The 72089-nt window shown below is 38.4% G+C and overlaps 1 pseudogene; it reads left to right on the plus strand.

The window, feature by feature from the left end:
• The first annotated feature begins 22522 nt into the window (after nucleotides 1-22522).
• Nucleotides 22523-35896, plus strand: LOC102405270 (annotated as a pseudogene).
• Nucleotides 35897-72089: the final 36193 nt, after the last annotated feature.

The raw sequence follows: 72089 nt of genomic DNA on the forward strand, positions 1-72089 counted from the left end.
TTGCTTAGTCATAGTCAATTATTTTTTTTTTTCCTTTAAGCCTAGAACTGATGATTACACAACAAACAACTCAGTTTAAACTCTGTACTAGGCATTATATAACAACTGTGTACCCTGTTTGAGGACAGTTTCTCCTTCCTGAAAACCTTCTGACTAATCCTGATATCTTCAGTTCAGTTAAGTTGCTCAGTCATGTCTGACTCTTTGTGACCCCATGAATCGCAGCACGCCAGGCCTCCCTATCCATCACCAACTCCTGGAGTTCACTCAGACTCACGTCCATTGAGTCAGTGATGCCATCCAGCCATCTCATCCTCTGTCATCCCCTTCTCCTCCTGACCCCAATCCCTCCCAGCATCAGAGTCTTTTCCAATGAGTCAACTCTTCGCATGAGGTGGCCAAAGGACTGGAGTTTCAGCTTTAGCATCATTCCTTCCAAAGAAATCCCAGGGCTGATCTCCTTCAGAATGGACTGGTTGGATCTCCTTGTAGTCCAAGGGACACTCAAGAGTCTTTTCTAACACCACAGTTCAAAAGTATCAATTCTTCGGTGCTCAGCTTTCTTCACAGTCCAATTCTCATATCCACACATAGCCACTGGAAAAACCACAGGCTTGACTAGACGGACCTTTGTTGGCAAAGTAATGTCTCTGCTTTTCAATATGCTATCTAGATTGGTCACAACTTTCCTTCCAAGGAGTAAGCATCTTTTAATTTCATGGCTGCAATCACCATCTGCAGTGATTTTGGACCCCCCCAAAATAAAGTCTGACACTGTTTCCACTGTTTCCCCAGCTATTTCCATTGAAGTGATGGGACCAGATGCCATGATCTTAGTTTTCTGAATGTTGAGATTTAAGCCAACTTTGTCACTCTCATCTTTCACTTTCAAGAGGCTTTTTAGTTCCTCTTCACTTTCTGCCATAAGGGTGGTCTTACTGCATATCTGAGGTTATTGATATTTCTCCTGGTATCTTGATTCCAGCTTGTGCTTCTTCCAGCCCAGCGTTTCTCATGATGTACTCTGCATAGAAGTTAAATAAGCAGGGTGACAGTATACAGCCTTGATGTACTCCTTTTCCTATTTGCAACCACCCTGTTGTTCCATGTCCAGTTCTAACTGTTGCTTCTTGACCTGCATATAGGTTTCTCAAGAGACAGGTCAGGTGGTCTGGTATTCCCATCTCTTTCCGATTTTTCCACAGTTTATTGTGATCCACAAAGTCAAAGGCTTTGGCATAGTCAATAAAGCAGAAATAGATATTTTTTCTGGAACTCTTGCTTTTTCGATGATCCAGTGGATGTTGGCAATTTGATCTCTGGTTCCTCTGCCTTTTCTAAAATCAGCTTGAACATCTGGAAGTTCACGGTGCACATATTGCTGAAGCCTGCCTTAGAGAATTTTGAGCATTACTTTACTAGCATGTGAGATGAGTGCAATTGTGTGGTAGTTTGAGCATTCTTTGGCATTGCCTTTCTTTGCAATTGGAATGAAAACTGATCTTTTCTAGTCCTGTGGCCACTGCTGAGTTTTCCAAATTTGCTAACATATTGAGTGCAGCACTTTCACAGCATCATCTTTCAGGATTTGAAATAGTTCAACTGGAATTCCATCACCTCCACTAGCTTTGTTCATAGTGATGCTTTGTAAGGCCCACTTGACTTCACATTCCAGGATGTGTGGCTCTACGTGAGTGATCACACCATTGTGATTATCTTGGTCATGAAGATCTTTTTTATACAGTTCTTCTGTGTATTCTTGCTATATCTTCTTAATATCTTCTGCTTCTGATAGGTCCATACCATTTCTGTCCTTTATCGAGCCCATCTTTGCATGAAATGTTCCGTTGGTATCTCTGATTTTCTTGAAGAGATCTCTAGTCTTTCCCATTCTGTTGTTTTCCTCTATTTCTTTGCATTGATCGCTGAGGAAGGCTTTCTTATATCTTCTTAGTATTCCTTGGAGCTCTGCATTCAGATGCTCATATGTTTCCTTTTCTCCTTTGCTTTTCACTTCTCTTTTTTTCACAGCTGTTTGTAAGGCCTCCCCAGACAGCCATTTTTGCTTTTTTGCATTTCTTTTCCATGGGGATGGTCTTGATCCCTGTCTCCTCTACAATGTCACGAACCTCCATCCATAGTTCATCAGGCACTCTATCTATCAGGTCTAGCCCCTTAAATCTATTTCTCACTTCCACTGTATAATCATAATGGATTTGATTTAGGTCATACCTAAATGGTCTAGTGGTTTTCCCTACTTTCTTCAATTTAAGTCTGAATTTGGTAATAAGGAGTTCATGATCTGAGCCACAGTCAGCTCCCGGTCTTGTTTTTGTTCACTGTATAGAGCTTCTCCATCTTTGGCTGCAAAGAATATAATCAACGTGATTTTGGTGTTGACCATCTGATGATATCCATGTGTAGAGTCTTCTCTTGTGTTATTGGAAGAGGGTATTTGCTATGACCAGTGTTTTTTCTTGGCAAAACTCTATTAGTCTTTGCCCTGCTTCATTCTGTATTCCAAGGCCAAATTTGCCTGTTACTCCAGGTGTTTCTTGGCTTCCTACTTTTGCATTCCAGTCCCCTCTAATAAAAGGACATCTTTTTTGGGTGTTAGTTCTAAAAGGTCTTGTAGGTCTTCATAGAACCGTTCAACTTCAGCTTCTTCAGCATTACTGGTGGGGCATGGTCTTGGATTACTGTGATATTGAATGCTTTGTCTTAGAAATGAACAGAGATCATTCTGTCGTTTTTGAGATTGCATCCAAGTACTGCATTTCAGACTCTTTTGTTGACCATGATGGCTACTCCATTTCTTCAAGGGATTCCTGCCCATAGTAGTAGATATAATGGTCATCTGAGTTAAATTCACCCATTCCAGTCCATTTCAATTCACTGATTCCTAGAATGTCAACGTTCACTCTTGCCATCTCCTGTTTGACCACTTCCAATTTGCCTTGACTCATGGACCTGACATTCCAGGTTCCTATGCAATATTGCTTTTTACAGCATCGGACCTTGCTTCTAACACCAGTCACATCCACAACTGGGTATTGTTTTTGCTTTGGCTCCATCCCTTCATTCTTTCTAGAGTTATTTCCCCACTGATCTCCAGCAGCATATTGGGCACCTACTGAACTGGGGAGTTCCTCTTTCAGTATCCTATCATTATGCCTTTTCATACTGTTCATGGGGTTCTCAAGGCAAGAATACTGAAGTGGTTTGCCATTCCCTTCTCCAGTGGACCACATTCTGTCACACCTCTCCACCATGACCCGCCCGTCTTGGGTGGTCCCACGAGCATGGCTTAGTTTCATTGAGTTAGACAAGGCTGTGGTCCTAGTGTGATTAGATTGACTAGTTTTCTGTGATTATGGTTTCAGGGTATCTGCCCTCTGGTGCCCTCTTGCAATACCTACCCTCTTACTTGGGTTTCTCTTACCTTGGATGTGGGGTATCTCTTCACAGCTGCTCCAGCAAAGCGCAGCTGCTGCTCCTTACCTTGGACAAGGGGTATCTCCTCACCACCATCCCTTCTGACCTTGAACGTGGAATAGCTCCTCTAGGCCCTCCTGCGCCCACGCAGCCACTGCTCCTTGGGTGTGGGGTTGCTCCTCCCGGCTGCCACCCCTGGTTCAGGCAGAGATTAGCTCCTCTCAGCCGTCACCCCTGACCTCGGACATGGGATAGCTCCTCCCAACCACAGCCCCGACCTCGGACGTAGGGTAGCTCCTCTCAGCCATTCCTGCGCTGTCACAGCCTGGCACTCTCGGCCGCTGCCCCTGACCTCGGATGTGGGCTAACTCCTCTTGGCCACTGCCCCTTGGGCATGGGGTCCTCCTGGCTTCTGCCCCGACCTCGGATGTGGGCTAGCTCCTCTCGACCGTGCTATGTGGGAGTGGGTCTGGTAAAGTTTTTATAACCTTGAGATATTATTTTGATTTATTGTAATAACTAATTTAAAAAGTATATAACTCCCTTGCTAACACTAGCAAGGGGGGCACTCTCCATCCCCCCTTCTGATGTCTGTCAGAAGCTGTCTCTGTGCCTTTTTATACTTTAATAAAATTCTGCTACACAAAAGCTCCGGGGTGATCAAGCCTGGTTCCTGGTCCCAAAGTTAAATCTTCTTCTGAGATCACGAAACCGACACCATTCACCATAAGCTATCATATTCCTCAATATTTCATAAGTCTACTGCAATCACTGTCATGGATGTTAATGCCTTATAAGCCTTTTCTTACATGAACATGGGATTCAAGAGAACCCGATGAACAGTATGAAAAGGCAAAAAGATAGGATACTGAGAGATGAACTCCCCAGGTTTGTAGATGCCCAATATATGACTGGAGATAGTGGAGAAATAAATCCAGAAAGAATGAAAGACAGAGCCAAAGCAAAAACAACATGCAGTTATGAATGTGACTGGTGATGGAAGCAAGGTCCGATGCTGTAAGAGCAATATTGCATAGGAACCTGGAATGTTAGGTCCATGAATCAAGGCAAATGGAAGTGACCAAACAGGAAATGACAAGAGTAAACATCGACATTTTAGTAATCAGAAAACTAAATTGGACTGGGATGGGTGAATTTAACTCCCATGACCATTACATCTACTACTGTGGGCAAAAATCCCTTAGAAGAAATGGAGTAGCCATCATAGTCAACACAGGAGTCCGAAATACAGTACTTGGATGCAATCTCAAAAATGACAGAATGATTTCTGAACGTTTCCAAGGCAAACCATTCAAATTTACAGTAATACAAGTACATGCCCTGACCAGTAATGCTGAAGAAGCTGAAGTTGAACTGTTCTATTGAAGACCAACACGACCTTCTAGAATTAACACTCAAAAAAGATGTCCTTTTCATTATAGGGACTGGAATGCAAAGGTAGGAAGTCAAGAAACACCTGGACTAACAGGCAAATTGGCCTTGGAGTACAGAATGAAGCAGGGCAAAGGCTAATAGAGTTTTCCCTGGAGAATGCACTGGTCATAGCAAACACCCTGTTCCAACAACACAAGAGAAGACTCTACACATGGATATCACCAGATGGTCAACACTGAAATCAGATTGATTATATTCTTTGCAGCCAAAGAGGGAGAAGCTCTCTACAGTCAGCAAAAACAAGACGTGGAGCTGACTGTGGCTCAGATCATGAACTCCTTATTGTCAAATTCAGACTTAAATTGAAGAAAGTAATGAAAACCACTAAACCATTCAGGTATGACCTAAATAAAATACCTAACGATTATACCCTGAAAGTAAGAAATAGATTTAAGGGACTAAATCTGATAGAGACCCTGAAGAACTATGGACAGAGGTTTGTGACATTGTACAAGAGACAGGAATCAAGACCATCCCCAAGAAAAAGAAATGCTAAAAAGCAAAATGGCTGTGTGAGGAGGCCTTACAGATAGCTATGAAAAGAAGAGAAGTGAAAAGCAAAGGAGAAAAGGAAAGATATATACATTTGAATGCAGAGCTCCAAAGAATAGCAAGGAGAGATAAGAAAGCCTTTCTCACGGATCAGTGCAAAGAAATAGAGGAAAACAATAGAATGGGAAAGACTAGAGATCTCATCAAGAAAATTAGAGATATCAAGGGAATATTTCATGCAAAGATGAGCTCAAAAAAATATAGAAATGGTATGGACCTAACAGAAGCATAAGATATTAAGAAAAGGTGGCAAGAATACACAGAAGAACTCTACAAAAAAGATCTTGATGACCCAGATAATCACGATGGTGTGATCACTCACTTACAGCCAGACATCCTAGAATGTGAAGTCAAGTGGACCTTAGGAAGCATCACTATGAACAAAGCTAGTGGAGCTGACGGAATCTCAGTTAAGCTGTTTCAAATCCTAAAGATAATGCTGTGAAAGGGTTGCACTCAATATGCCAACACGTTGTAAAACTCAGCAGTGGCCACAGGATTGGAAAAAGTCAGTTTTCATTCTAATCACTACGAAATGCAATGCCCAAGAATGCTCAAACTACCGCACAATTGTACTCATCTCATACGCTAGCAGTGTCATGCTCAAAATTCTCCAAGCCAGGTTTCAGCAATACGTGAACCGCGAAATTCCAGATGTTCAAGCTGGTTTTAGAAAAGGCAGAGGAACCAGAAATCAAATTGCTAACATTTGCTGGATCATCGGAAAGTCAAGATAGTTCCAGAAAAACATCTATTTCTGCTTTATTGACTATGCCAAAGCCTTTGACTGTGTGGATCACAATACACTGGAAAATTCTTAAAGAGATGGGAATACCAGACCACCTAACCTACGTTTTGAGAAGTCTGTATGCAGATCAGGCAGCAACAGTTAGAACTGGACATGGAATAACAAACTGGTTCCAAATAGGGAAAGGAGTACATCAAGGCTGTATATTGTCACCCTGCTTATTTAACTTCTATGCAGAGTATATCATGAGAAACGCTGGGCTGGATGAAACACAAGCTGGAGTCAAGATTGTTGGGAGAAATATAAATAACCTCAGATATACAGATAACACCACCCTTATAGCAGAAAGTGAAAAAGAACTAAAGAGTCTCTTGATGAAAGTGAAAGAGGAGAGTGAAAAGTTGGCTTAAAGCTCAACATTTAGAAAACAAAGATCATGGCATCCAGTCCCATCACTTAATGGCAATAGATGGAGAAACAGTGGAAACAGTGGCACAGTTTATTTTTGGGGCTCCAAAATCACTGCATTCAGTGACTGTAGCCATGAACTTAAAAGATGCTTGCTCCTTGGAAGAAGAGTTATGACCAACCTAGACAGCATATTAAAAAGCAGAGACATTACTTTGCCAACAAAGGTCCATTTAGTCAAGGCTATGATGTTTCCAGTAGTCATGTAAGGATGTGAGAGTTGGACTATAAAAAAAAAGCTGAGCACCGAAGAATTGATGCTGTTGAACTGTGGTGTTGGAGAAGACTCTTGAGAGTCCCTTGGACTGCAAGGAGATCAACTAGTACATCCTAAAGGAAATCAGTCCTGAATGTTCATTGGAAGGACTGATGTTGAAGCTGAAACTCCAATACTTTGGCCATGTGATGCAAAGAGCTGACTATGTGAAAGGATACTGATGCTGTGAAAGATTGAAGGCGAGAGGAGAAGGGGAAAACAGAGGATGTGATGGTTGGAAGGCATCACTGACTCAATGGACATGAGTTTGAGTAAACTCTGGGAGTTGGTGATGGACAGGGAGGCCTGGTGTGCTGCAGTCCATGGGGTCGCAAAGAGTCGGACACGACTGAGCAACTGAACTGAACTAAACTGAAGCCTTTTCTCCTTCATTACTCCTCCAGACCTTTTCTGACTAAACTTAACTATTGATATTTTAAAATAAAATTTGAAGTTAGTCTATCCAGTAAAAATATTAAATCCTTGTAGCATTTTAAATGTGATTCCATTAAAATGCTAGATTCCCCAGTTGACAAAAAAATTTATTATCAGGATAATAATGTTTTTTTTTTTAAAATGTCACATGCCTTTTCATTTCTTTAAGTCTTATATTAATGTTTAAAAAAGTTTCCTAGATATTGCTTATTTTATATTGTTTATTTTTAATTTTTAAAAAATCTCTTTAAGCATTTTGTTGATGTTTTCTAACTGGTTGATGGGGCTTCCCTGGTGGCTCAGTGGTAAGGAATATGCCTGCCAATGTGTGGATGAGAGTGAAATCCCTGGGTCTGGAAGATCCGTGGGAGGAGGACAAGGCAACACACTCCAGTATTCTTTCCTGGGAAATCCCATGGACAGAGGAGCCTGGCAGGCTACAGTACATGGGGCTACAAAAGAGCCAGACACAACTTAATAACTAAACAATGACAAGAATAAAAGCCATATATGATAAGTGCACACTAACATTATCCTTACTGTTTAAAAAAAAAAGAAAACTGAAAAGTATTCCTTTAAGATCAAGAAAAAAGACAACAAGGCTGACTTTTGCCATTTCTATTCAACATAGTACTATAAGTCCCATGAATTTAGGCAAGAAAAATGAAATAAAGTAATAAAATTAGAAGTGAAGAAGTAGGACTTTCCCTATTTGTAGATGACATGATATCATGTGTAGACAACCCAAAAAAAATCCCACAAAAGAAATGTTAGAAGTAGTAAATTCAGCAAAGTTACAATAAGAAAATTAAGAAAACACTATTTACAATAGCATTAAAAATAATAAAATACTTAGGAATAAATTTATCCAATAAAGAAAAAGATTTGAACACTGACATCACTAAAATATTGCTAAAATAAAGTGAAGATGATGTAAAAATAGTTTACACTTACATAATATGGGTTTCAACTGCACAGATCCACTTACATGTAAATTTTTTTTCAATATATATGCAGTACAGTACTACATGGATGGTTGAATCTGCAGATCCAGAACCACAAATACAAAGGGCTGACTATAAAGTTATACACAGATATTCACCCATGCTGGATGTTAAGTGCCCCTAACTCCCATGTTGTTCCAACATGTGTGCTCAGTCATCCAGTCATGTCTGACTCTTTGCAAGTCCATGGGCTGTGGCCTGCCAGGCCCTGTCCATAGGATTTCCTAGGCAAGAATACTGGAGTAGGTTGTCATTTCCTTTCTCCAGGGGATCTTCCCAACCCAGAGACTGAACCCACCATTTCTGTGTCTCCTGCATTGGCAGGTGGATGCTTTACCACTTAGACATCTGGAAAGCCATGTTGTTCAAGAGTCAACTGTAAATAGAATTGCAACCCCTGTGAAAATCTCAATAACAAATATTCAGAAGTGAAAAAGTCCTAAAATGTATGAGATACTACAAGAGACCCCAAAAAGAAAAGCTGAAGGCTTTATACTTCCTGGCTTCAAAACATAACTCAAGGCTAAAGTAATCAAAATAGTATGTCACTGGCATAAAGATAGACATATAGATCAAAGGAACAGAATATAGAGCACAGAAATAAATCAAACACTTAAGGTCAAAGATGTACAAAAAGTGTGACAAGACTACACCATGGAGAAAGGACAGTCTCTTCAAACAAGAGGTGCTGGGAAATCTGGATCAACACATGTGAAAGAGTGAAACTGGACTCTTATCTTACATCATTCACAAAAATCACTGAAAACGGATTAAAGACCTAAGCATAATATCCAAAAAATATAAAACTAATTGAGAAAAACCAAAGTGTCTGATAACATTGGCACTGATAGTGATGTCTTGATACAACATCAAAAGTATAAGCAACAAAAGCAAAGATAAATAAATGGGACTATAACAAACTTAAGAGCACCTGTACAACAAAGAAAACAATCAACAAAGTGAAATGGCAGTCTACAGAATGGGAGAAATTATTTGCAAATCATATATCTGATAGGTTGTTGCTAGTCACTAAGTGGTGGCTGACTGCAGCCTTCCAGGCCCTCAAGGACTGCAGCCCTCCAGGTTTCTCTGTTCATGGGTGTTCCAAGACAAGAATACTGAAATGGGCTGTCATTTCCTTCTCCAGGGTATCTTCCTAATCCAGAGATTAAACTCCCATATCCTGCATTTGCAGGCAGATTCTTTACCACTCAGCTAATGGGGAAGCCCATCTGATAGGTAGTAACACAAAAAATATGTAAGAAATCCCAAAAATTCAATAGCAGAAATCAAATAAATTATTATAAAAATGGCCAACAGGTATATAAAAAGATGCTCAACGTCACTAATATCAGAAAAATATAAATCAAACCCATAATAAGATATGACCTCACAGCTATAAGGATGACCATTATAAAAATAAGAGAAAATAGTAAGTGCTGGTGAAGATGGATACAAATTGGAAACTCTGCTCATTGTTGGTGGAAATATAAAATGATGTTGCCTGCATGGAAAACAGCATGAAATTTACTAAAACAAACAAAAATAGAACTACCACATAATTCAGAAATCCCACTCTGGGTCTTTAACCAAAAGAACTGAAATCAGGATCTCAAAGGGATATTTGCTATCCAATGTTCCTGACAATTCAAACTGCACTCATTTCACATGCTAGCAAAGTTATTCTCAAAATCCTTCAAGCTAGGCTTTAGCAGTACGTGAACCAAGAACTTCCAGACGTACAGCTGGATTTAGAAAATGAAGAGGAACCAGAGATCAAATTTCCTACATCCACTGGATCATAGAAAAAGCAAGGGAACTTCAAAAAACATTTGCTTCTGTTTCACTGACTATGGTATGAAAGTCTTTGACTGTGTGGATCCCAACAAACTGTGGAAAATTCCTGAAGAGATGGGGACACCAGACCACCTTACCTGCCTTCTGAGAAAACTGTATGTGGGCCAAGAAGCAACAGTTAGAATGAGACATGGAACAACTGACTGGTTCAAAATTGGGAAAGGAGTATGACAAAGCTATATATTGTCACTCTGCTTGTATAACTTATATGCAGAGTACATCATGTGAAATGCTGGGCTGGACGAATCACAAATTGGAACAAAGATTCCTGTCAGAAATATCAACAACCTCAGATATGCAAATGTACCACTCCAAAGACAGAAAATGAAGAGGAACTAAAGAGCCTCTTGATGAGGGTGAAAGAAGAGAGTAAAAAGCTGGCTTAAAACTCAATATTCAAAAAACTAAGATTGTGACATCCAGTCCCATCACTTCATTGCAAACAGAAGAGGAAAAAGTAGAAGCAGTGATAGATTTTATTTTCCTTGGCTCCAAAACCATTGCAGATAGACCTCAGCCAGAAAATTAGAAGATGCTTGGTCCTTGGAAGGCAAGCTATGACAAATATAGACAGTGTATTAAGAAGCAGAGACCTCACATTGCCAAAAAGGTCCAGATAGTCAAAGCTTTGGTTTTTCCAGTAGTCATATATGGATGTGAGTTGGACCATAAAGAAGGTTGAACACTGAAGAACTGATGCTTTGAATCATGGTGTTGCAGAAGACTCTTGAGAGTCCCCTGGACTGCAAGGAGATCCAACCAGTCCATTCTGAAGAAAGCCAACCTGACTATTCATTGGAAGGACAGATGCTGAAGCTGAAGCTCAATTACATTGGTCAGCTAATGTGAAGAGTCTACTCATTGGAAAAGATTCTGATGCTGAGAAAGACTGAAGGCAAAAGGAGAAGAGCATGGCAGAGGATGAGATGGTTAGATAGTATCATCAACTCAGTGGACATAAATTTCAGTAAACTCTGGGATAGAATGTAGGAGAGAGAAGTTGGTGTGTTGCAGTCCATGGAGTTGCTAAGAGTCGGACATGACTTACTGACTGAATAAAAATAAGAGTTCATGACAATAGCCAAAAAGTGGAAGAAATACCACTTGATGGATTAAGAAAATGTGTTCTCTAAATACAATGGAGTCACTTGACTGCCATGTGGTTAACACAGTAGAAATAGATTCATAGTCTCAGAGAATGAATTTATGATTATCCAAAGGGAGCAAGGTTTGGGGAAGGAAGAAAGGCAATGCCAAAGAATGCTCAAACTACTGCACAATTGCACTCATCTCACACGCTAGTAAAGTAATGCTCAAAATTCTCCAAGCCAGGCTTCAGCAATACATGAACTGTGAAATTCCAGATGTTCAAGCTGGTTTTAGAAAAGGCAGAGGAACCAGAGATCAAATTGCCAACATCTGCTGGATCATCGAAAAAGCAAGAGAGTTCCAGAAAAACATATATTTCTGCTTTATTGACTATGCCAAAGCCTTTGACTGTGTGGATCACAATAAACTGTGGGAAATTCTGAAAGATATGGGAACACCAGACCACCTGACCTGCCTCTTGAGAAATCTGTATGCAGGTCAGGAAGCAACAGTTAGAACTGGACATGGAACAACAGACTGGTTCCAAATAGGAAAAGGAGTACATCAAGACTGTATATTGTCACCCTGCTCATTTAACTTTTATGCAGAGTACATCATGAGAAATTCTGGGCTGGAAGAAGCACAAGCTTGAATCAAGATTGCCAGGAAAAATATCAATAACCTCAGATATGCAGATGACACCACCCTTATGGCATAAAGTGAAGAGGAACTGAAAAGCCTCTTGATGAAAGTGTAAGTGGAGAGTGAAAAAGTTGGCTTAAACCTCAACATTCAGAAAATAAAGATCATGGCATCTGGTCCCATCATTTCATGGGAAATAGCTGGGGAAACAGTGGAAACAGTGTCAGACTTTATTTTGGGGGCTCCAAAATCACTGCAAGATGGTGACTGCAGCCATGAAATTAAAAGACACTTACTCCTCAGAAGAAAAGTTATGACCAACCTAGATAGCATATTCAAAAGCAGAGACATTGCCAGCAAAGGTCCGTCTAGTTAAGGCTATGGTTTTTCCTGTGGTCATGTATGGATGTGAGAGTTGGATTGTGAAGAAGGCTGAGCACCGAAGAATTGATGCTTTTGAACTGTGGTGTTGGAGAAGACTCTTGAGAGTCCCTTGGACAGTAAGAAGAACCAACCAGTCCATTCTGAAGGAGATCAGCCCTGGGATTTCTTTGGAAGGAATGATGCTAAAGCTGAAACTCCAGTCCTTTGGCCACCTCATGCGAAGAGTTGACTCATTGGAAAAGACTCTGATGCTGGGAGGGATTGGGGGCAGGAGGAGAAGGGGATGACAGAGGATGAGATGGCTGGATGGCATAACTGATTCGATGGACATGAGTCTGAGTGAACTCCGGGAGTTGGTGATGGACAGGGAGGCCTGGCAGGCTGTGATTCATGGGGTTGCAAAGAGTCGGACATGACTGAGCGACTGAACTGAACGGAACTGAGTTAGGAAGCAGTGTAACATGTACACACTGCTATATTTAAAATGGATAATCATTAAATAATCTAATTTATAGCAGCAGAAAGTGGATTAGTGATTGTCAGGGACTCAGGGACAAGGAGAAATGAGGAAATGCTATTCAGTCATATAAGTTGGAAAATTTCTAGACATAACTATACACTGATGTGCATATAGTTAACAATACTTTACTATGCACTTAAAATTTATGAGAATAGGTTTTATGTAATTTTTACAACAAAGAATAAAAAGAATGTTGTGTAATTCTACACATAACAACATAAATATCCTAGGTATGTGAGAAGATAAAAAATGTACAACATGTGATTCCAATTATTTAAAAGTCAAAAATAAGTAAAAATAATTTATGTGATAAAGTCAAAATAACAGTTATCTTTAGGAAAGGGTGACAGAGAAGGAAGCATATACTATTAATGTTCTTTATCTTCATCTGAATGGATCACATGTGTAACCAAGTTGCATGCTTAACATTTTTGCACTTCTCATTACACGTGCTATATTTATGTAAATGTAATACAGTAATTTTAAGAATATAATATGTTTAAAGTGAATGGAAGTGAGTCAACAGATCTGTAAGCTGTTTCATTTACAGACTTTTAGTAAGGAGCTTGATGCAGAGATATTAACTACTTTCTAGATGTTCAAGCTGGTTTTAGAAAAGGCAGAGGAACCAGAGATCAAATTGCCAACATCCACTGGATCATCGAAAAAGCAAGAGAGTTCCAGAAAAATATCTATTTCTGCTTTATTGACTATGCCAAAGCCTTTGACTTTGTGGATCACAATAAACTGTGGAAAATTCTGAAAGAGATGGGAATACCAGACCACCTGACCTGCCTCTTGAGAAACCTATATGCAGGTCAGGAAGCAACAGTTAGAACTGGACATGGAACAACAGACTGGTTCCAAATAGGAAAAGGAGTATGTCAAGGCTGTATATTGTCACCCTGCTTACTTAACTTATATGCAGAGTACACCATAAGAAACGCTGGACTGGAAGAAATACAGCTGGAATCAAGATTGCCGGGAGAAATATCAATAACCTCAGATATGCAGATGACACCACCCTTATGGCAGAAAGCGAAGAGGAACTCAAAAGCCTCTTGATGAAAGTGAAAGAGGAGAGTGAAAAAGTTGGCTTAAAACTCAACATTCAGAAAACGAAGATCATGGCATCTGGTCCCATCACTTCCTGAGAAATAGATGGGGAAACAGTGTCAGATTTTATTTTTTGGGGGCTCCAAAATCACTGCAGATGGTGACTGCAGTCATGAGATTAAAAGATGCTTACTCCTTGGAAGGAAAGTTATGACCAACCTAGATAGCATATTCAAAAGCAGAGACATTACTTTGCCAACAAAAGTCCGTCTAGTCAAGGCTGTGGTTTTTCCTGTGGTCATGTATGGATGTGAGAGTTGGACTGTGAAGAAGGCTGAGCGCCGAAGAATTGGTGCTTTTGACCTGTGGTGTTGGAGAAGACTCTTGAGAGTCCCTTGGACTGCAAGGAGATCCAACCAGTCCATTCTGAAGGAGATCAGCCCTGGGATTTCTTTGGAAGGAATGATGCTAAAGCTGAAACTCCAGTACTTTGGCCACCTCATGCGAAGAGTTAACTCATTAGAAAAGAATGTGATGCTGGGAGGGATTGCGGGCAGAAGGGGCAACAGAGGATGAAATGGCTGGATGGCATCACTGACTCGATGGATGTGAGTCTGAGTGAACTCCCGGAGTTGGTGATGGACAGGGACGCTGGGCGTGCTGCGATTCATGGGGTCGCAAAGAGTCGGACACAACTGAGCGACTGAATTGACTGAACTTTATTGAGGCTTACTGTATTCTTATTTTATGTATGGCTATTTTGATACAGTGTCTTCTCAGTGCAAGTAAATTTTTTACCATGGAAATGCCAAATATTTAACAAAATTTTCAGTGTTTATCAGGAAGTTTGACATGTGTGTGTACTCAGTCATTTCCAACACTGTGTGATCCAATGGACTGTAGCCTGCCAGGCTCCTCTGTCCATGGGATTTTCCAAGCAAGAATACTGGAGTAGGTTCCCATTTCCTACTCCAGGGGATCTTCCCAATCCAGGAATCAAACCCATGTCTCTTGAGTCTCCGGCATTGGCAGGTGGTTTCTTTAACATTGTGCCACTTTCATTTCTTTACCACTGAAGCCCTTGGCATCATACATATACATATTTGACAATGTGCTGCTGCTGCTGCTGCTAAGTTGCTTCAGTCGTGTCCAACTCTGTGCGACCCCATAGACAGCAGCCCATCAGGCTCCCCTGTCCCTGGGATTCTCCAAGCAAGAACACTGGAGTGGGTTGCCATTTCCTTCTCCAATGACAATGTGCTAGTTATGAGGAACTATGTGTATCTCTAATGAAAATCCCTGGTTGTGCACACTCTTTGAGATAAATCACGTTTAGCCTGCCAGCTTCTGACCCTCACTGACCCCACAAAGTAATTCACCAAGGCCATTTGTAGGGAATAACAGAAAAGTGACTGAAATGTACTTAACTCTAAATGGTCATCTCAAAGCAATCTTAAATGACATTTTCATCCTTCTGAATACAAATCTGATTTAAGTCCACTCATATAACAGTAATGGGCACTGATTTGCCCAGATTCATAATGAGCAGAGCAAGATGACCAACAATAAGTCCTCATAATACTAGTTTAGTATTTGAAAAATCTTTCAGATCTTCCTAGGAAAAGAAACACAATCTGTTATCTAAACAGCCAAAGTCTGCAGGTTATCCACCTTGACAAGGAACTCAATAACTGTCCTGGCCATGGTCAGTCCAAAGATGAGGTTACACAAAGAATAATGGTCTAGAAACCCAAATATAATTTAAAACAATCCTGTCTCCCAAATGGGCTAAAAGTAAAAAACCAGAAACACAGTAGACAAATCACCCTTGTAGGTTAGACATGGTGTAGGGTGCCTAGATGCATTAAAAAGGAAAATGAATGGGGAGGGAGGAGGGAGGAGGGTTCAGGATGGGGAACACATGTATACCTGTGGCGGATTCATTTTGATATTTGGCAAATCTAATACAGTTATGTTAAGTTTAAAAATAAAATAAAATTAAAAAAAAAAAAAAAAGGAAAATGAAGATGATTTAACTGTCCCAAAAGACTTAAACAGAAAACAGCTCTTTTTGTATGGACACAGGGAATTAGAATATCTATCTGTTGGTAGGTTTGTGAGTTCTCTAGAAGTGAGACATGTTTAGGAGGTGTTCCACCTCCCCTATTAGAAAACCTAAGGTTAGAGCACAAGTTATAAAATTGAAGTTTTAAGGAACTTAGTCATAGCTTTTAAAATTACCTAGCAGACAGTTGGTATTTTAATTCCAATATATGTAAGTTTTAAATTATTTTCAAAATAAAATGTTCCTGTTGCATTATATGAGAATTTTCAAATGAGCACCATAATTTGTTTCAGTGAATAACTCTTAATACAGAGCTTCTCGCTGTGCTTGCACCTTTGCTCCAGTCAGCTCTACACCTGATGTTTTTTTCATCAAGGGAATAATGAAGGTGGTTTCCTGCATTTTTGGAGATAATACTATGCATGACAGTGGTTCTTAACACTGACTGTACATTTGTCTCATTCAGAAGTTAAAAAAAAAAAAAAAATCCCAAGGCCCTGGCCTGACCCAAAGAGTTCTGAATTCTGGGGTGGAAACTGGCCATTAATAGTCATAAAGTTTCCTTAGGTGATTCTAGCATCGCAGATAGGATGCTGCCAACAAGTGTAGTGGTTCAGGAAACAGGTTGGAGAGTTAGATCGGTTTAGCTCAGATCAGGACTCTGCCAGCCAAAGCTCAAAAGCCAAATCTAGCCAGTTGCTCATTTCTGTTAGTACAGTTGTGTTTTTTGTTTTTTTTTTAACACAGCCATACATTTAGTATTTTCTGTGCCTAGTTTCTCCCTATGAAGGTAGAGTTGACTAGTTGTAACAGAGACTATATGATCCTCAAAGCCTAAAATATTCACTATGGGTGCTTTACAGAAGAAAAAAAAAATTAAATTCTAGATTTTGTTTCAGATATCCTAAAATTGCTGCTAACTGGAAAACACTTAATATGCAGTACCTGCATGGTTGGGGCGGGGGTGGGGGGGAAGGAGTGGGGGGCAGTGACAGGAGAACAGAAGCCCTAATTTGAAGAATTTTCATTCTATGGTGTAAACATTTAATTTCAAGCCACCAAAAAGAGATTCCATACACAAAGTTGGGAAGATATGCACACAATTCACTCTCACACGTCATTTCATTATTTTTTGAGATGTATCTAAGTTGTTACATGCATCAAAAATGCACTATCATTTTTTAATATAAATTTATTTATTTTAATTAAAGGCTAATTACTTTACAATATTGTATTGGTTTTGCCATACATCAACATGAATCCGCTATGGGTGTACTCATGTTCCCCATCCTGAACCCCCCTCCCACCTCCCTCCCTGTACCATCCCTCTGGGTCATCCCAGTGCACCAGCCCCAAGCATCTTGTATCATGCATGGAACCTGGACCGGCAATTCGTTTCACATATGATATTATACGTGTTTCAATGCCATTCTCCCAAATCAGCCCACCCTCGCCCTCTCCCACAGAGTCCAAAAGACTGTTCTATACATCTGTGTCTCTTTTGCTGTATTGCATACAGGGTTATTGTTACCATCTTTCTAAATTCCATATATATGCATTAGTATACTGTATTGGTGTTTTTCTTTCTGGCTTACTTCACTCTGTATAATAGGCTCCAGTTTCATCCACCTCATTAGAACTGATTCAAATGTATTATTTTTAATGGCTGAGTAATACTCCATTAGGTATTGTACCACAACTTCCTTATCCATTCATCTGCTGATGGACATCTAGGTTGCTTCCATGTCCTGGCTATTATAAACATAGTGAGTGGCACCCCACTGTATGAATATACCACAATTTGTTAAATCATGTCTCCTCTTAAGGATGTTTGGATTTTTTTTTTCAGTGATTTGCTAAGATGTTATAAACATATTTTTGCAATATTTATGGGCACAAATGTGTTAAATACATTTGCATAAATATTTAGGAACAGAATTTCTAGGTCAGATGCATATTCAACTATGTAAGAAAATACTAAACTCTAACAATGCAAAGAAACTTGTATTCCAAAAAAGGAACTGCCCATATTTTACAACCCATCAAAAGTATGTAATATTGTAAAGCAAACCATAAATAAAATGCCATACAGAATTTTATATTGAATTTAAAATTGTACACAATAAAATCATGATTTTTTTTTAGATCAGAGGAAAGCAATAATCAATGCATGGATTATGCAAATAAAACCAAGAGCAAAAGAAATTCTATCATCAAATGTCTAGTGAGAGAATACTTCAAATGTCTTTCTCCAGATTTTTTATAGAATTACAGTTTTTAAAAATCTCACATTCAAATATATGCTAAGCTATTCAGATATAGGTACTCTTTGCAACCCTGTGGACTGGAGCCTGCCAGGCTCCTCCATCCATGGGATTCTCCAGGCAAGAATACTGGAGTGGGTTGCCATTTCCTTCTCCAGGGGATCTTCCCAACCCAGGGATCAAACCCAGGTCTCCCGCATTGCAGGCAGATGCTTTAACCTTTGAGCTACCAGGTAAGCCCTAATATATATAATATTACTACAATCATATGCTATGTATCTAATAATGTTTACAGGTCTTATTTTTAGGAAATCAAAATAACTTTGCTTAAATTATATGAACGTTTTCAATGTATAATCCATTCAGCATAGGGGTTAAAAAGGACCTTAATTCTTAGAAATCACTCTTATCAGCCTTGTTTATTATGAATTGTGCACAATTCAAAAACAACTCAAATATTTTTCCCTTTGTCCTTCACGTTACTTAGTCTCACAATATTTCTAGCACATAAGTGTAATAAAGAAGTCAGAAAACTGTTAGAAGAGTCATTTTAGTTTACTTCTAAACTCATGATCAAAAAATCGTAAGACCTCTCAGCCAAAAGATTACATTTTGTGACTAAAGATTGAAAAATATGATTGAAAATTATATCCCAACAAAGTGTTTAATTTCACTTTGAACCAGTTGATAACGAGATTGTTTTTCAATATCAATGTTTTGTAATTATTAAGCTCTATACCAAAATGGTGCATTTTCAAGCTTTAGCTCTTATGAAGTTATAGAAACAATGAGAAAATATACAAGTTTGTTGGAGAGAGGCTGAGTACCATGTTATTAAAAAAAATTATTCTTGGAGTGTTCATAAGAAATGGCACTACTGGAATTTTATTTTCTTTCTCCTCAAGAAGGCAGGAGTTCAGAGAAACATAAAAACTCTTTACAAAGTAAGATGATAAAGAAAAAGGGGAAAGGATGTGGGAAAAGGCAGAATCAATTGAAATAAAGCTAAAACAAATCCATAGTCACTAATATTAAAAAGAGATAATGCTGTCCCAATATCTCTTAGGCCATAAAATGGGTCTAAAACATGCTTCTAAAACAAATAGTTTTAAATGGGAGCTGAAAGAGACTATATGCAAAGATATATAACTCTCAATATGATGTTTTGTTCTATTTTGATCTTGGATGCAGTATTTAGAAGTGGGACTGAATGTAAAATATAGGAAACAAAGGTACAATGTTTAAGAAAGAAGTCTGTGAAATTTTCAAATTGTGCAGTCGAATGAGAAAAGCTACATATAATAACACAAGATAGTAAGAAATGCAAAATAAAATCAGGAGTGAGAACTCATGAGGTTGTATTTGTAGGAGTAAACCCTAACTGGATCAACATAGATCTGGAAAGCTCAGTGACTTAAGTAATCATATCACTTTTCAAAAGGGACCTTGCTCTATGCAGGTTTTCAGAAACCAAGGCTCTTTCCTTTCTGTCCTGGTATCACACTGCAGGTCTACAAGGTCTATATATTTTATTAACATCTGACTTTTGCAGCTCTCTGCCCCATGGGGCTTGTTTTAAAGTTTACAGTGTGATTCTTGTGGATTTTGTTTTTCATTCAATATTTAGACATTCCCTGGCAAATACAGTTACCTGAAAAACTAAGTAGTCTCCTGATTTATTTGGCTCCAATCAGCTGTCCAAGTGGTACACGCTAATGCTCAGTTATGTCTGACTCTTCGCGACTTATGGATCATAGCCTGCCAGGTTCCTCTGTCTATGGGATTGTCTAGACAGGAATACCAGAGTGGGTTGCCATGCCTTCCTCCAGGGGATCTTCCCAGGGATTGAAGTTGGGTCTCCCTCATTACAGACAGGTTCTTTACCATCTGAGCCACTAAGAAAACCCTCAGGATATACAAATTTCTTTATATCCTCCTCAAATCTGCTTGTATTTCTTTGATTGCTTGCCACACCCACATACCCATCCCCCTCAATTTAACAGTGGCTATTTGGGGCTCCAAAATTACTGCAGATGGTGACTGCAGCCATGAAATTAAAAGACACTTACTCCTTGGAAGGAAAGTTATGACCAACCTAGAAAGCATATTATAAAGCAGAGACATTACCTTGCCAACAAAGGTCCATCTAGTCAAGTCTATGGTTTTTACAGTAGTCATGTATGGATGTGAGAGTTGGACTATAAAGAAAGCTGAGTGCTGAAGAATTGATGCTTTTGAACTGTGGTGTTGGAGAAGACTCTTGAGAGTCCGCTGGACAGCAAGGAGATCCAACCAGTCCATCCTAAAGGAAATCAGTCCTGAATGTTCATTGGAAGGACTGATGCTGAAACTGAAACTCCAATACTTTGGCCACCTGATGCAAATGACGGACTCATTTGAAAAGACCCTGATGCTGGAAGAGATTGAAGGCAGGAGGAGAAGGGGACAACAGAGGATGAGATGGTTGGACGGCATCACCAACTCAATGGACATGAGTTTGAGTAAACTCCGAGAGTTGGTGATGGACAGGGAGGCCTGGCATGCTGCAGTCCATGGGGTCGCAAAGAGTCAGAGATGACTGAGTGACTGAACTGAACTGAACTGATCTTCCAAGTATCTGAAATAATAATCTAGGGGGTGAATATAGCACCATTAATCTCATATTTGCTGCAGCCTGAGTCAATGTTCAGCTGCATAATCTCTATGCATTTTATTCATAGCTCAAAGCTTTTTAGAAATCTAACCCTTCATTGTCTTTGGTCTTGAAACTTTTATAACACTGAAAAACCCTTAATTTCTCAATTCTATTTCTTTTCAACTCTGGTTGCTAATTGGTAAATTTTAAAAATTCAGAGCTCACTTAATTTTTGTAATATTGTGTCAATAGCAAGAAATAGCAATCAACACACATTTTTCTTTTTCTTTTTTTTAACCTACTGACTTAAAGAGGTATGTGGTCCACTTTCCATGTTATTGTAGGAACTGCTTTTGCCAAATACCTTGCCATTATACAACATAGACATTTTACCAACCTCTGATAACAGTTCTTATGTAACTCACCAGGCTATATTTAAATATGCCACATATTTAAGGTTTTGTTAAAGCATCCTCTCACTTGCTGTACACAATTCTTGCAAGCTGCAGAACTACAAAATCCCCTAATTTAAACAGGATAGAGGTTTACTTGTCACACTGTAATCCAACATGAGTCACCAGGGGGCTGCTGGAAGGGAGGAAGAGAAGCAGTTCTGCTCTGTGCAATCATTTAGGGACTCAGCCTCCTTCCCTCTTACAGGTCTATTAACCTCTAGGGAAGGGGTCAAGAAGCTTTTTATGTAAAGGGTCAGTGATTAATACTTTAGGCTTTGTGGGTCATATGGTCACAGTTAAACCACTCAACACAGCCACTGTAGCCAGAAATCAGCATTAATCAATGGACATGTGTCTATTCCAATAAAATATTATTGATGGGGAGGGAGGAGGGAGGAGGGTTCAGGATGGGGAACACATGTATACCTGTGGCGGATTAATTTTGATATTTGGCAAATCTAATACAGTTATGTAAAGTTTAAAAATAAAATAAAATTAAAAAAAAAAAAAAAAAAAAAGAAGATATCCAGCTGGATTTGGCCCACTGGCTGTAGTTTGCCAACCACTGCTCCAGGACTTCAAAGACTTACTGAGTTTTCTGTCTACCAGAAAAGGGAATAAACACTGATGGAATAGTTCATGAGGGGCCAGGCCTACAAGTGGCATGTATTACTTCTGCCTACATTTTATTGGTCATAATTTAGTATGATTGTCACCTAACTACAGGCAAAGCAGGACAACATCACACACTTTGTGCTCCTGAAACAATAAGGAAATCATTAGCAAACAGCTAACATGGTCCTTCTAGGCATATATAAAAGGAAAATATTAATGCCCAGTAGTATATTTGGAATAATTGGCATTTTTAACAGCTAAATAAATGGCAAAAGCGGGTTACAATAGATTGTTACTTGTAGAATTCCTGCCTGACTGGTCTTTCTGAGTGTGTTTCTGCTTTATGCTACATAAGTCTTCTTTCCATAACAAAAATAGGATGTAAAGTTATGTTTTTAGAAACCACATTCAATGTTTTCATTTATGATCTTATTTCAATGACAGCATCCTTGTGATGCCAATATGATAATTTCTATAAGAAATACTGAAGCTCAAAGAAATTCTGTGATACCCAAAATCACAGCTAGTAAAAAAGCCAGGTAAGTAGATTTTCTCTAACTTCAAGTTCATCCTCTTTGCACGAAGCCATGAACAGTTCCTATGGAAGTGGAAACCCGTTCTTTTTCATTTTAGCAGCTGGGACTTCTTTTTTAATAGAGGAGACGATGAATCGTTTCAGGTACTTATCATAATGGCCTTTCCCTCAACACTGTTTCTTTAATAATCAGTAAGGAAAGTATACTTATTTGGAGAAGATGAAGACACTGAAGTTAATATTTCAAAAAAGAAGTGGTTCAGTTTACTTTATATAAAGGAAGGGCTTCCCAGATGGCACAGTGGTAAAGAAACCTCCTGCCAATGCAGGAAATGCAAGAGGTGTGGATTTGATTCCTGTGTTGGGAAGATCCCCTGAAAGAGGAAGTGGCAACCTGCCCCAGTATTCTTGCCTGAAAAATTCCATCGACAGAGGAGCCTGGTGTACTACAGTCAAGGGGGTCACAAAGAGTCAGACACGACTGAGTGACAGAGCACATAATGTATAAATAAATCCTTCACTTCTAAAAGAAATCCCTCACTTCTAAAAGGGATTCTACAATCCCTCACTTCTTAAGTTTTTCCTTAATAAATGCTATTCATTTGAATCTTCTATGGGTAGCGACACTTTGGAAATCCATTGCTCGTTCACAGTCAGTTATGTCTTTGGGATTCCCTTCTAGGTGAAGCCTTACCTTATGAAATGCATTATCTCTCTTATGTGCAATTTAAAAACAATACAAATGAATACACATGCAAAACAGAAACAAACTCAGGTTTAGGGACTTCACTGGTGGCTCACTGATAAAGAACCTGCCTGCCAATGCAGGAGATGTGGGTTCAATCCTGGGTCAGGATGATCCCCGGAGTAGGAAATGGCAACCCAATCCAGTATTCTCGCCTGGAGAATCCCATGGACAGGGGAGCCTGGCAGGCTACAGTCCATGGGGTTGCAGAGTTGGAAACAACTTAGCAACTACACAGAACTACACACATACCCAGTTTGGGCTTCCCAGGTGGCACTAATGGTAAAGAACCCATCTGCCAATGCAGGTTAGATGTAAGAGATGTGGGTTCCATCCCTGGGTCAAGAAGATCCCCTGGAGGAGGCTACAGAGACCCACTCCAGTATTCTTGCCTGGAGAATCCCATGGACAGAGAAGCTGGGTAGGCTATAGTTCACGGGGTTGCAAAGATTCAGACACAACTGAAGCAACTAAGCAAGCACATATCCCCTTTGGCAATATTCTTCTCAATGTCCTGAGTGCTGATGATAACCATTGTGAAAATTGCAAAAGGGTTCATTGTGCTCCCGGTGGTCCAGCATCTCAGGCAGAGAAATAACTGGGTTCTCAGCCCACAGCCATCCTCTTGGCTGGTCGCCATTGGGTAATATAATGGCATCAGTGATGAGCTGCAAAATACCAACTCTCAATCTTTGTAACATGTGAATGTTACCTTCAGTGGGAAATTTTTACAGGTCTAGTTACATTAAGGATGGTGAGATGAAATTATGCTGGATTACCTGGATGAGTTCTAATTGCCATAATCATTGTCCTTATAAGAGACAGTCAAAGGGTGATTAGACAGACAGACACAGAGAAAAGTGTGGAGACAAGACAGACACAGAGACTGACGTGATGAGGCCACAAGGCAGGGAACCTGGCCACCCTCAGAAGCTACAAGAGACAAAGAACAGATTCTCTCCTAGAGCCCGCCAGGTGAGTACAGCCTTGCTGACACAATTTCCATTATTTTAGCCACCAAGTTCATGGCAATTTGTTACAGCTGCCACAGGAAACTAATAGGTGGTATATTAATAAATGCAACTCTGGAACAATCTCTACTCTGTGAAAAACAGTGTAAGAGAATGAAACATTTTTTCTTTTCAGATGTATCATTTCATTTTTGCCACCTCTCCTCCTAGAGTTTATTTAATATTATAAATTAAACAACATTCTTTCTTCTATGCTACCACCTACTATTTGCTTACCCACTTTGTCCAAATCAATTCAATCATCTAACTGCAATTTTCCAAACATTGCATGTATTCATTTCATCTACATTTCCCAATCTTTTATTTCAGTCATTGCCATGTTATCTACTTCCCTCTGGTCCACTGATCAAGTATTTTCTTACCAATTCTAAGCTTTATTTCCCATATTCTTTATACTTAAAAGAGACTGTGTCATTTCTTGTGTCCAACAAAACACTCCAAATGTAGATCCTAAGACTATAGTCCCAGAATTGCTCCTCCCTAACTAGTAAAGAAGACTTCAGATCCAGGTAAACTGAGGTTCTCAAGTAAAAGCAGAAAGAAACTCTAAGTGTGAGAGACTGAAGTGATGATACTGCAAGTCAGGGAACATGGCACCCATCATCAAATGCAGCATGTTGAAATCAGCACCATCAAATGCAGAAAGTTATTTGGGTTGAAAGAATCCATTTAAACCTTATGAGGCCACAATCACCCTAATACCAAAACCTGACAAAGATGCCACAAAAAAAGAAAACTACAGGCCAATATCACTGATGAACATAGATGCAAAAATCCTTAACAAAATTCTAGCAATCAGAATCCAACAACACATTAAAAAGATCATACATCATGACCAAGTGGGCTTTATCCTAGGGATGCAAGGATTCTTCAATATCCGCAAATCAATCAATGTAATACACCACATTAACAAATTGAAAAATAAAAACCATATGATTTTCTCAATAGATGCAGAAAAAGCCTTTGACAAAATTCAACATTCATTTATGATAAAAACTCTCCAGAAAGCAGGAATAGAAGGAACATACATCAATATAATAAAAGCTATATATGACAAACCCACAGCAAACATTATCCTCAATGGTGAAAAATTGAAAGCATTTCCTCTAAAGTCAGGAACAAGACAAGGGTGCCCACTTTCACCATTACTATTCAACATAGTTTTGGAAGTTTTGGCCACAGCAATCAGAGCAGAAAAAGCAATAAAAGGAATCCAAATTGGAAAAGAAGAAGAAAAACTCTCACTGTTTGCAGATGACATGATCCTCTACATAGAAAACCCTAAAGACTCCACCAGAAAATTACTAGAACTAATCAATGATTATAGTAAGTTGCAGGATATAAAATCAACACACAGAAATCCCTTGCATTCCTATACACTCATAATGAGAAAACAGAAAGAGAAATTAAGGAAACAATTCCATTCACCATTGCAACGGAAAGAATAAAATAGGAATGTATCTACCTAAAGAAACAAAAGACCTATATATAGAAAACTATAAAACACTGGTGAAAGAAATCAAAGAGGACACTAATAGATGGAGAAATATACTGTGTTCATGGGTTGGAAGAATCAATATAGTGAAAATGAGTATACTACCCAAAGCAATCTATAGATTCAATGCAATCCTTATCAAGCTACCAACGGTATTTTTCACAGAGCTAGAACAAATAATTTCACAATTTGTATGGAAATACAAAAAACCTCGAATAGCCAAAGCAATCTTGAGAAAGAAGAATGGAACTGGAGGAATCCACCTGCCTGACTTCAGGCTCTACTACAAAGCTACAGTCACTAAGACAGTATTTTACTGGCACAAAGACAGAAATATAGATCAATGGAACAAAATAAAAAGCCCAGAGATAAACCCACGCACCTATGGACACCTTATCTTTGGCAAAGGAGGCAAGAATATATAATAGAGAAAAGACAATCTCTTTAACAAGTGGTGCTGGGAAAACTAGTCAACTACTTGTAAAAGAATGAAACTAGAACACTTTCTAACACCATACACAAAAATAAACTCAAAATAGATTAAACATCTAAATGTAAGACCAGAAACTATAAAAATCCTAGAGGAGAACAAACACACTCTCCAACATAAATCACAGCAGGATCCTCTATGACCCACCTCCCAGAATATTGGAAATAAAAGCAAAAATATACAAATGGGACCCAATTAAATTTAAAAGCTTCTGCACAACAAAGGAAACTATAAGCAAGGTAAAAAGACAGCCTTCAGAATGGGAGAAAATAATAGCAAATGAAGCAACTGACAAACAACTAATCTCAAAAATATACAAGCAACTCCTGCAGCTCAATTCCAGAAAAATAAACGACCCAATCAAAAAATGGGCCAAAGAACTAAACAGACATTTCTCCAAAGAAGACATACAGATGGCTAACAAACACATGAAAAGATGCTCAACATCACTCATTATCAGAGAAATCCAAATCAAAACCACAATGAGGTACCATTTCACATCAGTCAGAATGGCTGTGATCCAAAAGTCTACAAGCAATAAATGCTGGAGAGGTATGGAGAAAAGGCCACCCTCTTACAGTGTTGGTGGGAATGCAAACTAGTACAGCCACTATGGAGAACAGTGTGGAGATTCCTTAAAACTCTGGACATAGAACTGCCACACGACCCAGCAATCCCACTGCTGGGCAAACACACCAAGGAAACCAGAATTGAAAGAGACATGTGTACCCCAATGTTGATCGCAGCACTGTTTATAATAGCCAGGACATGGAAGCAACCTAGATGTCCATCAGCAGATGAATGGATAAGAAAGCTGTGGTACATATACACAATGGAGTATTACTCAGCCATTAAATACATTTGAATCAGTTCTAATGAGGTGGATGAAATTGGAGCCTATTATACAGAGTGAAGTAAGCCAGAAAGAAAAACACCAATACAGTATACTAACACATATATATGGAATTTAGAAAGATGGTAACGATAACCCTGTATGAGAGACAGCAAAAGAGACACAGATGTATAGAACAGTCTTTTGAACTCTGTGGGAGATGGCGAGGGTGGCATGATTTGGGAGAATGGCATTGAAACATGTATAATATCACATGTGAAATGAATCGCCAGTACAGGTTTGATGCATGATACAGGATGCTCAGGGCTCGTGCACTGGGATGACCCAGAGGGATGGAATGGAGAGGGAGGTTGGAGGGGGATTCAGGATGGGGAACGCATGTATACCTGTGGTGGATTCATGTTGGTGTATGGCAAAACCAATACAATATTGTAAAGTAATTAGCCTCCAATTAAAATAAATAAATTTATATTAAAAAAAAAACTTTCCCTTAAATGGAAACTTACTAAAAAGTTTAGCTTTAAAGTGAAATTTCATTGGCAGAGCACAGAAAGCAGAATAAAGAGCCATGAGCATATAGGAGGGAGAGAATTCAATCTCTGATCTGCCTCCCAGTTTTCCCTTTCTGTCATTCTTTTACTTTGTTTTCCCTTAAGTCTGCACAGTCCTTATTACAATGACTTCTTAGAAGGAACAAAGAGTGAAACTAGGCAACTTAAAAATAAAAAGTTATCAGAGGTTAAGAGAGAATAAAGCAGTAAAGAAACTAGGGTCCAGTATTTATATTCTCCCATCGCTCTTCTTTTTTTTCACTATCAAATCCATTCCTCATTTATTAAAAAAAAAAAAAAAAAAAAAAAAAAAACAAAGAATCAATGCTTATATCCTGAGAGACCTAAATCTCAACCTACATTTAGTTAGACATCTACACATACATAATGCATACATACTATTAGAAAATGAGATTTTTTACATCATGTAAGGATTAGCATAGATATATAATAATAATATGTTCTGAGCTATCGCTAAAGATAATAAGCAAAGTTAGGTCTAGTCTGATGAGAAGTATGAATGGCCTGGGATTTTACTCTGCTTGCAAAGCCACAAGTTAGTCTGCCATATTGTATGGACACTGGCAGAAGACATGGCATGTTAACTAGCATGAGCTTCATATTATATCAGGTCCCCTTGCCCTCCATATCTCCTTGGGCAACAGAGTGAACATCTGGAGTGAGTTGCATGCAGAGGGTTTGTTCATGGCTGAGGAATACCAAGTCCAGAAACCCCCATGATGTTATACTGGGTAGCAAGCAGTTCTGCCTGACTTTTGCTCTCAAGGGAGACAGAGTGTTTTCTACATTGATTGGAAAATTTTCTAATATTTCTATGAAAATATTTTCTATATTTTTCTCTTTTTTTCTCCCAATAATACTTTTTAGACATGTAAGTATTTTTTCTCTTGTATAATATCTAGCCATTTCCAATGATTGCATAATAGTCTATCCAATGGCTCTACTGCGATATGATTAATTCCCCATTTTAACATGTATATATCTGCTGTTGTTATTGTTATTAATGTTACTACAAAAATTATGCAAAGGACATTTGTTGTATATAGCTTTTGCAGAATTATTAAAATAAAATTCTAGTGAATCCTAAAGGAAATCAACTCTGAAGATTCATTGGAAGGACTGATGCTGAAGCTTCAACACTTTGGTCACCTGATGTGAAGAGCTGACTCATTGGAAAAGACCCTGATGCAGAGAAGGATTGAAGGCAAAAGGGTGCAGCAGAGGATAAGATAGATAGCACCACTGACTCAATGAACATGAATTTGAGCAAACTAAGGGAGATGGGGAAGGACAGGGGAACCTGGAGTGCTGCAGTCCAAGGGGTTGCAAAGAGTTGGATATGACTGAGCAACTGAACAACAATTATTTCTCAAGATAGAATTTCAGAGCAGGAGTATAGCATCAAAGTTAAGGAAAACTTATTATGAAATTATCGAAAGTTATATAGCACATACATTCCTTATATATTTCTTCTTTTTCCTCTAGACACATCACCCACACTAACTTTCATGGTGACTATTTTCCATTAAGATAAAGAAGGACACAGTTCCCACACCAGTTAATGGGGGAAAAAGTCATTCAAATAATGAACTCTTAAGGAATTTCTCCAATTTGCTAAGAAACAATTACTTTCCAGGATTGACTTTAAAGACCATAGTGAAGGTAAAGCACTAATTTCCATAAAAACAGGCTAGAAGTTAGGTGTTATAAATCAAATTGTACAGATAAAGAAATTGTGTCTCCAAAGGATTAGGTAATATATCTAAGGTCTTATCTATTAAGAGGCAAAGCTAGAATTTAAACCCAAGTCTGTCTTGACATTTATCAACACTATTCTCTCCACTAAAATACAACATACCCAATAGCCCTTCCATGGATGAACAAGATCATGTGTATGTGTTTGTGTGTGGTGGGGGTCGGGTGGGGGTGGGGCAGTGATCCTAACTCCTCAAATCTCACTTCTATATTACTGTCTTTAGTGAATTATAATCATGGGACTGTCAAAGATTTTAGTGAAGAATAAATCACACTCAAAGTATCTCTTGCTCCATGGTTAGCACAGCATGGATCTATTTCATCTAATCCAACCTTAGATCTCTATAGTTGAGTCCATTGTTAAGCTTTCTGCAAATTTCCTATTCAACTACATTTAAAAGTAGGTTTCTTTCAGGTTTTTTTTTTTTTTTAAGTTATACTATATAAGGCATTCCCATTTTGCTCCTCATTTTTGATAAATTTTTGCCTAGTCAAAAGGGGCAGTAAACACATGGCAGTCTTGTGTCAAGTATGAAAGTGTTAGTGGCTCAGTCATGTCTGACTCTTTGGAACACTATGGACTGTAGCCCACCAGGCCCCTCTGTCCGTGGAATTCTCCAGGCAAGAATACTGGAGTGGAATGCCATTTCCTTCTCCAGGGGATCTTCTGGATCCAGGGATCGAACCTGGGTCTCCTGCATGGCAGGTTCTTTACCCTCTGAGTCACCAGGGAAGCCATTCTTACATATATTGAGCTATATTTTCTTTAAAATGTTTCTCAAAAGTATTCAATTGAAGAAGTATTTTAAAACATTGGTTCAATATTTATGACTTCTTAGCGTCATAAACATTCCCTTAGAGAAAAATGCTCCAAATTTGGCTCCATATGACAGTCTCAATGATGTCAATGGCTCCAGTACATTTGACAGAGATGATGGACATACAACTGTGTAACCTAGACCAGTTAACCTTTTACGAAATTAATAGATTTGCTTCCAGGACCTCACTTTTGCTTCGACACCTTTCTTTTCATGATTTGTACCTGGTAAATCACAAGATTTCCTCTTGTGCATTTGAATCCAGTAAGAAAACAACAAATACAATGCTCATTAAGTTTACCTGCTCTCTTATATAAAGCACTCTCTCTAAAATAAAACCACCACCAAGTTCCTACAAGATAAATATTAAAATATAATTTTGAAAATGTTCAAAAATAAATATGTTAATGCTATAAACTGGAGTTAACAATCAATATGTATTTTACTGGATAGAGAGATTTTAATAAAAGTACAGAAGAAACAAGTTGTGTGAACATTATGATGTTTCTTATTTTAGAAAATCAACTATTTTATTGCAGGTTTGCAAGCTCCTCAATAAACAAGTAATATCAAAGCTTCTTTTGAGGGAGCTACTTTTTTCAAATAATAGATCAGACACTATCCCAACACCTACTGATGGCAGGTGCCAATATAAAATAATAAATACAGTTTGTAATAATAGTTAAAATCTATGGAAGACTGATTATGTACATTGCTGCTGCTGCTGCTAAGTCGCTTCAGTCGTGTCCAACTCTGCGTGACCCCATAGACGGCAACCCACCAGGCTCCCCGATCCCTGGGATTCTCCAGGCAAGAACACTGGAGTGGGTTGCCATTTCCTTCTCCAATGCATGAAAGTGAAAAGTGAAAGTGAAGTTGCTCAGTTGTGTTTGACTGTTTAGCGACCCCATGGACTGCAGCCCACCAGGCTCCTCCGTCCATGGGATTTTCCAGGCAAGAGTACTGGAGTGGGGTGCCATTGCCTTCTCTGATCATTACATTACTTCACAATAATTCTACGGAGTTCCTGTTGTTATCATGATCATCATAATTATCTCCATATTATGGGGAGAAAACTGAGGCAAAGAGAGTTTTTTAATGTAATACTGGCTGCTGTAATAAATAAACAACAAAATGCATAATGGCTCCAATAAGACAGTTTATCATTCACAACAAATCTATTTCCACTATGGCTCTCCCCAAGTCAAGATTCAGAGAACATGGGTTCTATATAATCAAAATTTGATGACTCATCTACAATTACACAGAAAGAAAAGAGAATAGATCAAAGAAAGAGGTTTTTATTGGCACTGCCTAGAAGAGGAACAGCATTTGTTCTGATATTACGCTGGCTGGAATTTCATCACACTTCCATCCTGCAAAAGAGCCTTGGCATTGTGGTCTTTTGTGTTCATACAAAGAAGTGGTTTTGGTGTCAGTAGTCAATGTCAATCTCAGGATCAATACATGTATAGTAAGTATATATAATAATTCCTTCTGATTAATAAAGCAATATGTGTTTTGAAAGTTTAGAATATACAGAAGAATACAAAGAACAACATTAAAAAATCACCAAGAACACTATCATTTCCCAATTTGGGGAAAATTGCCATTAGTATACTTTATGTTTTCTTGTGTATTTTCCACTGCATATACTAATATTATCTTGTAAAATCTGTATTTATCCTTTCTTAAAGAAAATATATCAATATGAGTATATAATATTTTACTCTATGGTATATCAGTATTATAATTAGTCACTCATTTATTGGGGGGAATTTAGGTTCTTTTTACTTTGTGAATAATCCTATCAAGCTAATTATTCTATTTCTAGAATTCTATTATTTCTTTTTTTTTATAATAGGTTTCCATACTTTTGGGCATGAGTCCAAGAGCATAAAATTTTAGAAAAGTATATCCCAAAGAATTTCATGTATCTACCACCAGAATTCTGAAGTGCTTGTTCTGTTTTCTCAATTTATTGTCATAATAATCCCTGGGCTACAGACCTTCTTGTACACTGGAAAATGCAGTTGTATCTGTTGTATCTCAGCTGCAGGGTATCTTGACCAATCTCAGCAAACTGAGCCTCAATTTCTTAAACTGCAGTAGTTGGGTTGTTATTATCACTCAAATAACCATTAGACTATAAAGCAGTTTACAGGAAGATCACACTCTGATAGAAAGTTGGCAAAAGACAAATATTATCTCTCTTTCTTTCTTGGAAAAAAAAAAATACACTGGTTTGTACTGTGTTTACCAAAAGATGACTCATATAATTATCATGACCTTCTCACTAACATATTCATTAATAAGTTCCACCTACAAGCTCATCAGATACCAGGTCAAATGCATTAACTCATACAAAATATAATGAAAATAGCTGTCAGTTTGATCACCTTAGCATGACTACAGAATTATAAAATGGCCAATCTAGTTTAAAAAATCCATGTTAAATGTTAAATCATGACTTCACTTTCCTTACTCACTTCCAAATTAACTTGCAGAAACTCTACTCAAAATACACTTGGAAATATCTAACTGCAGGTTAGACCTAAAACAATAACAGGATGCTGTAATAAAATGAGAACAGAGAATTGATTCTTATCATTATGTACTCTGTTGTGATAGACAACGATCTGCTATGAACCTTAGTTTCCCATCTTACTATGAGATTATACCTGTATAGAAGCCTGATTCTTAAAAACAAACCTCACAAGACTGTCACAACCAAAGCAATATTAATACACCTAGAAAAATACTTTTAGAGTATCTTAAAGTCCCCCTACTCAAATGAAATAATAGGAGCAACAAAAAGAATAACTTAATGGAATTGAAACATTAGATCAGATCAGATAAGTGGCTCAGTCCTGTCCGACTCTTTGCGACCCCATGAATCGCAGCACGCCAGGCCTCCCTGTCCATCACCAACTCCCGGAGTTCACTGAGACTCAAGTCCATCGAGTCAGTGATGCCATCCAGCCATCTCATCCTCTGTCATCCCCTTCTCCTCCTGCCCCCAATCCCTTCCAGCATCAGAGTCTTTTCCAATGAGTCAACTCTTCTCATGAGGTGGCCAAAGTACTGGAGTTTCAGCTTTAGCATCATTCCTTCCAAAGAAATCCCAGGGCTGATCTCCTTTAGAATGGTCGGGTTGGATCTCCTTGCATTCCAAGGGACTCTAAAGAGTCTTCTCCAACACCACAGTTCAAAAGCATCAATTCTTCGGCACTCAGCCTTCTTTACAGTCCAACTCTCACATCCACACATGACCACAGGAAAAACCATAGCCTTGACTAGACGGACCTTTGTTGGCAAAGTAATGTCTCTGCTTTTCAATATGCTTTCTAGGTTGGTCATAACTTTCCTTCCAAGGAGTAAGCGTCTTTTAATTTCATGGCTGCAGTCACCATCAGTAATGATTTTGGAGCCCCCAAAAAATAAAGTCTGACACTGTTTCCACTGTTTCCCCATCTATTTCCCATGAAGTGATGGGACCAGATGCCATGATCTTCGTTTTCTGAATGTTGAGCTTTAAGCCAACTTTTTCACTCTCCACTTTCACTTTCGTCAAGAGGCTTTTGAGTTCCTCTTCACTTTCTGTCATAAGGGTGGTGTCATCTGCATATCTGAGGTTATTGATATTTCTCCCAGCAATCTTGATTCCAATTTGTGTTTCTTCCAGTCCAGCGTTTCTCATGATGTACTCTGCATATAAGTTAAATAAACAGGGTGACAATATACAGCTTGATGTACTCCTTTTCCTATTTGGAACCAGTCTGTTGTTCTATGCCCAGTTCTAACTGTTGCTTCCTGACCTGCATACAAATTTCTCAAGAGGCAGATCAGATGGTCTGGTATTCCCACCTCTTTCAGAATTTTCAACATTTTATTGTGATCCACACAGTCAAAGGCTTTGGCATAGTCAATAAAGCAGAAATAGATGTTTTTCTGGAACTCTCTTGCTTTTTCCATGATCCAGCGGATGTTGGCAATTTGATCTCCGGTTCCTCTGCCTTTTCTAAAACCAGCTTGAACATCAGGAAGTTCATGGTTCACATATTGCTGAAGCCTGCCTTGGAGAATTTTGAGCATTACTTTACTAGCGTGTGAGATGAGTGCAATTGTGCGGTAGTTTGAGCATTCTTTGGCAGTGCCTTTCTTTGGGATCAGAATGAAAACTGACCTTTTCCAGTCCTGTGCCACTGCTGAGTTTTCCAAATTTGCTGGCATATTGAGTGTAGCACTTTCACAGCATCATCTTTCAGGATTTGGAATAGCTCAACTGGAATTCCATCACCTCCACTAGCTTTGTTCGTAGTGATGCTTTCTAAGGCCCACTTGACTTCACATTCCAGGATGTCTGGCTCTAAGTCAGTGATCACACCATCGTGATTATCTGGGTTGTGAAGATCTTTTTTGTACAGTTCTTCTGTGTATTCTTGCCATCTCTTCTTAATATCTTCTGCTTCTGTTAGGTCCATACCATTTCTGTCCTTTATCGAGCCCATCTTTGCTTGAAATGTTCCTTTGGGATCTCTGATTTTCTTGAAGAGATCCCTAGTCTTCCCCATTCTGTTGTTTTCCTCTATTTCTTTGCATTGATCGCTGAAGAAGGCTTTCTTATCTCTTCTTGCTAGTCTTTGGAACTCTGCATTCAGATGTTTATATCTTTCCTTTTCTCCTTTGTTTTTCACTTCTCTTCTTTTCACAGCTATTTGTAAGGTCTCCCCAGACAGCCATTTTGCTTTTTTGCATTTCTTTTCTATGGGAATGGTCTTGATCCCTGTCTCCTGTACAATGTCATGAACCAACATAAACTATGTTAAAACTAAGAAGTTGGAGTCTTTCTATTCTGATGGTGAAAGTAAGAGGTATCAGAGTTGCAATCCTAGTAAAAAAAAACTAGAAAGCTAGAAAAATGCATAAAATAACTTTCACACATATTGCACAATCTTTGTGAAAAGAGAAATATACAAAATGAGCTCTAATTTCATGTTGGCTGTCTCCCTGACAGCATTTCTAAATCATGGCAAGTAAAGTATAAAACAAGTAGTCTCTCTGGGGACAGAAATCAAGAGTTAAGGGCTGGAGAAGATGTTAGAGTCACCACCTGAAAGAAGTCACCTGCCCAGGAGCTGTCACCGGAGAGGCCCACCTGCCTGTTCACCCATCCCCCTACCCCCTTCAGGATACAGCCTGCTTCTGGAAAGTGGTAGGCTCAGGATCTGAGGGACTATGTCTTCATTGAATTTTGTGTTGAAGACAGTAAAGATGCTAATGTAAATTTTGGAAAAATCAAAACTTATATTCAGTTGTCTTGGAGGAAGTGATCATTTTAAACATTTAAATGAAATTGATCTTTTTCACTGTATTGATCCTAATGATTCCAATCATTAAAGAAGAGACATATGTTGTTTATGAAAAGGAGAATCTGACTACTCATGGCCAAGGTTAACAAAAGAAAAGGCAAAGCTTAATGGGCTTAGTGTGGAGTTCAATAAACAGAAAGACTGGAAAGATGATTCAGATGAAGATATGTCTAATTTTGATCATTTCTCTGTGATGATGAACAACATGAGTGGTGATGAGGATTTACCAGAAGTAGATCGAGCAGATGATGATTAACAAGACAGTGATGAAGAAAAAATGCCAAATCTGGAGTAAGGAATGTTGTCATCACTGGATTTTGAAAAAGAAAAGTAACTTCTCTGCAAGATTTCATAATTGAAAGCATTCCTGAGTTAATAGCTCTAAAGGCAGATGCTATATTTCCCTCCTTTGATCCATTTTTCAACCTGTTTGTTTTTTCAAAGGCCTCACTAAGGGTTGATATGTACCATCGTATGGGGCAATTTTAAGTCCGCTAAGGCAACAACCTTGTACATGAACATTTCCCGGATTTCCATGATGCTGTTGAGGTCCTAGGCAATGGGTAAAGTGCTTGTGATAAATTAAAAAAAAAAATTCACCTAAATCTCCTTTACTTCATAACAGATACTGACATGATAGGAAGATCTCAGCTTAGGGAAAGTAACTAAATTTTAGATTTCAGAACATTGACTTGAAAGTGGCTGAAACAATTGGTTGATACTCTAAACTGGTAACATGTTCCTCTGGTATATCCTTCAGGATTGTTTCACTAAAATTTTTATTTTTCAAAAAATTTACTTCACATTATTTATTGTATGTAAGTGATCACTTGTCAGTGTTCCAGATATATCTTAGCTAAAACTAGTGAACTCCCTAACTTAGATGGTTTTCAAGCCTGCACACTTGGTATTGTTTGACTCTTACACTTTTATGTCTGTTAGCATGGAGGATGAAGAAAGGCTGTACATTGTTGCTTGAGAGTCTGTACATTTAGACCAGATCTGTATTTGCACTGTCAGAGACCAAATTTGTATTTGCACTGTCAGAATGGCAAATGAGTGGGAAAAAAATGTTAATACACTATTGGATTTTTTTATTCTTTTTTTTTTTTTTATTCAGCTTTTACCTGGGCTGAAAACCTTAATTTATGTTCACGACAGTGGGCATATTTTTTAATGTCTACATTCTTTCTAATAAACTGTTGGAAGACTTCTTGCTATCTTTTCATGTGTCTGGTTTACTGTAATTTCATGTATTACCATTTACTGGAATGGAGTTTTTATTTTTACTTGAGGAAGAATTTGGGAATATTCCTTTGTTCAGGGGAAAAAAAAAAAGGCTTGCTGTAATGTCACAGAAAACCTTTTAAAAGTGGTTCTGTAATATAAAATTGTAGATGTACTTTGCAATAGTTGGAAAAGAAAGTGTTGTGATTTGACTGAAATAAAACAAAATGTGTTGTCCTCCTCTAACAAAAAGAGTTTAGGTCTATACAGCTGACTAAGATTTGGGGGGAAAGAGGCACAGAATAAATGTCCCCAAAAATATGTGAAAAATGTTCCTTTGATGCTTGGCAAACTCCTTAGTACCAATACTAAGTGAGACTTGGAGTGTACTAATGAACATGAGCTACTGTGAAGTTTGAGAGCTAAGAAGAGACATGAAAGACTATCCCATACTGGAAATACATTATAATTTAGGTCTGAGCCAGAAGGCTGTGATTAACATCATGGCTTTTCCACTGATAGCCTCAGAAACCTTAAGAGTAAACAAATCATAGGAGTAAAAACTAAATATTAGGTGTGAAGGCTAGTCCCTAAAAATAGAGGCAAAAATAGACTAGCTTACCTTGATAAAACCTGTAAGTATACCTCATTAGTATTAAGGAGATCCACAGAAACTTACCATAAATAGTTTAATACTGTTTAAAGGATAATACTATAAGCAAGATTCTTTACTATGTATTAATCACAATGTTCAATATGCAATCAAAATTACTAGATGAAGGAAAGTGATTGATAATGAAGAAATAAAATAGATAGTAGAAATAGAACATAAGTGATCCAGTCTTTGAAGTTAATAGGAAACAGTAACATCAAAATAATATATTTGACTATTGCTATAGGCCAGGTTTGTACCCCCAAAAGCCAAATGTTGGAATCCTAACATCCAATGTGATGGTGTTAGATGTGGGAACTTTGGGGAGTGAGCAGGTCTTGTGGAGCACTCATGATGGATTAGTACTCTTATAAAAGAGAATCCACAGAGCTCCCAAGCCTCTTTCACTTCTGATGACACACTGAGAAGTCTGAAGTCTGACACTCAGACAAGGGCTTTCACCAGAACTGGACCATTCCGGTACCCTGATGTTGGGCTCCCAGTTTTCAGAAATGTGAGAAATTTCTGTTCTTATAAGTCACTGAATCCATGGTATCATAGCAGCCCAAAAAGATTAAGAAAATTATATTAAAGAAAATGTATCTTCTTTTTTACTGTACAGGAAATAAATGTTCAAATCAATAACATAAAAAATATAAAATCAAAAACTCATTTGAAAAATTTAACATCAATCAGACTGGATATGGCAGAAGATGGTAGTACTAAATTTCAGTTAAAAAAAAAATTCAAATTTAAATTCAAAGGAAAACAATAAAGAAGAGCATAAGAAATATACAGGACATGTTCAAAGGTCTAATGTGTGTCCATCTGGAATTCAAGAAAGTGAGGAGAGAGAGAGAAAGCAAAAAAAAAAAAAAAAAGAAAGAAAGAAAAACTTTATTTCAGGAAATACAGAATTTATAAATCTTATAAAATGTTCAAAACCTCAGGTCTAACAGTAAGCAAAATCAAGAAAAATAAATATGAAGAGAATTACACACCAGCATATCACAAAGGAAAAGAGATATATTCATTCGAAAGGAGAAAAATTGAGAATACTGGTTGAGTTTTCAAATAAGTATGGAAGCCAGAAGACAGTGAAAGGAAAAAAACAGAGCATTGGGCTCTATACCTAGAACAATTATCCTATCAAAAATAGTCAAAAATTAAAATATTTTAAAGAAATCTTGAAAGAATTTATTGTCAAAAGACCTGAAAGAAATGTTGAGTTATTTGATGTGAGTTACAATGATTTATGATTCTGTGAAAGTGCTGCACTCAATATGCCAGCAAATTTGGAAAACTCAGCAGTGGTCACAGGACTGGAAAAGGTCAGTTTTCATTCTAATCCCAAAGAAAGGCAATGCCAAAGAATGCTCTACTACTACACAATTGCACTCATCTCACACGCTAGTAAAGTAATGCTCAAAATTCTCCAAGCCAGGCTTTAGCAATATCTGAACTGAGAACTTCCAGATGTTCAAGCTGGTTTTAGAAAAGGCAGAGGAACCAGAGATCAAATTGCCAACATCCACTGGATCATGGAAAAAGCAGGAGAGTTCCAGAAAAACATCTATTTCTGCTTTATTGACTATGCCAAAGCCTTTGACTGTGTGGATCACAACAAACTGTGGAAAATTCTGAAAGAGATGGGCATACCAGACCACCTGACCTGCCTCTTGAGAAACCTGTATGCAGGTCAGGAAGCAAGAGTTAGAACTGGACATGGAACAACAGACTGGTTCCAAATGGGAAAAGGAGTACATCAAGGCTGTATATTGTCACCATGCTTATTTAACTTATATGCAGAGTACATCATGAGAAATGTTGGGCTGGAGGAAGCACTCGCTGGAATCAAGATTGCCGGGGGAAACATCAATGACCTCAGACAGGCAGATGACATCAGTTCTTATGGAAGAAAGTGAATAAGAACTAAAGAGCCTCTTGATGAAAGTGAAAGAGGAGAGTGAAAAAGTTGGCTTAAAGCTCAACATTCAGAAAACTAAGATCATGGCATCTGGTCCTATCACTTCATGGCAAATAGATGGGGAAACAGTGGAAACAATGGCTGACTTTATTTTGGGGCTCCAAAATTACTGCAGATAGTGACTGAAGCCATGAAATTAAAAGATGCTTACTCCTTGGAAAGAAAGTTATCACCAACCTAGACAGTATATTTAAAAGCAGATACATTACTTTACCCATGAAGGTACATCTAGTCAAGGCTATGGTTTTTCCAGTAGTAATGTATGGATGTGAGAGTTGGACTGTAAAGAAAGCTGAGCTCAGAAGAGTTGATGCCTTTGAACTCAGGTGTTGAAGAAGACTCTTGAGAGTCCCTTGGACTGCAAGGAGATCCAAGCAATCTCCATCCTAAAAGAGATCAGTCCTGGGTGTGGAGGACTGATGTTGAAGCTGAAACTCCAATACTTTGGCCGCCTGATGTGAAGAGCTGACTCATTGAAAAGACCCTGATGCTGGGAAAGATTGAGGGCGGGAGGAGAAGGGGAAGATGGAGGATGAGATGGTTGGATGGCATCACCGACTCAATGGACATGCGTTTGGGTGGACTCTGGGAGTTGGTGATGGACAGGGAGGCCTGATGTGCTGCGGTTCATGGGTTTTCAAAGAGTCAGACACAACTGAGTGACTGAACTAAACTGAACAATTATTTCAGAGGAAACAAGAAGGGATTAAAGAGTGTTAGGGTAAATAAGTGAGTAAATGAAAAGGAATATTGACTGATTAAAAGAACAATAAAAATAACATTGATTTAACACGCATAAAACTAAAATATAAAATATAAGATAAAGAAATGACATAACGGTGTAATGGAAGAACTGGAAAAGTTTTTTTGTGTGTTGGGAAGTCAGTAAGTATTAATTGACATATATGGGAAATTATATACAATAAATTTCATTTTGAAATCTGTATGCTTATATAGAATAAAATATTTATTATACATATATATAGAAAGAGAGAGAATGATAATTTTGAATATTATTTTTAAAGACTCTTTAGATATACACAATAAAATACACACAGATAAAAATACCGGAGATTTTTGTCACAATAACTAAGGACAGGGAAGGTAGCAGGTACACTGATATTTGCTTTAGCTTAATCATGGGTATTTGAGGGCATTTATGCTTTTCTGTCTTTATGTAGAGAATTAATCTTTACTGTGGCAAAATGGTATTTTGGCATTACATTCACAACCCATCAGAGATCAGATCAGATCAGTCACTCAGTCGTGTCCGACTCTTTGCGACCCCATGAATCGCAGCACGCCAGGCCTCCCTGTCCATCACCAACTCCCGGAGTTCATTCAGACTCATGTCCATCGAGTCAGTGATGCCATCCAGCCATCTCATTCTCTGTTGTCCCCTTCTCCTCCTGCCCCCAATCCCTCCCAGCATCACAGTCTTTTCCAATGAGTCAACTCTTCGCATGAGGTGGCCAAAGTACTGGAGTTTCAGCTTTAGCATCATTCCTTCCAAAGAAATCCCAGGGCTGATCTCCTTTAGAATGGACTGGTTGGATCTCTTTGCAGTCCAAGGGACTCTCAAGAGTCTTCTCCAACACCACAGTTCAAAAGCATCAACTCTTCTGAGCTCAGCTTTCTTTACAGTCCAACTCTCAAATCCATACATTACTACTGGAAAATGTCTCTATTTCCTTTAGCAAGAAATCATATTCTAATATCAAATAGCTGGTTTTTTACTCACATTTATTCCAGTTTCCCATGTAGTCACATTCAAACTCTTAGAGGAAAGGTATGCTAAGGACGAATCAGTTATATGGCTTCTTCTTTGAAATTTATTCCAAGACTTTGAGAAACAAGACAATTCACAGAATAGAGTGAATCTCTGTTTAGCAGAAAAATACTCTTTCAACATAGCTGACAGCACAGTTTTGTCACACTGCAGACTGCACAATAAAAACATGGCAGTAAACAGCCCTCACTTGTATCCTTGTGGGTGAAACACAAGAGCTGCAGGAGGAAGAACTCTGCATAAAAACCATGAGGACAGATCCAGCCCATGTGGCTCCACTGGCAGTATAGGCCTCAAGAGTGGAAACCATAAGTGAAGGCTAAAACAGGAAAAGGGAAAACTGTCGAAGCCCACAGGGTAGCTGTCAGAATGTGATCGGGAACATTCAAGGAAATATTCAGAGCAACATAACCTGAACAAAATCTGGGTCCTGTTGGCAGGAAAAGATGAATTGTGCGAACTGTGAATAACTGCTAGTGATCAGCCATTGGAAGTTCTGAAGGGATGCTGACATGGAAGAAGGGCCTAGACTCAGAAAACAAATTTAGTTCCTGCAAATCCATTTTTAGCCACATTTGGAATCATATGGGAAAATATATGTATAGTGCTATTTAAACTTAATAGCTATAAATTCTACTCTAAAAGTGAATAAGCATGGGAGAAATGAACTAAAAATACACCCAATAAGGAAAACAAGAAAAAAAGCCCAATGTCTATTTCTTTCAGTTATATGATTAAGGAAATATTATAGATTAGTACCATAAAGATAATAGAGAAGTCATGAAATTTTTACTAAGAAGTAGCATAATTTCTGTATCTAGGTTGGTCACAACTTTCCTTCCAAGGAGTAAGCGTCTTTTAATACCTGTACACATTTGTAAATAAGTAATATATTTAGCGCCTATGGCCTGACACGGAGAAGGTGATGGCACCCCACTCCAGTACTCTTGCCTAGAAAATCCCATGGACAGGGGAGCCTGGTAGGCTGCAGTCCATGGGGTCGCGAAGACTCGGACACGATTGAGTGACTTCACTTTCACTTTCTACTTTCATGCATTGGGGAAGGAAATGGCAACCCACTCCAGTATTCTTGCCTGGAGAATCCCAGGGATGGCAGAGCCTGGTGGGCTGCCGTCTCTGGGGTCGCACCGAGTTGGACACAACTGAAGTGACTTACCAGCAGCAGCAGCATAATTTCTGAGGTTTCCTGGTGGTTCAGTGGTAAAGAATCCACCTGCCAATTCAGAAGACATGGGTTTGATCCCAGGGTTGGGAAGATCCCCTGGAGAAGAAAATGGCCACTCACTCTAGTATTATTGCCTGGGAAATCCCATGGACAGAGGACCCTGGAAGACTACAGTCCATGGGGTTGCAAAAGAGCTGGACATGACTTCTCAACTAAACAACAACAAAGAATAATTTCTAAAAAGAAACAAATAAACCAGGAGCCTATTTTAGCAAAGCACAGGCTAGTATTATGATACAGAGGCTCTGAAGCTAGAAATCCCAGGTGTGTTACTCACTGATGCTCAGACAAATCATAGACCTAAGTCTCTACTTTATGTTATGTAAAATGAAAACATCTTAGACTATTGAAGGAATCAAGTGAAGCAACATACATAATACATTTAGCATAGAGCCTTGTGCATATCAAGGACTCAATGAGTATACACAATTCCATTATTGTCTTCAGATCTTCCTTAACTAAATATGAACAAGTTCTATGTATAGATATTTATCAATATAATAGAGGACTACTAAGTCATTTTAGCTGAGAAGCATTTTGGTGTTACACATTCTGATTACACCTTCACCTACCTATTCTGGTCAAGAAAAATTAATACACATATTCATACATAAATACACAATTCGAAAGCTGGCAATAAAGAGCAGGATTATTTCATACCCTGCTTTATAACTAGGCCAGCAGCCTGGATATTCTCCCACGTACAACTATTATGTCAGCATCTTTGTAATTTCTTAATCTAATTAATAATATTGTTAATGATGTTACTTTGTGCAAAGGGTAAAGAATCAGTTAATATTTGTAAGATCTTCTGAAATGTTTTTAAAAGCCTTACAATCTTAAAGAGGAGATAACTTTATGGCTTTTATTTCTTACAGTTTTTCATAGCATTTCACTTTATTCTCAACTTTTTTTCCTATAGTCAGCCTACCAAGGAATTAGCATTCTATAATAAATGCTTTCATTCTTTGAAATGTCAGCACCTTCCTCCTAAAAATTAGTCACTTTTCACAATACTGAGACAAATGGATATATACTTGAACTTTAATATGAAGGATATGATGATATAATGAATGGAAGTGTCCTGAAAAGGTGGCTTTTACTTTAGGTGGATAAATGCATGCATGCATGCTAAGTCGCTTCAGTCGTGTCCGACCCTGTGCGACCCCAAGGACAGCAGCCCACCAGGCTCCTCTGTCCACAGAATTCTCTAGGCAAGAGTACTGGAGTGGGTTGCCATTTCCTACTCCAAGGTGGATAAATAGGAAAGTTAAAAAAATATGATTCCTGAAGTTAATAATTACTTTGCTTAAAAATCAGTAGTTTCGTGTTACTTCTTAAAAAGAAAAAATGCATTCTATTTATTATTCTTATGCACAACTATAGTACAGTGGTTCAAAGGTTTACCAGTTATAAAGAGAATTAAATATGAGTTTTACAGGAGTAGCTTCCTTCTATCTACATGACAGACTAAGGTACTTGTATGGGAAAGGATATTTTCTCAACCATGGCAATTTGATTAACTCATGTTTCTTTTACTGAGTTTTCTATTTTGAACAGGGCCTTTTATCATCTACTTCCTCCATCACTTCATCAGAGAACTCTCCTGTCTCCCCTGAGTTTTGGCATAGGTGAAAGTGGTAACTTAAATGCATTTCAATTGACTGTAAAGATATGATTTGGTAAAAATCCATTAAAATAATCTCCCAAATGTCCTGATGCATTAAACACTTACAGGTACACCTATTGCAGGCAGGGAATGTGTTTATCTTCATTTTATGAACAGTCTTCAAGGGAAAAAAGGGAGTCCAGAAATTGACAGCTGGTCCAGACACAATTTCCACACATTGTGTGTATGCTTGCACAAAGCTTTTATTCTGTTTGTACAGATAATAATGTAGCTCCATAATTAGCTCTGGAAGGCATATATTGCAGGCTGAAAGTTACCTGGCAAGCATTCAAGACACAGGTTTACATTTTATTTTTCTCTACACAGGGAATATTCTTTAAGAAATGAATTTCACATATTAGAGAAAAACTATTTCTTTTCATAAAACATGAACAAATTGCAAGAATGAAATCTCTTTATTGTCATTCTGTTTAATTAAAGTCTAGCTTTGGATAGCTCAGGAACGTATAACTTCTGGTAGGTGTGAAATTGCTAAGAGACAAACTAAAAAGTACCAAAATAAAATAAGATATCAAAGAATCACTAATAACCTAGGCTAACAGATGGGACCCATTAAAATCTTTGTGTTAGGAATACCTCACTGCACCATTATGAATATTTTTTCATAATGTGACTTCTTTCATCAGATAATCAATATAGGAATGAATTGTTGAAATAATTTTGAAAGATTTCTAGTTTTGTTAGAGTTATTTACCAATTCTAACAAATAAACAATAAATATTTTCTAATCCTTTGAGTCTGTATGGTACCATTAAGTAGTCACATCTAAGAAAGTTATGCAAAATTTACTGACTTTTCATATTATGCAAAATACATTCAAATATAGTTATATAGCATCCAATGTATTTATTATAGTCTTAGTGGGAGCTATAGGAGTTGCAGAGATAAATAAATATAGATTCTACCACCAGTGAACTTACAGCTTATTTGAATATATGACCATTATATGATATAACTACAATTTAAGGTAGAAATTTATTTTTTAAGAGTGATTAGATGTTATTGTCTTTGTGTGACAAAGAACAAATAACTAGGTTTAACTTAAATATACAGTATGATAAAGTGAAATGGGGAAAGTAATTTAGGGATGACAGAGGGGGACTGGAATTGAAAAATCAGAGAAAATCGTGACTACTCATTGAAGAATACTCGTGAATACTCCACTGAGAAAAAAATACCTAAAAAGCCTACTGGTGTAATTAATCAGGACTTTTTTTGGTAGAAAATGAAAATTTCCCAAAAGATTGCAATCAACTACACAGTGAACAAACCTAAGTTTATGAGGGTAAAAATAAAAAAGCTGAGACAAGATAAACTTATTACAATCCATTTTACTTGCTTAGGTAAAATCAACATGTGTCAATTCCATGATAAACACCTATGCGAATGAACTGACAAAAAAATGCAAGTACAGAAGTTTTTGCAAAACCAGCATGCCATCATCCGTATTTGAAAGAAAAATAGCCAAACAGGAAAAAAAACAGCAACTCTATGATTGTAGACGATGACTCTAAAAACTAGATACAATGCTGTGCATGCTCAGTCACTAAGTCATGTCGAATTCTTTGCAACCCCATGGACTGTGGCCTGCCAGGTTCCTCTGTCCATGTAATTTTTCAGGCAAGAATACTGGAGTAGGTTTCCAGTTCCTTCCCCAGGGGATCTTTCTGACCCAGGGGTCAAACCTGCATCTCTTCCATTGGCAGTCAGATTCTTTACCGCTGAGCCACCTGGGAAGCCTAAATACAACACTAGCAACTTCTAAAAAACAGATGAAGTGAAATAAAAGGTAATTATTTTTAGGTAGAATATCTACTCATATTTCTGATTACAAGTTATATCACATGTGTCTTTAGGTGGATTCATATTTCAGATATATGAGCTTTGAAATCTCAAGTGCTTCTCTTTGAGGACAGAGATCACATTTTTTTTTCCTTTCATATTCTGTATCTATGACTAACTTAACAGTTTTCAGAAAGCATATTATCCATAAATACTACACGAATTGATTTACTATGATTTTAAGAACACTGGGAATCCTACCCATCCTAGAACTTTGGAGCCTTGTTCTTTCAACTGATACACTTATTTAGTTTTTTCTTGCTTACTAAAAGGCAACTGTTATCTGAGAAGTGGAACAGAGTCAGCTTCTTTGGTCCACTAACACTTTAAAGATCGGAGTGTAGAATGGAAACTTAGACTAAACTGTAGGAATTTTCCAGTGTAGTGATTTACAAAGTGCATGTAAGGGACACAAGCCTCAGGTGATTTTCAGGGGAAAAAAAAGATTCTATAATCAAAATGAGTTTGGAGAATACCATGCGTAGTGTTTTCTTCCTAATGGAAAACATTGTATATTACCATAGTAAAGGATTTGAGAACTCTTAGCTTATTTTTTTTAATCCACATTCCTTTAAATGTTTGAAGATAATTTCTTTCAATATCCCTTAGTCATATTGATTCATGAAAACATGTTAAAGAACATATTTCCTTGTGGAATAAAGAAATATAGACAGTAAAGAATGGGAAGGTTATGAGCACAGAGTTTGGATTCAGGCTGCTCAGCCATTTACAAGTTCTGTGACCTGGATAAGTTACTTGGACTTTTCTAAGCATCAGTTTCCTCACCTCACAGTATAGATAATGGTATCTCATAGGCTGTTTATAATAACCAATTATTATACAATTAAATATAAAGCACTTGTCAACTACAGGTACAGATCAGCATTCAATAGCATCATTTGCTGTTGTTGTCCAACTGCTCAGTCATGTCTGATTCTTTGCAACACCATGGACTGCAGCACACCAGCCTCCCTTGTCCCTCACTATCTCTCAGAGTTTGCTCAAATCCATGTCCATTGAGTCAGTGAAGCTATCTAACCATCTCATCCTCTGCTGCCCCCTTCCCCTTTGGTTTTTCACCTTTCCCAGCTTCAAGGTCTTTCCCTCTTCATGGATCACAGCTTTGTGCAGGCAAAAGGGCTTGTGTCATTCAATGAAGCTATGAGCCATCCCATACAGGGCTACCCAAGACAAATGGGTCACAGTGAAGAGTTTTGACAAAACATGGACCCCTGGAGGAGGGAATGGCAATCCACTCCACTATTCTTGCCACGAAAACCTCATGAACAGGATGAATAGGTAATAGTATCACAGGATTGTTTTAATAATGAGACAGCTGAGTTTGATATCTGGGCTGGATGAAGCACAAGCTGGAATCAAGATTGCCGGGAGAAATATCAATAACCTCAGATATGCAGATGACACCACCTTTATGGCAGAAAGTGAAGAGGAACTAAAAAGCCTTTTGTTTAAAGTGAAAGAGGAGAATGAAAAAGTTGGCTTAAAACTCAACATTCAGAAAATGAAGATCATGGCACCTGGTCCCATTACTTCATGGGAAATAGATGGGGAAACAGTGAAAACAGTGACAGACTTTATTTTGGGGGGCTCCAAAATCACTGCAGGTGGTGACTGCAGCCATGAAATTAAAAGAAGCTTGCTCCTTGGAACAAAAGTTATGAGCAACCTAGACAGACTATTAAAAACCAGAGGTATTACTTTGTCAACAAAGGTCCAAAATCAAAGCTATGGTTTTTCCAGTAGTTGCATATGGATGTGAGAGTTGGACTGTGAAGAAAGCTGAGCACTGAAGAATTGATGCTTTTGAACTGTGGTGTTGGAGAAGACTCTTGAGAGTCCCTTGGACTACAAGGAGATCCAACCAGCCCATCCTCAAGGAAATCAGTCCTGAATATTCAATGGAAGGACTGATGCTGAAGCTGAAACTCCAATACTTTGGCCACTTGATGCAAAGGACTGACACATTGGAAAAGACCCTGATGCTGGGAAAGATTGAAGGTGGGAGAAGAAGGTGGCAACAGAGGATGAGATGGTTGGATGGCATCACTGATTCAATGGACATGAGTTTGAGTAAATTCTGAGAGTTGGTGATGGATAGGGAAGCATGGCGTGCTGCAGTTCATGGGGTCACAAAGAGTCAGACACAACTGAGCAACAGAACTAAACTGAACCAAGTTCAAAAAGGTGAAGTGCTTGGCCGAAGTTGCTAGTGAGTGGAAGCCAATATGACATTTCATTTGGCCTTGCTGCTACACTGCTTTTCTTGTGTTAATAACCAGTGCAATATTGTGGATTATTAAAAATATATATTTGGTCATTCAGATAACCAAATATATGTATTTGAACTTTATCAAAAATCCTAGGTCTCAATTCCCAAAACCCTTGGTATCTCCTGAGTAGTAAGAGCTATAAGAGTATCTTTGGTTTCCTGGATTCAGTTCCTGAAATCACTTCAAAGGCATGAAGGTGGAATAGGTGCCTTATTATGCATCAGTTCAGTTCAGTCACTCAGTCATGTCTGACTCTTTGTGACCCATGAATCATAGCACACCAGGCCTCCCTGTCCATCACCAACTCCCGGAGTTCAATCAAACTCATGTCCATCGAGTCGGTGATGCCATCCAGCCATCTCATCCTCTGTTGTCCCCTTCTCCTCCTGCCCCCCAGTCCCTCCCAGCATCAGGGTGTTTCCAATGAGTCAACTCTTCACATGAGGTGGCCAAACTACTGGAGTTTCAGCCTCAGCATCAGTCCTTCCAAAAAATACCCAGGACTGATCTCCTTTAGAATGGTCGGGTTGGATCTCCTTGCATTCCAAGGGACTCTAAAGAGTCTTCTCCAACACCACAGTTCAAAAGCATCAATTCTTTGGCGCTCAGCTTTCTTCACATTCCAACTCTCACATCCATACAGGAAGACTGGAAAAACCATAGCCTTGACTAGATGAACTTTGTTGGCAAAGTAATGTCTCTGATTTTCAATATGCTATCTACGTTGGTCATAACTTTCCTTCCAAGGAGCAAGCATCTTTTAATTTCATGGCTGCATCACCATATGCAGTGATTTTGGAGGCCAAAAAAATAAAGCCTGACACTGGTTCCACTGTTTCCCCATCTATTTCCCATGAAGTGATGGGACCGGATGCCATGATCTTCGTTTTCTGAATGTTGAGTTTTAAGCCAACTTTTTCATTCTCCTCTTTCACGTTCATCAAGAGGCTTTTTAGTTCCTCTTCACTTTCTGCCATAAGGGTGGTGTCATCTGCATATCTGAGGTTATTGATATTTCTCCCGGCAATCTTGATTCCACCTTGTGCTTCTTCTAGCCCAGCGTTTCTCATGATGTACTCTCCATGTAAGTTGCATAAGCAGGGGGACAATATACAGCCTTGACATACTCCTTTTCCTATTTGGAACCAGTCTGTTGTTCCATGTCCAGTTCTAACTGTTGCTTCCTGACCTGCATATAGGTTTCTCAAGAGGTAGGTCAGGTGGTCTGGTATTCCCATCTCTTTCAGAATTTTCCACAGTTTATTGTGATCCACACAGTCAAAGGCTTTATCATAGTCAATAAAGCAGAAATAGACGTTTTTCTGGAACTCTCTTGCTTTTTCCATGATCCAGTGGATGTTGGCAATTTGATCTCTGGTTCCTCTGCCTTTTCTAAAACCAGCTTGAACATCTGGAAGTTCGTGGTTCACGTACTGATGAAGCCTGGCTTGGAGAATTTTGAGCATTACTTTACTAGCATGTGAGATGAGTGCAACTGTGCAGTAGTTTGAGCATTCTTTGGCATTGCCTTTCTTTGACGTTGGAATGAAAACTGACCTTTTCCAGTCCTGTGGCCACTGCTGAGTTTTCCAAATTTGTTGGCATATGAGTGCAGCACTTTCACAGCATCATCTTTCAGGATTTGAAATAGCTCAACTGGAATTCCATCACCTCCACTAGCTTTGTTCATAGTGATGCTTTCTAAGGCCCACTTGACTTCACATTCCAGGATGTCTGGCTCTAAGTGAGTGATCCCACCATCGTGATTATCTTGGTCGTGAAGATATTTTTTGTACAGTTCTTCTGTGTATTCTAGCCACCTCTTCTTAATATCTTCTGCTTCAGTTAGGTCCATACCATTTCTGTCCTTTATCGAGCCAATCTTTGCATGAAATGTTCCCTTGGTATCTCTAATTTTCTTGAAGAGATCTCTAGTCTTTCCCTTTCTGTTGTTTTCCTCTATTTCTTTGCATTGATCACTGAGGAAGGCTTTCTTATCTCTCCTTGCTATTCTTTGGAACTCTGCATTCAGATGCTTATATCTTTCCTTTTCTCCTTTGGTTTTCACTTCTCTTCTTTTCACAGCTATTTGTAGTCCTCTTCAGACAGCCATTTTGCTTTTTTGCATTTCTTTGCCATGGGGATGGTCTTGATCCCTGTCTCCTGTACAATGTCATGAACCTCCATCCATTGTTCATCAGGCACTCTATCAGATCTAGTCCCTTAAATCTATTTCTCACTTCCACTGTATAATCATAAGGGATTTGATTTAGGTCATACCTTAATGGTCTAGTGATTTTCCCTACTTTCTTCAATTTCAGTCTGAATTTGGCAATAAGGAGTTCATGATCTGAGCCACAGTCAGCTCCTGGTCTTGTTTTTGCTGACTGTATAGAGCTTCTCCATCTTTGGCTGCAAAGAATATAATCAATCTGATTTCAGTGTTAACCATCTGGTGATATCCATATGTAGAGCCTTCTCTTGTGTGTTGGAATAGGGTGTTTGCTATGACCAGTGCATTCTCTTGGCAAAACTCTATTAGCCTTTGCCCTGCTTCATTCTGTATTCCAAGGCCAAATTTTCCAGTTAGCCCCAAACTTCCTACTTTTGTTATGCATAGGAAGCCCTTTTCCATTAAAACTGGTCTTATGTTAATGAGGCAGTTTTGGAGATCGCTGGAGGATGGGGGTAAGGAGGAAGAGTGGAGCAACTGGTTAGAGAAAGCAACCATAAACAGAAGCTTTAACTCTCAACCCCACCCTCTGATTTCCTAGTAGGCAAGAGGGCTTGTGTTGAGTCAATCATGCCTAAGAAATGAAGCCTCCATAAATGGCCCAAAGGAAATAGTTTGGGGAGTTTTCAATTTGGGAAACCAGAATGCTCCCAACATGCCATCACACTGGACCCGAAACTGTACTGGACAGATTCTCTTGTGTTCATCATGATCTCACCCTATACATCACTTTATCTGACTGTTGACTCATTCCTTTCAGTATTCTGTTACAAACAAGTAATCCAGTGTGTAAACTGGTTTTCTGAGTTCTGTGAGCCACTTGAGCAAATTAATGAAACCCAAGGGAGGGGTTATGTGAACCTTTGATTTATAGCCATTTGTTCAGAAGCACAGTTAACAATCTGGACTTGTGATCCGCATCTGAAGTGAGGCAGTCTAGTGGGAGTGAGGCCTTCAACCGAGACATTGGATGCTGTCTTTGGGTAGATGCTGTTAAAACTGAATTGAATTGTGTGACATCCAGCTGCTGTCAGAGCATTGCTGGCAGGAGGGGGATGGGGAGGCGGGGGGGATTGTGTTGAGAAAACTCCTCCCCCACATTGAATGGAGTGTCAGAATCAGTTTTTTAGGAGAACTCTGAAACAATAAACAACAGTATCTATCTTTTTGGCTATTGAACACAAGAATATTCAAGAAAATGGCTCATAAATTAAGAGGGTAAGCCTGAGTGAGATATCCCCTGGATAGGGCTGAGGAAAGTTGAAGGGAGCCACTAGGTGGTCAGAAATACTGAGAGCCTTGGTAGTCTGGAATAGGTGTTGGAAGGAATTAAGAAAAATAAATAAATAAATAAAACAGCTAACAAAGCTAGAAAGAGAGTGAAAACAATTTTTGCATTCTTCAAATTTTTCCCTAGGCTAATCCTAATTAGTTATTTCTTTATTATTTTTTTTTAATTAGCAATGTTATTCTTCACAAATAACATTCTTATTTGTGGCTCTCTCTTTTCTAAGCACCTTTCGTCTTTCTACTCTATTTCCTCATTTCTCAGCTCTGCTGATTCCCAGCTAGTTCAGTGTCACATGGTAGGACCCGGAATATTCACTGTGATTATACCCTACATGCCATGGGGTATCCTGATTAAACAGTATTTCTGGATGTGTATGAGTGTTTTCTGGGTGAGATTAGCAATTTAATCAATAGACTCAGGAAAACAGATTTCATTCCCCAATATAGGTGGGTATTTTGAGGAACTAAATAGAACTCAACACAGAAAAAGTAGGAATTCCCCCTTTTGGTCTGACTCACTGCTAGAGCTGGAATGTCTTGTCTTTTCCTACTCTGGACTCAGGTTGAATTATACCTGAACAATACACTTTCTTGGTGGGATTTCTCATCCTCTAAAATCATGTGAACCAAGTCCTCATAATAATGATGTATATACATATGTGTATATATACATAAGTGTCTGAATACAGAAATCTTCTATTGGTTGTTTTTGTATGGAAAACTGTAATATATTCATATCTCAGATATGCCCATGTTCAGACCAGCTCTGGATTTACAATTACATTCAATGATCATTCTCTAATATTGAGTAAGATTTGGTCTCATTCAATATCTGGTGCAACACCACCACACAATAGTTTTTAGGGATCAACTAAAAATTAAGCAAGGGAATTAGAGAAAAACATCTACATCTGCTTCATTGACTATGCTAAAGTCTTTGACCATGTGAATCACAACAGTGGAAAATTCTTAAGGATATGGGAATACCAGATCACCCCATCTGCCTCCTGAGAAACCTGTATGCAGGTCAAGAAGCAACAGTTAGAACTGGACATGAAACAGTGGACTGGTTCCAAATTGGGAAAGGAGGATGCCAAGGCTGTACATGGTCACCCTGCTTATTTAACTTAAATGCACAGTACATCATGCAAAATGCTGGGTTGAATGAAGCACAAGCTGGAATCAAGAATGCCAAGAGGAATATCTATCAATAACTTCAGATATACAGATGATACCACCCTTATGGCAGAAAGTGAAGAGGAACTAAAGAGCTTCTTGATGAAAGTGAAAGAGGATAGTGAAAAAGTTGGCTTAAAACTCAACATTTAAAAATGAAAATCATGGCATCCATTCCCATCACTTCATCGCAAATAGATAGGGAAACAATGGGAACAGTAACAGACTTTATTTTCTTGGACTCCAAGACAGTGACTGAAGCCATAGAATTAAAAAAGATGCTTGTTCTGCGGGAAAAAAAGCTATGACCAACCTCTACAGTCTATTAAAAAGCAGACATTACTTTGCTGACAAAGGTCTGTATAGTCAAAGAGTTGGACCATAAAGAAGGCTGAGAGCCGAACAACTGATGCTTTTGAATTGTGGTGTTGGAGAAGACTCTTGAGAGTCCCTTGGAAAGCAAAAAGATGAAACCAGTCAATCCTAAAGGAAATCAACCCTGAATATTCATTGGAAGGACTGGTGCAGAAGTTGAAGTTCCATTATTTTGGCCACCTGATGTGAAGAACAGACTCATTAGAAAAGACCCTAATGCTGGGAAAGACTAAAGGCAGGAGGATAAACAAGCAACAGAATGAGATGATTGGATTGGCATCATTGACCCAATGGACATGAGTCTAAGCAAACTCTGGGAGATGGTGAAGGACAGGGAAGCTTGGTGTCTTGCAGTCCATGGGGTCGCAAAGGGTTGTATATGACTGAATGATTGAACAGCAAAAATGAAGACCCATAAAAAGGGCTTGCTAAACAAAGTATACACACATGCATCTGTTCTAGATAATGTTAGAGTTTAAATGAGCTAAGATCAATAGGAAGAATAGTATACAAAAGAAAAAAACCTCTCACATATATGAATAGATTATACATATTAATATTAAATAGATGGTTGAGGACCCCTTGAACTTCCATCATACAGTAAGAATTGCCTCCCTGTTTCTAATCTTTGGCTGCAGAACTAAGAGGTTTGTGAACAGTCATGATTATTGCTTTTTGTGTCTACTATGAACTAAATATTAATGTATTAAACATGACTATATTTAATCTTTATAGATCTTTAGCTTATATAATTTCTGGAGATAATTATTCTCAATCTCTCCATTAAATATGCAAAAGTAGCACTTTTTAAAAAGTTTTTGTTTAAATTTATTAGAGCTACTATACTTGAAAACTGTGAAAGTTTTTCTTCATGCCACAGAAAATATTTTTGTTTATTCTATAGAAATTAATTTTATAGTCTGAATCTTTAGGTATTTTAGATCTGATAAACTTTTGATAGACATGTATTTTAACACATTTTTCATTTGTGAGTGTCTGCTCTAAGTATTTACTGAGGTAACGTGCAGCATTGTGTAACACAGGGGAAAATTTAGAAAGTTATTTTTCTTCATATTATTCCTCAAATCCTTCTCATCCAAGAAGTTACTTTCAGCAAATCTCCCCTTTCTTTATTAGAATCTCCAGCCCTGACTGACCCTCTTTCCTCAGAAATCCTTCCCTTTTTCCCTTTGATCCTTTCTTCTACTTTCTTTAGAAATAAATATACTGAAAATTTTAAAGATTAATGATACCTTAAACTTAAATAATATTTTATAATAATTGCATTTTTTTCTTTTATAAAAAATAAGGCACTAAAGATACAAAGCTCCCTGCCTAACTCTCTCTGTCGCCATCTTTACCTTATACCCCCCATCTCCCTCAGCACTAATCTTTGGCTAGAATATAGGGATTATTATCCCTATGAAGCTGTATAAGCCATTATTTTCTATGTGTGCATTAATAAATAATATGTAGCATTGTTTTGTGTACTTTCCAACCATAAATGGTTATGATGTTCGTCCCATTCTGCAACTTGCTCATTCCTTCAACAAGTTATTCCTCTTGAGTACTGAGTCACATTCTACTTCATAAACCAAAAATTATTCTCATTTCTGTTGATGAGCATGTAAGTCATTTCCATTCTTTCTGTAACAGTCCCCCACATGTCTAAGCCCTCAATTGTGTGTTAGTTGCTCAGTCATGTCTGACTCTTTGTGACCCTGTGGACTCCAGCAGGCTTCTCTGTCCATGGAATTCTCCAGGCAAGAAAACAATACTATTGTGGGTTGCCATTCCTGTCTCCATGGCATCTTCCCAACTCAAGGATCAAATGCCTGCATTGCAGGAGGATTCTTTACCATCTGAGCCACCAGGTAAACTATCAAATTATGGTCCAGGAATAAACAGCATCAGTTGGGAGCTTGTGAGAAATGTAGACTCTCAAGGTTCACCCTAGACTACTGTATCAGAAAATGTACTTTAACAGGAGACCCCTTAGTTTGCATGTTAATTTAAATTTGGAAAGCACAGCTATTTTACTTCTAACTATAGGCGCTACTATTACTGTTGATGCTACAGCTGCCATAGCTGTTATGTGTCCTTATAAAAATGCAAGAATTTCTGTACAAAGTGAAGTCATGAGGATTTAGCACATTCAAATTATCAACTCTTCTAAAAGTTGCTCTTTAAAAGGAGTGGACCCATTTACACAGCAAGTAGCAATGTTAGAGAGTCCTCAGTTTTCCTCATCTTCCACAACAATTGATACAGTCATGTTTTCAAGTTTCTGACAGAACTTAGTCAAAATGATATTTTATTATTGTTTTAATTCAAATTTCCCTGGTCACCATAATGCTGAACCTTGTAAATGTTTACTGATAATCACTGCCCTCTTTTGTAAAGTGTCTATTATATAAATGTTTATTTTCTACTCTGGTGTTTTGTCTTTTTTTTTCTTAATTTAGAAGTTGATTATATATTGGGAAACCTATTTATTCCTCTCAATCTATTACAAAGATCTTCTCCCATCCATGTTTTGTTGTTGATCTTTTTAATTTGTTTATAGCATCTATTTCTCCTTTCAGAATGGAGAAGTCAAAGTTATTGTCCTTTCTCATATGTCTATATGTGTATACATGTATATACATGCATGTTTTGTGTCATTTTTACCTAAGTAAAATTAATATGTACCTTTATGAGTATTCTAAATATACTTATTTGAAATATTTGGCCATATGTTCTATAAAATTACTTTCATCTGGAATAAATTCAATTACTAGTTGTTCATTTTGTTAGTAATTCTTATTACTAACTAGCATTTTGAAATTTTAAGTGCAGACCTATTTTTTAATTTAAGCTATGGTCATTTGTCTTTTGTATTTTGGGCTTAGTTTTACTTCTTTCTCCCTATCCACATACTCCTCTAGGTCAGTTGTGCAGTTTTCTCTTACAATGGCATTATAGACTTCCTTTTCCAAAAACCTGTATTTAACATCTTAGATATGGTTGTTCGGGTGGAGGAAGAAGGTCTGCTGTTAGTGCCTGGTTGCAGGGTGACAGGCAGGTCCATGACGATCTATGGATCTGCGGTCCCAGACAACAGGTCAACTTTCTGAGCCACCATTTCTTATTCCTCGTTTATTACGAGGTAGGAAATTTGGACCAGGTCAGTGGGAAAAATGTTGGGAGTCACCAAACCCTTGACTTTTTCAGTCAAACTGGTTTTAGTCTATAGTCTCACAAAAAAAAGCTCTTTTTAATGTTAATTTCCCTGAAAAAGCTGGTTTCTCACCTAAATTTTTTGGACTCAGATCCCAACAAGCTGGTGGCTCCTGCCTATTAAACTCTCTGTAATTCTGTTCTGTTTCTAGTCCATGGAGATATTTACTTGATTTGTCTGTTATGTTTTATCTTTCTATTTTTATATTTGATCTATCATTGCTATGGATTTGAAGTTTGTATTGCACTGGAGTATGAAATAAGCCATCTTGTCCGGAAGAAATGTCATTTCGAATATGACTCAATCTATTGCCTTTCTTGTTTTTGGTTTTGCTTGTACTTTAAGCTAAATGATGCCTTAGGAAAACAAAGAAACCAAAAGATCTTCCTCCTAACAAGGCAATACCTTTTCTTTAATATTTTTGTCCAAGTCCATGAGGCTATTAATATTTGTATCTCATAGATTTTTGTGAGAATAAAAGTAATCATGCAGCAAAGCACCTAGCTCAGGTCTGGAATACATTAAACACTCAGTCAGCTTAGGTCATCACTATTAATCTTTAAACCTGATTTGTTTATTGGTGGTTCAAAACATCATCACGAGTTTTTATAAATAGGTAACATACATCCAGCTCATATATTAAAAACACAGTGTGGGAGTTAAAATCCCCCAAAAGGTTCCTTAGTTACAATGAAAGAAAAAAAAATCATTCATTCCTCTGGTCTTGCATTTTATTCCTACACGTCCTTTATGAACTATGATTGACAAGTTGCATTTCTCCTTCTTTTACTCATTGAAACACAGATACGTTGGAAAGAATTTTAAAGATGATTTATTTGTACTCCCTCAGTTTATAAAGGTTGCTCCTCAAAGAATAAACTATTTTTGCCCCATTTACCCAGCTAATGATTGATGTAATGGGTCTCAAATTCTGTTTTACTGCTTCTAAAACTCCTAATTTTATTTTAGGTCTTTTTTATATAAAAAATTATAACTCCCGTTAAATCCCATTTATAACTTCCATTAAACCCTATTTATAGATTGATGATCCATGAACAACAAAGACTTTAAAAGGAGATTAATATCAGACTAAATAGATATAAAATGATACCATACTTTTCCTACTGCCCTGTTCAAATTTCCAACCTTATTATAAATCTTTCTATTAAACAGAAGGATTGTTTGTTCCCTGGTTTTCAAACTACCCACCTGTTTTCAAGCATATTCTTAACTTCATTCTATTAGAAAGAAGGAAGGACAATAGAATTTCACCCAAATTTTTTGTGAACCACAAATAGATCATTTTGAAGTCTCTCAGAAATTATATTGTACACAGTGAACAAAGTTATACTGCAAAATACCTAAATGTTACCTGAGATGTTTTCATTCACTATTATGTCTCCCTTGTGTTTCAACTTTGCCTAACTGAGGAAAGCCACATGGGGCGTAAGCTGTACATGGGTTAACATGAGTCAATCAATGTGATAATATCTGTGTATACCTAACACAGGTGCATTCCATCTTATGCAGATCTAAACTTGCTAGCACAAGTTTTCAGGCAACAGAACCTCCAATAGCTTCTCTGCCAGGAGAGCTGTCTCTGTTGACTGGCACTAATTATTATAATCATCCTACATAGAAGGTGCGACACTGCTGCCATTATGTTCTTTCCCTGTCACAAGTAGAGTCTGTTTTTGGAGTTGAGTGCACAGCAGAAAATTGTCTCCTGGAGGCTCATAAAATTTCAACAAACAAAAATGAATTGATTTTTCCTATTTCTACACACATTACCAGGCATTTTAAAGGACAATATTTCTCAATTTTAGAAAATGCAAACAGATTTCACAAGACTGTAAGAAGTAATTATCTTGAAATCTGAAGGATGGCTATCTAAAAGAGAATTTATATAGACATTTAAATTCCAACATGTCCTAAATCCTCACCCTCAGAATTCCATCTGAGTCATGGCTGGTCCTGGGTAAGTTTAGGAAATTGATAATACTGTCTCAGAAATACTCAATCTTGCTTTCTAAGCGTTTTTCTCATTTCAAAGCAACATTTTCTTACAAAGCCAAGAATTCACTGCCCAAAACTTCTCCTTCAGTTTTAGCAGCCCTGCTTGTGTCAGGTTTCTTAATAATGGGAGGGGGTAGGGGAATGTGCAGGAGGACTCTTAGATATTCAGAAAACACATTTTTTTAGCAATGTAACTTTGAAGAATTTACTTTGCTTCTTAGATTCCTAACTCATGAAACACAGGTAAGATTTCTGCTCAGCAGGTTATTGTGAGGATTTGTGCAGGTGATACACACAAAAGAGTATTATAAGAAGTAGTTGACACCATATTAGTCATGTCTATACCAGTAAATGGAGAAGGCAATGGCACCCCACTGCAGTACTCTTGCCTGGAAAATCCCATGGGCGGAGGAGCCTGGTGGGCTGCAATCTGTGGGGTTGCAAAGAGTTGGACACGACTGAGTGACTTCACTTTCACTTTTCACTTTCATGCATTGGAGAAGGAAATGGCAACCCACTCCAGCATTCTTGCCTGGAGAATCCCAGGGACAGGGGAGCCTGGTGGGCTGCCGTCTATGGGGTCGCACAGAGTCGGACATGACTGAAGTGACTTAGCAGCATACCAGTAAAAATTCAAGCCAGTGTACCATCTCTGCACACTGAACATTTCCTTAAATTATGAAGATCCAAATAATTTTAAGGTGTCAAAGACTAATGAATCAATGAGGTAGTTTGGGGACCAGACAGTCTTTTCCCTCGCCACAGAAATTGACACCTGCCTTCTGTGTGTGGATATCTGACACTGTCTCTAAGCCAATTTTAGTACAAAGAATTCCACAGTTAATAATTCAGGACATTTTTCAGCATTAGGCTGAGGAAGCTTGATGTTTCCATTGTTACCTAGGATCTAAAGCTACTTGCTTTTAGTTGCTAAGTTATCTAGGAATTATCATAGTCACCCTCATGAAATATTACATGAAATAAAACTATCATCAAGAAGTAGAGAACCCCAACTTAATCTGGCTTAAACACAAAAGAATTTATCAGCCCAGACATGAACTGGCTTCAAGCATGGATGAACCAGTATATACAATGATGTCAGAAACCTCTCTTTCCATCTCTTGGTTCAGCTTGCATCTAGGTTGGCTTCTTTCTCAGAATGGTCTCCACATGAGGCACAATGATGGCCATTGTGTATAGATTAGCCACATCTGTATAGATTAGCCACCTCCAGCAGAATGACAGCTTTAATTTTCCAACAGTTCCCCCCCCCCAAAAAAAACAGGAAAGATCCACAGTGAAAGTTGTGGAAGGTCTGGCTTGGATCTGAGGTAGAACTGAGCAATTTAGAATGGCGAGTAGACAGTTCCCCAGAGAAAATAAAGTTGTTATGAAGACTCTTCAGTAGATGCTCAGATCAGATCAGATTAGTCACTCAGTCATGTCTGACTCTTTGCGACCCCATGAATTGCAGCACACCAGGCCTCCCTGTCCATCACCAACTCCCAGAGTTCACTCAGACTCACGTCCATCGAGTCAATGATGCCATCCAGCCATTTCATCCTCTGTCATCCCCTTCTCCTCTTGCCCCCAATCCCTCCCAGCATGAGAGTGTTTTCCAATGAGTCAACTCTTCGCATGAGGTGGCCAAAGTACTGGAGTTTCAGCTTTAGCATCATTCCTTCCAAAGAAATCCCAGGGCTGATCTCCTTCAGAATGGTCGGGTTGGATCTCCTTGCAGTCCAAGTGACTCTCAAGAGTCTTCTCCAACACAGTTCAAAAGCATCAATTCTTCGATGCTCAGCCTTCTTCACAGTCCAACTCTCACATCCATACATGACCACAGGAAAAACCATAGCCTTGACTAGATGAACCTTTGTTGGAAAAGTAATGTCTCTGCTTTTGAATATGCTATCTAGGTTGGTCATAACTTTCCTTCCAAGGAGTAAGCGTCTTTTAATTTCATGGCTACAGTCACCATCTGTAGTGATTTTGGAGCCCAGAAAAATAAAGTCTGACACTGTTTCCCCATCTATTTCCCATGAAGTGATGGGACTGGATGCCATGATCTTTGTTTTCTGAATGTTGAGCTTTAAGCCAACTTTTTCACTCTCCACTTTCACTTTCATCAAGAGGCTTTTTAGTTGCTCTTAACTTTCTGCCATAAGGGTGGTGTCATCTGCATATCTGAGGTTATTGATATTTCTCCTGGCAATCTTGATTTCAGCTTGTGTTTCTTCCAGTTCAGCGTTTCTCATGATGTACTCTGCATATAGTCAGGCAAAAACAGAAGTCTGCTACATAACCCAGTCTCCATCATTCAAAACACTCTGGGTACAGGCCACCAGAACTTAAACTCGCCAGATCCCATAGGAAAAGAAATCCACTTTATGGACAGCTGAGGTTGAGGTGCTTGATAAAATGTCATAAAACTGAGGGTTCAGTTCAGTTGCTCAGTTATGTCCGACTCTTTGCAATCCCATGGATTGCAGCATGCCAGGCCTCCCTATCCACCACCAACTCCTGGTGTTTACTCAAACTCATGTCCATTGAATCAGTGCTGCCATCCAACCATCTCATCCTCTGTTATCTGCTTCTCCTCCCACCTTCAATCTTTCCCAGAATCAGTGTCTTTTCAGATAAGCTGATTCTTTGCATCAGGTGGCCAAAGTATTGGAGGTTCAGCTTCAGCATAAGGTTCTTCCAATGAATATTCAGGACTGATTTCCTTTAGGATGAACAGGTTAGATCTTCTGACGGTCCAAGGGTCTCTCAAGAGTCTTCTCCAACACCACAGTTCAAAAACATCAACTCTTCAGCACTTAGCTTTCTTTATAATCCAACTCTCATATCCATATATGACTACTGGAAAACCACGGCTTTGATTAGACAGAACTTTGTTTGTGAAGCAATGTCTCTGCTTTTTAATAAGGCTCATAGGTTGGTCATAACTTTTCCCCCAAGGAGTAAGCGTCTTTTAATTTCATGGCTGAAGTCACCATCTGCAGTGATTTTGGAGCCCCCTCAAAATAAAGCCTGTCACTTTTTCCACTATTTCCCCATCTATTTGTCATGAAGTGATGGGACCAGATGCCAATATTTTCTGAATGTTGAGTTTTAAGCCAACTTTTTCACTCTCCTCTTTCAATTTCATCAAGAGGCTTTTTAGTTCTTCTTCACTTTCTGCCATATACATGGTGTCATCTGCATATCTGAGATCATTGATATTTCTCCTGGCAATCTTGATTCCAGTTTATGCTTCATCCAGTCCAGAATTTCTCATGATGTACTCTGTACTCTGATGTTAAATAAGCAGGGTGACAATATACAGCCTTGACGTACTCCGTTCCTTTCCTGATTTGGAACCAGTTTGTTGTTCTATGCCCAGTTCTAACTGTCATTTCCTGACCTGCATACAGATTTCTCAAGAGGCAGGTCAGGTGGTCTGGTATTCCCATCTCTTGAAGAATTTTCCACAGTTTATTGTGATCCACCCAAAGGCTTTGGCCTAGTTAGTAAAGCAGAAGGAGATGTTTTTTCTGGAACTCTCTTGCTTTTTCCATGATCCAATGGATATTGGCAATTTGATCTCTCGTTCCTCTGCCTTTTCTAAATCCAGTTTGAACAACTGGAAGTTCAAGGTTCATGTACTGTTGAAGTCTGGCTTGGAGAATTTTGAGCATTACTTTACTAGCATGTGAGATGAGTGCAATTGTGCAGTAGTTTGAGCATTCTTTGGCAGTGCCTTTCTTAGGGATTGGAAGGAAAACTGACCTTTTCCAGTCCTGTGGCCACTGCTGAGTTTTCCAAATTGGCTGGCATACTGAGTGCAGCACTTTCACGGCATCATCTTTTAGGATTTGAAACAGCTCAACTGAAATTCCATCACCTCCACTAGCTTTGTTTGTAGTGATGCTTCCTAAGGTCCACTTGACTTCACATTCCAGGATGTCTGGCTCTAGGTGAGTAATCACACCATTGAGATTATCTGGGTCATGAAGATCTTTTTTGTACAGTTCTTCTGTGTATTCTTGCCACTTCTTCTTAATATCTTCTGCTTCTGCTAGGTCCATACCATTTCTGTCCTTTATTGAGCCCATCTTTGCATGAAATGTTCCCTTGGTACCTCTAATTTTCTTGAAGAGATCTCTATTTCCATTCTATTGTTTTCCTTTATTTATTTGCATTGATCGCTGAGAAAGGCTTTTTTATCTCTCCTTGCTATTCTCTGGAACTCTGTCTTAAAATGTGTATATCTTTCCTTTTCTCCTTTGCCTTTCACTTCTCTTCTTTTCACAGCTATTTGTAAGGCCTCCTCAGACAGCCACTTTGTCTATTTGCTTTTCTTTTTCTTGGAGATGGTCTTGATCATTGCCTCCTGTACAATGTCACAAACCTCTGTCCAAAGTTCTTCAGGCACCCTATCTATCAGATCTAATCCCTTGAATCTATTTATCACTTTGACTGTATATCCTAAGGAATTTGATTTAGGTCATACCTGAATGGTCTAGTGGTTTGCCCTACTTTCTTCAACTTAAGTCTGAATTTGGCAGTAAGGAGTTCATGATATGAGCCACAGTCAGCTCCCAGTTTTGTCTTTGCTGACTGTATAGAGTTTCTCCATATTTGGCTGCAAAGAATATAATCAATCTGATTTCAGTATTGACCATCTGGTGATATCCATGTGTAGAGTTTTCTCTTGTGTTGTAAAGAAGAGGGTATTTACTATGTCCAGTGCATTCTCTTTGCAAAACTCTGTCAGCCTTTGCCTTGTTTTATTTTGTACTCCAAGCCCAAACTTGCCCATTACTCCAGGTATTTCTTGACTTCCTACTTTTGCACTCCAGTTCTCTATAATGAAAAGGACATCTTTTTTGGGTATTAGTTCAAGAAGGTCTTGTAGGTTTTCATGCTGCTGTTAAGTCACTTCAGTCATGTCCGACTCTGTGTGACCCCATAGACGGCAGCCCACCAGGCTCCCCCTGTCCCTGGGATTCTCCAGGCAAGAACACTGCAGTGGGTTGCCATTTCCTTCTCCAATGCATGAAAGTGAAAAGTGAAAGGGAAGTCGCTCAGTCATGTCCAACTCTTAGTGATCCCATGGATTGCAGCCTACCAGGCTCCTCCATCCATAGGATTTGCCAGGCAAGAGTACTGGAGTAGGGTGCCATTGCCTTCTCCAGTAGGCTTTCATAGAACCATTCAACTTGAGCTTCTTCAGCATTACTGGTTGGGGCATAGAATTGCATTACTGTGATATTGCATGGTTTGCCTTGGAAACAAACGGAGATTATTCTGTAGTTTTTGAGATTGCACCCAAGTACTGCATTTCAGACTCTTTTGTTGATTCTGATGGCTACTCCTTTTCTTCTAAGGGATTCTTGCCCACAGTAGTAGATATAATGGTCATCTGAGTTAAATTCACCCATTCTGGTCCGTTTTATTTCACTGATTCCTAAAATGTTGATGTTCACTCTTGCCATCTCCTGTTTGACCATTTCCAATTTGCCTTGATTCACGAACCTAACATTCCAGGTACCTATGCAATATTACTCTTTACAGTATCAGATGTTACTTCCATCACCAGTCACATACACAACTGTATGTTGTTTTTGCTTTGCCTCTGTCTCTTCATTCTCTCTGGAGTTAGTTCTCCACTGACTGGCACAATTAGCACAGGCAGCTTCAACTGGTGCACTTAGCGTGGACAGAGGAGCTACCCCACGCCTGAGGTCAGGGGCAGAAGACAGGAGGACCCCATGCACGAGGGAAAGCGGCCAAGAGGAGTTACTCATCATCCGAGGTCAGGGGCAGCAGCCAAGAGTGCTAGGCTGCTAAGGCGCAGAAACAGCCGAGAGGCGCTATCCCACACCAGAGGCCAGGGGCCGCGGCCGGGAGGACCAACCCCACCTCCAAGGAGCGGTGCCTGCATGGGCACAGGAGGGCCTAGAGGAGCTATTCTATGTTCAAGGTCAGAAGGGGCAGTGGTGAGGAGATACCCCTAGTCCAAGGTAAGGAGCAGCAGCTGTGTTTTGCTGGAGCAGCCATGAAGAGATACCCGATGTCCAAGGTAAGAGAAAACCAAGTAAGATGGTAGGTGTTGCAAGAGGGCATCAGAGAGCAGAAACACTGAAACCATACTCACAGAAAACTAATCAATCTAATCACACTAGGACCACAGCCTTGTCTAACTCAATGAAACTAAGCCATGCACGTGGGGCAACCCAAGACCGGCGGGTCATGGTGGAGATATCTGACAGAATGTGGTCCACTGGGGAAGGGAATGGCAAACCACTTCAGTATTCTTGCCTTGAGAACCCCATGAACAGTATGAAAAGGCAAAATGATAGGATACTGAAAGAGAAACTCCCCAGGTCAGTAGGTGCCCAATATGCTACTAGAGATCAGTGGAGAAATAACTCCAGAAAGAATGAAGAGAAGGAGCCAAAGCAAAAACAACACGCAGTTGTGGATGTGACTGGTGATAGAAGCAAGGTCCGATGCTGTAAGAGCAATAATGCATTGGAACCTGGGATGTCAGGTCCATGAATCAAGGCAAATTGGAAGTGGTCAAACAAGAGATGGCAAGAATGAATGTCGACATTCTAGGAATCAGCAAACTGAAATGGACTGGAATGGGTGAATTTAACTAAGAGGGCCATTATATCTACTACTGCGGGTAGAAATCCTTCAGAAGAAATGGAGTAGCCATCATGGTCAACAAAAGAGTTCGAAATGCAGTACTTGGATGCAATCTCAAAAATGACAGAATGACCTCTGTTCATTTCCAAGGCAAACCATTCAATATCACAGTAATCCAAGTCTATGCCCCAACCAGTAACGCTGAAGAAGCTGAAGTTAAACGGTTCTATGAAGACCTATAAGACCTTTTAGAACTAATACCCAAAAAAGATGTCCTTTTCATTAAAGGGGACTGGAATGCAGAAGTAGGAAGTCAAGAAACATCTAGAGTAACAGGCAAATTTGGCCTTGGAATACAGAATGAAGCAGGGCAAAGACTAATGGTTTTGACAAAGACTAGAGTTTTGGCAAAAACTAGAGTTTTGCCAAGAAAAGTTTTGACAAAGACTCGAGTTTTGCCAAGAAAAGTTTTGACAAAGACTAGAGTTTTGCCAAGAAAATGCACTGGTCATAGCAGACACCCTCTTTCAACAACACAAGAGAAGACTCTATACATGGGCATCACCAGATGGTCAACACTGAAATCAGATTGATTATATTCTTTGCAGCCAAAGATGGAGAAGCTCTATACAGTCAGCAAAAACAAGACTGGGAGCTGACTGTGGCTCAGATCATGAACTCCTTATTGCCAAATTCAGACTGAAATCGAAGAAAGTAGGGAAAACCACTAGACCATTCAGGTATGACCTAAATCAAATCCCTTATGATTATACAGTGGAAGTGAGAAATAGATTTAAGGGACTAGATCTGATAGATAGAGTGCCTGATGAACTATGGACTGAAGTTCATGACATTGTACAGGAGACAGGGATCAAGAACATCCCCATGGAAAATAAATGCAAAAAAGCAAAATGGCTGTTGAGGAGGCTTTACAAATAGCTGTGAAAAGAAGAGAAGCAAAAAGAAAAGGAGAAAAGGAAAGATATAAGCATCTCAATGCAGAGTTCCAAAGACTAGCAAGAAGAGATAAGAAAGCCTTCCTCAGTGATCAATGCAAAGAATAGAGGAAATCAACAGAAAGGGAAAGACTAGAGATCTCTTCAAGAAAATTAGAGATACCAAGGGAACATTTCATGCAAAGATGGGCTCGATAAAGAACAGAAATGGTATGGACCTAACAGAAGCAGAATATATTAAGAAAAGGTGGCAAGAATACACAGAAGAATTGTACAAAAAAGATCTTCATGACCCAGATAATCACAATGGTGTGATCACTCACCTAGAGCCAGATATCCTGGAATGTGAAGTCAAGTGGGCCTTAGAAAACATCACTACAAACAAAGCTAGTGGAGGTGATGGAATTCCAGTTGAGCTATTTCAAATTCTAAAAGATGATGCTGTGAAAGTGCTACACTCAATATGCCAGCAAATTTGGAAAACTCAGCAGTGGCCACAGGACTGGAAAAGGTCAGTTTTCATTCCAATCCCAAAGAAAGGCACTGCCAAAGAATGCTCAAACTACTGCACAATTGCACTCATCTCACATGCTAGTAAAGTAATGCTCAAAATTCTCCAAGCCAGGCTTCAGCAGTACGTGAACCATGAACTTCCAGATGTTCAAGCTGGTTTTAGAAAAGGCAGAGGAACCAGAGACCAAATTGCCAAAATCTGCTGGATCATCGAAAAAGAGTTTCAGAAAAACATCTATTTCTGCTTAATTCACTATGCCAAAGACTTGGACTGTGTGGATCACAATAAACTGTGGAAAATCCTTAAAGAGATGGGAATACCAGACCGCCTGATCTGCCTCTTGAGAAATTTGTATGCAGGTCAGGAAGCAACAGTTAGAACTGGACATGGAACAACAGACTGGTTCCAAATAGGAAAAGGAGTAAGTCAAGGCTGTATATTGTCACCCTGCTTATTTAACTTATATGCAGAGTACATCATGAGAAACACTGGACTGGAAGAAGCACAGGCTAGAATCAGGAATGCCAGGAGAAATATCAATAAGCTCAGATATTCAGATGACACCACCCTTATGGCACAAAGTGAAGAGGAACTAAAAAGCCTTTTGTTTAAAGTGAAAGAGGAGAATGAAAAAGTTGGCTTAAAACTCAACATTCAGAAAATGAAGATCATGGCATCTGGTCCCATCACTTCATGGGAAATAGATGGGGAAACAGTGGAAACAGTGTCAAACTTTATTTTGGGGGCTCCAAAGTCACTGCAGGTGGTGACTGCAGCCATGAAATTAAAAGATGCTTAATCCTTGGAAGAAAAGTTATGACCAACCTAGATAGCATATTGAAAAGCAGAGACATTACTTTGCCAACAAAGGTCCATCTAGTCAAGGCTATGGTTTTTCCAGTGGTCATGTATGGATGTGAGAGTTGGACTGTGAAGAAAGCTGAGCACCAAAGAATTGATGCTTTTGAACTGTGGTGTTGGAGAAGACTCTTGAGAGTCCCTTGGATTGCAAGGAGATCCAACCAGACCATTCTGAAGGAGATCAGCCCTGGGATTTCTTTGGAAGGAATGATGCTAAAGCTGAAACTCCAGTACTTTGGCCACCTCATGTGAAGAGTTAACTCATTGGAAAAGACCCTGGTGCTGGGAGGGATTGGTGGCAGGAGGAGAAGGGGATGACAGAGGATGAGATGGCTGGATGGCATCACTGACTCGATGAATGTGAGTCTGAGTGAACTCTGGGAGTTGGTGATGGACAGGGAGGTCTGGCATGCTGCGATTCATGGGGTCGCAAAGAGTCGGACACGACTGAGCGACTGAATTGAATTGATCTCCAGTAGCATATTGGGAACTGACCAACCTGGGGAGTTCATCTTTCAGTGTCCTACCATTTTACCTTTTCATAGTGTTCATAGGGTTCTCAAGGCAAGAATACTGAAGTGGTTTTCCCTTCCTTTCTCCAGTTTACCACGTTTTGTCAAACTCTCCAGTATGACCCATCTGTCTTGAGTGGCCCTACATGGCATGCTCATACCTTCATTAGTTAGATAAGGCTCTGGTCCATGTGATTAGATTGGTTAGTTTTCTGTGATTGTGGTTGAGGGTGTATGGTGCTAACTGCCAGTTTTTACAAAAATCAGTGTGATATTCCTCCTAGAAATCGAGCTAAGAATTATTTTCAAATTTAGTGCCAGTTAAAACTAATTGTTACAGAACCATTCTCTGTATAGTGCAGAAAAGAAATATTGTGCTCTTTGTAAAACCCATATTATATAAAGCCAGAGTGTTTTTTTACATTTTAACTTAATTTTCTGTGGGGAAATGGCTTTCTGGAACTTTGGAAACTGCAGATTGATGATAAAGCCCCATAATACTCTTTGCAAGTTGCAGGACCTTGGCAAAATTTGTCAACCACTAATACGACTGAGCGACTGATCTGATCTTATCTGAAGGCCTCAGTGGGTTTATCTGCAAAATAGAACAGTATTGAACTGACTAAACGCATAAGACTTAACTAGAGGAGCCTTTGAGCATTTTCAATACAAAGAAAATTCATAGTTTCAAGTAAAAATAAAAGGTACAAAAGGAAAAATAATGTTAAGGGCATAAAAACACCTATATACTTCTATCAAAATTTTTATCTAATGAGATGAAATCCTGTTTAAATATTAATACCATTATAGAGAAATGTGTACTTATCATTCTTATCCAAATATGTTAGAATAAAGAATAAATATTTTCCTCCAAACCAATTTGTCACTATAATGAATTAGAGAGATGGCAAATATTGTTTAGAATTTTCTTCTGAAAATAGAATAATGGAACAAAATGCCAAGAACCTTAGACCTCAGTCTTGGTTTTCTCTCCAACATTTAGACAAATTTGATAGGTGCTTATCACTCTATGTGCCACTACCAACAGGACTCCCTATGTTCTCATATGACACAGACAATAGGAGAATCAGTGATAATTAGAAAAATTCTTTAAAGCTAAACAAAAAGAGAGCATAATATAAACAATGTTTTGAGAGCAGAAAATGTTTTCCTTGAAATCCAAGCTACTTGGCTTTTTTAATTCTTATTTTTTAATTCCACGAGTTTTGTTCAATTAGAGACTTTGTATTAAAGTTGTCCTTTTTGTCTATACTTTGCCTTCTGCTTCAGAGTTCACCTATATTAAATCTAGTACAGTGGCTAAGGACATAGGCCTTATCAGGTAAACCCAAATTTCAGTCCCAACAACATCACTCCCTAAGTGTGAAACTTTAAATAGATTAAATAACCATTCCACTTCTGTTTTCTCATCTGGAAAATGAAAATAACATTTTTATCTACTTCAGAGAATTCTTATGGGGGAAGGATAAGGTAATACATATAAAGTTAACTGCAAAGAGCCTCACACAAAATAAGCACATGATAAATATTATATATTATGGCTATTATTTCTATTTCATATAATAAGCATCATTTCACTGCTTAGCTAAGAAGGTCAAGAAGTCTATCACATGTAAGAGGTCATTGTTTAATAGTTGATGCTGTTCCTAAGTAGGTACAGATTTTCACAAACTGGCATAAGGATAAAATGAATCTTATCTTTAACCCCAAAGTACAAGTTGCTCATGGATAAAATAAACATTTCTATTTCTATCTAGGAAAACAAGATCACATTTGTTAACCACACTGAAATACAAGAAAAATCATTGCTGTTTTGCTCCTTCTAGTACACACAGGCCCCATGAAGAATGAGTATGTAAAACTGGAACATTTCTATTGTGAACATGCCTCATTATTCAAATCTTCTTTTCTGCCTATCTCAATTTACTCCCCTTGAATGCTCAAGTTCATAGAATGTCTTTGTAAGAGGATTTACCACACTGTATTGCAATTTTTTTGGTTTCATGCCTACCTTCCCAATTTGACTAGGAACTCTTTAAAATGTCTAAATGGTAATTATATTTTATTTCCAGAGTTTAGCACGCTGCCAGATAAATAATAAGCATGCAATAAAAATGTATCAAGCAATTTAATTTGTACAGAGACTTTTCAAATCTCCTTTAACTTACATATGAGAGATTTCTTTGGAAACATTATGTCTTAGCCATTATTGCAATCAGATGTTCTTCCTCTTTAAGGGTTTAAGAACAGCTATAATCCCTCTGCTATAGAAGCACATAAACATATGTGAAAAATACTGATTTTTAAAGCACTCCTATTATTATGTTCAAAGGCTTCAGGTCATCTCATTCAAGAATACAGAAAAACTAATCTTAATGCTTTACTGAAACTCTATAGGATTTGAAATAGCATGTGAATCACTTGTATTAGTAAATGAGTCATGATTCTGCATATGAATAGACCATATGAAAAGACCATTCATAAACCATCTTTTAGACCCCATCTGATATTTTTGTAATCTGTCTATGGATACATCAATCTGGATCTCTCTTTAGTCTTAATATGGTATATAAAATACTAAAATATAGTTCTTAATATAAATATTTCTTAATGTAGATTCACATTTTAAATTTCAAATTATGTATTTTTTAGCTTTGAAGTAGAAATATTTGTATAAAACCATTTCCTTTACAAATTTGACCAGGCTACAGAAATATGTAATCTCTCTTTATTCAACTCCTAAAACTCTAGCAGAAATACTTTCAGCCTATTCATGTATGATACTGTCTTGGAATCTTCCACTTTAACTATTTTCAACACATTTTCCAAATGCTAATAAAAATATATATCTCCATCAGAAAAACAAGCAGCCCAATCAAAAAGTGGGAAAAAGACCTAAACAGACATTTCTCCAAAGAAGACATACAGATGGCTAACAAATACATGAAAAGATGCTCAAAATCGCTCACTATTAGAGAAATGCAAATCAAAGCTACAATGAAATGTCACCTCACAGAGGCCAGAATGGCCATCATCAAAAAGACTACTAACAATAAATGCTGGAGAGTGTGTGGAGAAAAGGGAACCCTTTTGCACTGTTGGTGGAAATGTAAATTGATATAGTCACTATGGAAGATGATATGGAGATTCGTTTAAAAACTAGAAATAAAACCACCATATGACTCAGCAATCCCACTCCTAGGCATATTCCTTGAGGAAACCAAAATTGAAAAAGACACATGTATCCCATTGCTTATTGCAGCACTATTTACAATAGCTAGAACATGGAAGTAACCTAGATGTCCACTGACAGAAGAATGGATAAAGAAACTGTAGTACATATGCATAATAGAATATTAATTAGCCATAAAAAGGAATGCATTTGAATCAGTTCTAATGAGGTGGGTGAAACTAGAGTCTATTATACAGAGTGAAGTAAGTCAGAAAGAGAAAGATAAATGCTGTATACTAACACATATATACGGAATCCAGAAGGATGGTACTGACAAATTTATTTACAGGGCAGCAATGGAGAAAGACATAGAGAATGGACTTATGGACATGGGGAGAGGGGAGGAGAGAGTGAGATGTATGGATGGAGTATCATGGAAATTTACATTACCATATGTAAAATAGATAGCCATCGGGAATTTGCTGTATGGCTCAGGAAATTCAAACAGGGGCTCTGTATCAACTTAGAGGCGTGGGATGGGGAGGGAGATGGGGGGAAGGTTCAAAAGGGAGGGGATATATGTATACCTATGGCTGATTCATGTTAAGGTTTGATAGAAAATAACAGAATTCTGTGAATTTTGAAAATAACAAAATTCTTTAATTATCCTTCAATTAAAAAATAAATTAATTTAAAAACTACACCAAAAAAAAAATGCATATCTCTTTAAACTGTTGTAAAGTTAAAGCCTAAGTATTTAAGTGGGATTTTCCTTT

This window comes from Bubalus bubalis, chromosome 1 (genome assembly GCF_019923935.1).
Source record: "Bubalus bubalis isolate 160015118507 breed Murrah chromosome 1, NDDB_SH_1, whole genome shotgun sequence".
NCBI lineage: Eukaryota > Metazoa > Chordata > Mammalia > Artiodactyla > Bovidae > Bubalus > Bubalus bubalis.